The 60,948-nt window shown below is 43.4% G+C and overlaps 1 protein-coding gene across 1 annotated transcript; it reads left to right on the top strand.

The window, feature by feature from the left end:
* Nucleotides 1–4,939: 4,939 nt before the first annotated feature.
* DESI2 (desumoylating isopeptidase 2) lies at nucleotides 4,940–28,965 on the top strand. The gene is made up of 5 exons (XM_050950464.1): nucleotides 4,940–5,200; nucleotides 20,493–20,565; nucleotides 21,841–21,934; nucleotides 22,837–22,978; nucleotides 25,076–28,965. Exons 1-5 carry the CDS (start codon nucleotides 5,162–5,164, stop codon nucleotides 25,304–25,306), a joined length of 579 nt encoding a protein of 192 aa, XP_050806421.1. The 5' UTR covers nucleotides 4,940–5,161; the 3' UTR covers nucleotides 25,307–28,965.
* Nucleotides 28,966–60,948: the final 31,983 nt, after the last annotated feature.

Here is a 60,948-nt window from a genome sequence, read left to right as displayed (position 1 = left end):
TGCCAAAGCTATGAGCTGCAACAGAGGCCCTGAAGCTGTTTGCACCCTTAGAAAGATAGTGCTGCATCCATTTATACTCATTTCACGTGTAGGTCAATAGCAGAACCCTTGGGATTAAAACTTAAATTTTATTTTTATAATGAATGTTATGAAAATTATGCAGAAAGTGATGGGTTAATCTCTTCCCATCCATTCTCTAGAGAAAGCAAGTGGATCCTTCCTGCCTCATGTATTCATGTGGAGAAGTGCCCCCTGGGTATATTCCATAGGTCAGTTGAAGGCAAATCTCTCTACAATTGAATATTGAAAAGCTTGAAGGTGGTTGTTTTTTTTGATGTGCCACTTTTCACCTCTTCCAAAATTTGCTTATGTCATAAACAGATAGCTAAGGGTTAATGTCTTTCACCTGAAAAAAAAGTAACCTGGACACCTGACCAGAGGACCAATCAGGAAACAGGATTTTTTTCAACTCTGGGTGGAGGGAAGTTTGTGTCTGGGTTCTTTGTCTTCTGCCTGAATTTCTCTCAGCTAGAGAAGAATTTTTCTATTTCCTGCTTTCTAATCTTCTGTTTCCAAGTTGTGAGTACAAAATGGTTTGTTGTTTTGTATTTACATGTCTATAGTTGCTGGAGTGCTTTGAATTGTATTCTTTTTGAATAAGGCTGTTTATTCAATATTTCTTTTAAGCAATTGACCCTGTATTTGTCACCTTAATACAGAGAGACCATTTGTATGTATTTTTCTTTCTTTTTATATAAAGCTTTCTTTTAAGACCTGTTGGAGTTTTTCTTTAGTGAGGAACTTCAGGGAAATTGAGTCTGTACTCACCAGGGAATTGGTGGGAGGAAGAAGTCAGAGGGAAATCTGTGTGTGTTAGATTTACTAGCCTGACTTTGCATTCCCTCTGGGTGAAGAGGGAAGTGCTTTTGTTTCCAGGACTGGAATTAGAGAGGGTGGACTCCCTCTGCTTAGATTCACGGAGGTTGCTTCTGTGTATCTCTCCAGGAGCACCTGGAGGGGGGAAGGGAAAAGGTTTATTTCCCTTTGTTGTGAGACTCAAGGGATTTGGGTCTTGGGGTCCCCAGGGAAGGTTTTTGTGGGGACCAGAGTGCCCCAAAACACTTTAATTTTTTGGGTGGTGGCAGCAGTACCAGGTCCAAGCTGGTAACTAAGCTTGGAGGTTTTTCATGCTAACCCCCATATTTTGGACGCTAAGGTCCAAATCTGGGACTAGGTTATCGACATGGTGGTAGAGGTGGGATAGATAGAATCCAGAAGCCAGTAGGAATATTATATTTTTCTTTTCTCTGCTAGGGGCTTTTTAGCAGAGAGAAACAGTTTGGTTTTAAAAGGGAACCAGAGAGAATTTTTTTTTCTCTGCTCTCTCTGGCAGTTGTGGCTTGCATATTAAGCAAGAAACCATTAAGCTGTAACAAACAGGTCTTTTGTTGGACAATAGCACTCCCATTAGGAGTCATATACCAGCACTATATACATGCAAATAAAGTGGTTTTTCTGGTTTACTTTACATTAAAAAAATTAGCTAGGAAGAAAGGAAAAAAGGCACTGTTGCTAGGCAGACCCCAGGAGGCAACAGAGCCTGCAGTTCAAACAACACACACCGGAGGGCACCCCAACACAAGAAAACAGGAACCATGCCTAACAAGACAAAAATGGAGGCGGAAGAACAAATCAAAAACGCCGAGCACAGGCGAGAGATGGAAAAAAACAAACAGGAACTAGAAATAAAACAAAAAGAAATGGAAATGAAAGAAAGAGAAAAACAGATCAAACAGGCAGCCCATAAAAGAGAACAAGACGCCAAAAATGCAGCCCACCGCAGAAAACTAGAAGAAGAAGAGGTGGCCCATTGCCGAGACATGGAAAAACAACAAAAGGAAAATGAAGAGAAGGAAAAACAGAGAAAACATGAACTGGACTTAGCGCAAGCTGGGCTGCATGCGCCAGCCAACCCTAACAACCCTACGCCAATCATTGTTCCACAGCACAGAAAATTTCCCACCTACAAGGTAGGTGATGACACCGAGGCCTTTTTGAAAAATTTTAAAAGAGCCTGTCTTGGGTACCGCATCCCTAAAGACCAGTACATGGTAGAATTGAGGCCACAGCTCAGTGGACCTTTAGCAGAGGTGGCAGCTGAAATGCCTAAGGAATACATGAACGACTATAAACTTTTTCAAACCAAGGCCAGATACAGAATGGGGATAACCCCGGATCATACCCGTCGGCGTTTCAGAACCCAAAAGTGGAAACCAAATGTGTCATTTCCCAAACACGCCTACTACGTTGGGAAAAATTATGAGGCCTGAATATCAGGACACAATGTTAAAACCTTGGAAGAACTGCACCTCCTCATACAAATGGAGCAGTTCTTGGATGGTGTTCCTGAGGACATAACATGGTACATACAAGATGGAAAACCCAAAAATCTCGCTGAGGCGGGGGAGATTGGAGCCAGATGGATGGAAGTGGCAGAAAGCAAAAAAGCTAAGGTCAAGGGGAACGAATACCCCAGGGGGCACACCGACCATAAACCCTACAACTGAGGACAGCCAAAGACCCCACATACAACCCAAGTAAAGCCACAGAGGCCCTATTCTTCCACCTCACCAGTCAACAGTAACTCACCTCGGCCCAGTGACCCATCAGATGGAAGATGCTTTAAGTGTAATGAACTGGGACATATCAAGGCCAACTGTCCCAAGAACACCATGCAAGTGCAATTCATTACACCACCATCACACCAAAGATCCCCAGGCCCAGATGCCTCTCAAATACCCTTGGAGCGGAGGGAAAATTTGAGAGTGGGCGGAAAGAAGGTTACTGCGTAGAGAGACACGGGGGCACAAGTGTCAGCTATCCACCAATCCTTCGTTGACCCCAAATTCATCAACCCAAAGGCCAAAGTTACAATTTACCGCTTCATGTCACAAGCTGTAGACTTGCCTACAGCTGAACTGCCTGTCCAGTACAAAGGCTGGTCAGGAATGTGAACTTTTGCAGTCTATGACAATTATCCTATCCCCATGCTACTGGGGGAAGACTTGGCCAACCAGGTGAAGCGGGCCAAGCGGGTGGGAATGGTTACATGTAGCCAAACCAGGCAAGCTTCCAGACCCATTCCTGTTCCTGAGCCGTCCACAGACGCCCCGTCTGTGTTACCAGAGACCCAGACAAAGGTAGTGGACCCGGATTCCATGCCAACCACTGAAACAGCCACAGCACCTCCAGTCCCAGGCCCGGAACTGGAACAGCAACCAGCACCAGCAAGTGCAACCACATCTTCAAACTCAATGCCAAAGGGCGCCAGCGAGCCAAAACTGGCAGAAGCAACAGACAGCCATACCCAAAAGGCTCAGCCCGAACCTGAAATACCCTCAGGTGCACCAGCGAAGAGCGGTTCACCGGCAACAGAAACAACCCCATCACCTACATCGCTTCCAGAGGGACCAAGCCCAAGTCCACAGTCTAAGGAAGAACTGGTGACCCCAGCCTCAAGCAAACAGTTCCAGACTGAGCAAGAAGCAGATGACAGCCTTCAGAAAGCTTGGGCGGCGGCACGAAGCACCCCACCGCCTCTCAGCTCTTCTAATCGATCCCGGTTTGTTATAAACCAAGGACTTTTATACAAGAAGATTCTTTCTGGTAAACACCGGGGAAAATGGCAGCCGCAAAAACAGTTGGTGGTTCCAACTAAGTACCGGGGGAAGCTCTTAAGCTTAGCCCATGATCATCCCAGTGGCCATGCTGGGGTGAACCGAACCAAGGACCGGTTGGGGAAGTCCTTCCACTGGGAGGGGATGGGCAAGGATGTTGCCAAATATGTCCGGTCTTGTGAGGTACGCCAAAGAGTAGGAAAACCTCAAGACCAGGTCAAGGCCCCTCTCCAGCCACTCCCCATAATTTAGGTCCTATTTCAGCGAGTAGCTGTAAATATTCTGGGTCCTTTTCCAAAAAAGACACCCAGGGGAAAGCACTACGTACTGACTTTAGTGGACTTTGCTACCCGATGGCCGGAAGCAGTAGCTCTAGGCAACACCAGGGCTAACACTGTGTGCCTGGCCCTAACAGACGTCTTTGCCAGGGTAGGTTGGCCCTCCGACATTCTTATCGATTCAGGATCTAATTTCCTGGCAGGGAAGGTTATTGACAGCTTAGTCGCAAAACACTGGACAATTTTTCCAGCAGTGGAGTTAAACGAACAAATGTTAATCAAAATTTCAACATATTCGTGTGTTTTGTAGGTAATTGAGATGTGAGCAAGGCACCAATACTTCACACCCTTCCTCATGGGTGCAGGGATCTGCCTGTGCAAAGCAGTTTTAAAGATTGGAGCTTCAGTGCTTAGTTTACAGGCTCTATTAATGAATTTTTAACATAGTTTTAAAGTATTGAAAACACGAACCAGTATTTGTAAAAGCAAGTTGTACAGTTTATTGTGCTGGGTAGTCAGGATAGTACCTAGGGATTATGATTCAAGAATGCACAGAAAACTTTATTTTGTAGATGTATTAGGGGAGGAATGACGTGTGTACATAGCTGTCTTTGGCACTGCCCTACAGAGCTTAAAATAAAACTTTGGCTGGCAGCCCCCGCTAACTGCAGCTCAGGTATATTTGCATGTCTTGCTGTGACCACCCCTCCGGGCAGCGGCCGGGGCGGTGTTCGAACCCCAGCGCGGCCCGCGCGCGCTGCGTGGCATGCTGGGAGCTGTAGTCTCCCCGCCGCGCTGCATGCCGGGACGTGGCCTCTAGGCTCGGCTGAGGCTGAGGGCGGACTCGAGCGGCTCCATTTTGTCCCCGCTGGAGGGACGCCCAGGCCGCGCGGGGGCGGATCCCCGCGCCGCCCTGCCCCTGCCTAAGAGGTCGGGGTGGGGCCTGAGCGGGAGGCGGTGACGTAGCTGAGCCCCGCCCCGGCCGCAGCCCTGAGTCCCGGCTTCCCCCCTCTACCTGCCGCGGGGCGAGCGTCTCTCCCGGGGGCGAGGCCCCGTCCCCCCGCGGCAGCGGCTCCATGGTGCCTGCAGCAACAGGCAGGACGCGGAGGAGGCGCCCCCCGGGGGTCCCGCCCGCCCAAGCTCCGGGCGCCCCGCGGCCGCCGGCCTGACAGGCCCCAGCGCGGGGCGCGGCGCGGCGGCGGGAGGATGGCGAACCAGCTGGTGATCCTCAACGTGTACGACATGGTGAGTGCCCCGGGCGGCGCCCCCAGCCCCGGGATCCCGCTGCTCGTGTCCCCGGGACTCGGCTCCCAGCGAGCGCAGCGGGGCTGGAGCAGCGCCGTCTGCGGTCGGGTCCCCACGTTAGCCGGGCCGGGCGGACGGTGGGTCCCCGGTAGCAGGGCGCTGGGGCCGCCCTGGTGTGTTGGGGGCTTAATTGTGCGGGGAAGGAGAGGCTCGCCGGGGCATCAACAGGTGGGAGAGAGTCGGGCGGAGGGCGATAGGCTTCGCTGTTGGCTGAATGCAGGAGCCTTAGGAGAGAGGACACCATCTGTTAGCAGTAACAAGGGCGACTTGTGATCATATCTGATGTAAAACTTTGCCCTCCTAGCGATGTAGTGAAGAACATAGTATAAATTTGGGATTTAGACTCCTCTTGATTTACCAAAAGAACAAACGAGGGGAAATGATTAAAATGAAAAGGGTGAGGAGAAGAAACACAATGATCAAAGACAGAAATTGAAAAGTGAGAGCGATTTCAGAGCAAAGCAAACAAATCTGTACTTCATAATTATGTGGTTTTGAAACCTGATGAAATGATGAGACTCTAATGAGTCTTCTTCTGAATAAGGTGAGAGAGAACTTTTGACTAAACATCAGACTGAGCTCCACATGATGAGGGACAGTGGAAGCTTTCTGAAGACTTGTCCATACTACCACGTGGTGTTGGTCTAAGATATGCAGCTTCAGCTACCTGAATAGTGTAGCTTAAGTTGACATACTTAGATCTACTTACTGTGGTTTCTTCACTGCAGTAGGTGGACCACTGAGCGCTTGCACTTCTTGTTCTGGTGGAGTACTAGAGTCGAGGGGAGAGCGCTCTGCGGTCTACTTATCACATCTATAGGAGATCCTTGCTGGATTGATCGCTGCCTGTTGATCCAGTGGGTAGTGTAGATAAGCCCTTAGAGTGAAAGCTGAGCTTTCAGTTAGGTGAAAGCTTGCATCAAGTTTAATTCCTTTATATAGGGCTCTAACCAGGAGAAAACCACAGTTTTGTTGCTGCTGATCCACAGAAAGTAGTCTTGATATTTGGGAAAACAACAAACATCTGAACTAACAACAGCATCTGAATAATTGATTTTTTACCCACGAAAGCTTATGCCCAGATACATCTGTTAATCTTTGAGGGGTCTCACTGTTTTTTGTGGATACAGACTAACATGACTACCCCTCTGACATTTGATATTTGTGGCCGCTCTTAGTACGCTGGATGTTCGTGTTTTGTTTTACCCAGGAGAGTAAGTCTGTCTTTCTCAAATAGAGATTGGTCTGGTAAAGAGTCAGTTGCCACATCTTCTGAAGTATGCGTTTGGGATCATTGGACTAGATAAGGCTTAATGTTCTAACTTTTAGGGTGACTTAAACCTCTGAAGCTGTCTGACTTTGAGTCGTCCTTTTGCCCTGCATATCTCTTGATTTCTTTATTTAGAGCAGGGGTAGGCAACCTATGGCACGTGTGCTGAAGGCGGCACACGAGCTGATTTTCAGTGGCACTCACAGTGCCTGGGTCCTGGCCACTGGTATGGGGGGCTCTGCATTTTATTTAATTTTAAATGAAGCTTCTTAAACATTTTAAAAACCTTATTTATTTTACACACAACAATAGTTTAGTTATGTATTATAGACTTATAGAAAGAGACCTTCTAAGAATGTGAAAATATATTACTGGCACGCGAAACCTTAAATCAGTGTGAATAAGTGAAGACTTGGCACACCACTTCTGAAAGGTTGCCGACCCTTGATTTAGAGAGAGGATGATTATTCTGTGAGGTTTATTTTCTCTTAAAAGAGATGCTGAATTGGTGAGCAGTTGGTTCTGGTTCTTGTAGACTCACCAGTTCTGAATTTCCTGGATTATTTGTGCCAAAATTTAGTATTATTTTAAAATTCTTTTGTATATTTCCTTAGACTGCATGATGATGGAGCTACTGTACTTCACTAAGTAGCTATTCATTAAAAGTTTAACGAAGTACTAAGAGAATAAATAAATTCACCTGTAAAGCTGTCTTTTCTAACTTAGGGGCAGTAAGTTGTTTCTTTACTCTGCTGTTTTTGAAAGCTAAATCGAGCATTCCTTTTCAATCTGCCATAATACACAAGACTTTTTTTTTTTTTTTTTTTTTTTTTTTGCTATTTCTGGAGGATCAGAAGTGCATAATACTCTTTCAGTATCATACTCATTTATTTCTTTAGACCAGGAGTTCCCAAACTGTTTCATGGTGTGACCATAACTTAAGAGAGCATGATTTATGAACCACTTTCATCCCCTTCGCAGCCCCACGGAGACAACTCTCCCCTTCCTTTTGGAATTCTGTAATTTCCATTTGACATCTACAGCAATTGCTAAATTTCTTAATGTTTTACTGGAAGGTACTCAAATGCTATGGAATCAAGTGATATAAGAACCAGGAGACGTGGATAAGGTATATGAGAAAACAAAGTATGTTTTATCTGGATTTAAGACAGTTTCCAGCTAGAAATGAGAACCGGCACCAGCCAGCTTGTCACAGACCACAGCTTGAGAATCTCTGCATTATTCTATAATCTTTTATAGTGGAATAGCAGGCGTGGTTAAATAAAACTAGCTAGAAAAATATTTTTTGGATAGGCTTTTCCCTGACACTAACTGCTGTATTGGTTTAAAGTATGCTTGTGGTTTGTTTGTTTGCTCTACGGATGAAGGGTCATGTGACAGGTTGGGGACTCATCACCTGGCGCCTCCTGCTGGTAACTCTGGGAATTAGCTCCGTCCAGTGGAGCACGCCCTCCTGGTGTCCCGTCCATCCTCTTGCCGTCTGTTGGCGTCTCTGGACCCATGTTGTTCCCTGTTCGGCGGTGTCCTCTTCGAGGCCACTGCCCTCCCGTAGTGCCCCTCAGTCATCCGCACCCCCTTCCAGGGGTTGGTGATCAGCAGTCCTACACCCCAGTCACCATGTCCAACCATGCCCTTTTAGTCCAATCCTTCTTGTTAGGGATCTGGCGTAGTATAATGGCCACTCCCTACGGCCAATGGCTGGGTGTACTGCAAGGGGGAAAGGGGAGGACCCAGGCCCGCCCGCCCTCTACTCTGGGTCCCGGCCCAGGGACCTTCTGGCAGCAGCCTCGCTGTCCTCCTTCTCTCCCCTCGTCTATCTGTTTCCCTGGGCCGCTTACTGGGAAACAGTACTTTATGTCCTAGCCCAGTGTGGTATAACTATTGTCCCAAGCATATACTTATTACAGCTGTCTCCATCAGCAGCACTTCAGTAACACAGCCAGAGGTTAGAAGTCTATTACAGGTTCTGTGGCCTGCAATGTGCAGGAGGTCACAGTAGATGATCATGATGGTCCCTTCTGATCTTAGAATCTGAGTTTTTCCTTCATTCATGGGGTGAGTTCTTCAGACTGCTGCTGTTCATCCCTCACAGTTCATTTCTATAATTAGGCACTGTCAGTTATCTGGTCAGAGCTTGGTTTCTCCTGTGGTTCCTGGCATAAAGCCCCTCATTCTTTTGTCACAAGTTGGTATTCCCATAGCATCTTTTGGGGGTAGTAGAGGCTGAATGTATGCCTCCCTCCTCAATTTCTTCTCAAGTGTGATGAGACACATGCACTTCATCAGTTATCCCATTTTCCTAATTCTCCTTTATACACTTGTTGCCCTCCTAGCTACCACAGAACCTTTTGGCCCAATATTCCTTTCCTTGATAAAGGAACATCACAAGGAAAATTACTTTCCTGCTATTTTTAAGCTAGTCTGATGTAAGTTGGGAAATGTTGCACTCTTACAGGTGCATACACATTCACTAAAACATTCATGAAATATACAGAATATTCTCAAACCAGTGCTAGCCCAATATGCCTCAGCATATTTAAGTATTTCAGTGACCAGTGTTCTCCATTGTGCAATACAGAATAGCAAACAATATTGTGGGTCCATTAATGGAATAAGTATCCAATCCTTAGGCCTAGTTGACTTTTACTGTAATCTTGTATTAGCATTTGCTGTGCAGGATGGACTGTTTGACTGGTACTTGCTGAATTAATTCTTGTACTATTACCAAAAGACACTGATACACAGAGGGGCAAATATACCTTTTAAAATTAGGTCCTTCCTTGACTTAGCAGGTTGCAAGATACTATATCATAATATTTACCCATCCTTTGGATTAACTTGTTTGTTCTCCGCCCCCCTGGTTCACTTCAATTCCAAGGTGATCTTAGTAGTTAACTCAAATCACTAGAGCTAGGCTTTGGAACATATTTTCTGAAAGCTTGTAATTCCAGCTTTCAAATAGTATCAAGCATTAATCTCCAATTCTAGTGCTGCTAAATTCCATGTCAGTGAAGTGGAGGAAAAAGCAAGATAGTAATTGGAATGACGGGTAATTTTTAGGTCTGAATGTCAAACTTGCTAAGCCTAGGAACTTTTTTATTGGACAAATACAAATGTTTTTTCCATTTACTGGTCCTGACCCACTGATCAAAGAGAATTTTATCCTTGCCTAGATAAAACTAAAGGCATTGTAGCTTTTGTATGTGAGTGGAAACTGATTTTTGAAGTAATTTAGGTAGAGCACAATAAATAAATGCTGAGCTCACATTTGTGCTTTTAAAAAAACCTCCCTCTTCTTCAAGTAGTCTCTCTGTAGGTGCTCCACCTTACGCCTTTGATCAGATATTTTTGGTATTGCCCGTTCAGCATGCTCATGTGTCCTGTATATCCTTATTCCCCTTATTGAGGCTAAATAGGGCTGCTTGGACGAATCGCCCTCAGTTCCTACTTAGCAGCCTTCAGTCAGAGATGGAGTTCGTGTGCCAGTTTGCTCTTTTATATTAATAATTAGTTCTTTATTTGTAGTAGGTTTAGTATCTTATAGTTATTGGAATGGTTGTCCCTGTTTCTTTTTAGGAAAAGAATTCTCTCTCGTTTTTGGGGGGTTGGTTTTTTTTTCCCCCATTGGGGTGGGGGGTCTCCAAATTCAAGATGCTGGGCTCCCTGGAGTTTAAAAGATGCCTCTCCTGTTGAGACTCCATCCCTGTCAGTGACAGGCATTCCTAGTGCAAATGTTGTTTGGGAGATCTTTCTATAATGGGGCAGACTCACCACACTAGCGTGCCTTCACTAGAGATGTCTCAACCACTGTTACTCTCTTGGTCTCCACCATCCTCACAGTCGGACCCATGTCACTCCTGGACCGCAGCATCCATTTCTGGGCACTGCCCTCCGGCTGTGCCTGCTCTGCTGGCTCTTCCTCCCTCTCCAGTGGACTGGCAGCTTCCGGTTCTATCCCTTGCCTCAGTGGCTCACTGCAGTCCTCAGTCTAGCCCCTTCCTCCAAGGAAAAACTGCAGTCTGGCTTAACCATTCATCATTGGCAGGTGTGTGGTTTGTTTTTTTGTTTGTGGGGGCGGGGGGAAGGGGAGTCCAGGCCTGTCCACTGTTCTGGGCCCCAGCCCAGGGACCCTCTAGTGGCAGCCACTTACTGCCCTCCTCCAACTCCTCTACTGCCTACCTCCCTGGGCCACTTCCCTGTAGCTCCAGCACCTTCTCTGCCCCTTTGTGTCAGGGCCCTAGTCTGGCAGTATTAAACCTAGAGCTCTCCCAACCTCTGCTGCCCCTGCCCAGCACTGCTCTGTCTTAGGTGCTTCTCTAAAAGCCAGTTTTATTTCCTTTGCCCTCCAGGGAGAGACTCAGCTCCTCTTTGCCCTGCAGCCTTCTTATAGGGCCCAGCCTGTCCCTGATTGGCGGCCTTCAAGCCTCCACTTGATTTGGCTTTCAATAAGGCCTTCCAGGATTGGCTGTGGCTCCGCGCAGCCTCTCTGGCTTGCTCTAAACCTCTTTCACGCCTGAGTGGGGCAACTGCCCCACTGCACTCTCTGTCCCCAGCAAGTGCAAGATCTGCCCTTCTCAGAGGAAGACCCTGTAAGGATAGTGAAATAAAGAATAAGCTCTTAAGGAGGGAGCAAGCCTTAAGAGCAACTTCGGACCCGGGTATAGAGACCCTCCTCTTCTGTCAGTGCCCCGTCAACATCATGGTTACCGAGACCCTCCCCAGTGAAGAAAGCATTGAGGTCCTGGTCTCCGATGCTCTCCATGAGAGAGGTACAGATAACCATGACAGTGTACCGAGGTTTCCACTCAAAGATTAAGGAGTGCGATAAGAGGAACAGAACAGAAAATTCTCCTCAAAGAAGATTCAGTCACCAGAGACCTCCAGCCACAAGCAGTGTGCTAGTGAGGCTCCACATCACTGAAGTCTTAGACTGCTTCGTGGTACCCAGAATAAGTCCTAGACCTCAGAAATAAAGAGCTTGGTACCAAAGACTACTGTTACTAAGGGAACAGCTTCAATGGATTCCACAGTCCCCCTAGCTACTGCTGCTAGTGCCTTGGGCAATGGTATCAAGAATATCATCGGTGCCTGTACCAAATTCTGTTGTGTTCCTGGCTCCACAGGTGTTTTGGTATCCGAAAGACCTGATGGTACTGAATGAGCCTGAGTCTCTCCTCCTTGAAACCTCTGGATGCCTCTCAGTATTGAGGTCTGCTGGGTCAGTGACTGCTCATGTTTTTGCGAGACTTACCTCTTCCCCAATTTCTACTATCCACGAGGAGGGGTTCTACAATAGGTGGAGGAGCATTCAGACTCAGAACTTTCCATTCAAGGCTCTCCAGTTTATTTCAGGTGATGTTATTTCCTGATGCACAAAGAAGAAAGGCAGGGGTCTGGTATTCTGCTTGTCAACACTTGGGATAACCAACATTGGGTACTCCCCACCATGCCTCATGGTCCTCCTCATTGGCCTTACTAGGATTGATGGGCAATGTACCACCAGTTATTTTGAGGGGCCCCTACTCAGTCCCAGAAGAGACACATTCTCTGGTACCATCCACCTCTCCCCTCCATTCTGAGTCAGCAGAGTTGACCTTTGAAGAGCAAGAGGCAAGAAGATTTACCCCCAACCCCCCTTACACATATACCTTTATCCTCACCTGACAAGGCAGTAATGCCGCCACCACCACAGTCAGTAGCTGATGACTTTCAGCAGTTACAGGACTTGATGAAGCAGGTTGCTGACGCACTGCAGACTCCCCTAGAGGAAGTCTAGGAATCCCATCACAAGCTCCTGGACATATTGCACGTTTCTGTTTCAGAACGGATGGTGCTGTCAATTAATGAAGCCCTTCTTGAGCCATCCAACACCATCTGGCAAACTCCGGTGACAGCCCCACCCTACATGCAAGCGGCCCAATAAACAATACTACATCCCAGTCAGGCATTCTAAATGTTTGTTTTCTCATCCAGCATCAAATTCTCTTCATGTGGATGCAGTCAGTGAAAGGGGTAAGGAACTTTCTCAATATATGGGGTGGCTTTTTGAGTACCAGAAATGTCTAGACCTTTCTGGTTGTAAAAGCTACTCTTCAGCAACATTACAGTTCAGGATAGCTGGCTGCCAGGTGCTGATGTCAAAATAAGACTACCTGAATTATGAGAAGTTTAATGGTTTTATTGACCTTTTGCAACAGGAACACTAAGAACAGTTTAGCACCATAATAAATGAAGGTAAATTCCTAGTAATGAAGTGATCTTCCTGTCTTCAGTTGTCAGGTGTTCCATGGGGAGTACCCGTGGAAGATTTATCTTTTGAGGGCCACAAGCTTTTTGCAGATGACTTTCTTCATACTGTAAGCGTGGGCAGACTCACCAGGCAGCACCTCCTACTAGTTGTCCTTGGGAATTAGCATCCAGCCTCCGGAGTGCCCTCTTCAGACCCGTGTCTTGCCACCACTGCTGGCCCCCCATGTCTCTTCCAGGACCCGGGTGCCCCTTTAACTGGGTGCTGCTCCCTGGCAGTACCCCCACAATTCTGGGTCTCCACATCCCAGGGGAACCCCTACCCAGTATCCCCACTTTACCTCAGTCTTGGCTACTGCCCAGTCTCCATCTCGCCCCTGTTCACTGGGGCAGACTGCAGTATAAGCCACTCATCACAGGCAAAGGCAGGGGTCCCCAACGCGGTGCCTGCGGGGACATCTTAATGCACCCGCATCCTGGCCCCCGGGAGAGCACCCACCGAAATGCCGCAGCGACATTTCAGCAGGGACACCTCTCGATGACAACACTTGTCGCCAACAAGTGATGTCATCGAGAGGCGTTGCCGCCGAAATGCCGATGAATTTTGGTGGCATTTCGGCGGGTGCTCCACTGCCACAGTGGTCCTTCGGCTGGCGCCCGCCAGCCAAAAAGATTGGGGACCACTGGGCAAAGGGGTTCAGACCTGCTGCCTCTGCCTACCCATGGGCTGCCCCGTTGCAACCCTGCACCTATTCAGCCTGTAGTCAGACCTGCAACCTGGGACTTTCCAGGCCGGAGCTCCCAGTACCCCGGCCCTTCCTCAGCCCTGCTTCCAATCTAACTGTCTTGCTTAGGTCCCTGCAGCCAGGCCCTTCTCCCTCTCCAAGCAGAGGGAAACTTACGGAGCTTCTGGCTCACAGCCTCTTATAGGGGCCAGCTGGGACTGATTGGGGCATGGCCCCAGCTAAGCCTACTTTCTCCAATTAGCCCAGGCTTCTTGCCCCAGCCACAGCCCTCTCCTGGGCTGTTTCAAGCCCTGCAAGGCAGGACTGGGTAACCACCCCGCTACATACCCTAAAAGACTCTAGGGTAACATGTAGATCTTTGGAGAAATGAGAGAAAATTTATCAGGCCTGAGTGCAAAGATCACATCCTGCTCAATCTTCTGCCTTCTGTAGACTAGTGGAACCACTGGCTCAGAGATGGAGATTCTTTTATATTTAAAAAAAAAAAAATAGTATGCAGCTACCTCAGCCATGTCATCCCAGCCATCAGCATCATCCAAATGCCAATTCTGGTGCTCAATCAAAGAGTCCACCCAATAACCAGTTTCTCAGCTGCATGATGCTACCCCTTTGTCCACAATTTGAGCACCACCTCTCTCTATTCCATTGAGCATGGGAGACTATAACATTGGACAAATGAGTATTGGAAGCTATTAGCATCAGGTTATATTATCCAGTTTACCTCCATCCTGCCCCTCCCCCACTTCCCCATCCCTCTTCAGGGACCCCCTCACAATCATTTGCTGATGCAAGAGATCTCATTGCTCTTAAGTCTAGGAACCACAGAACCCTTCTGCTTCAACACAAGGGAAAAGGGCTCTATTCAGCACACTTTCTGATACCCAAGATAAACAAAAGGTTGGAGGCCAATTGAACAAGCATATCAGACATCTGAATTTCAGGAAGGTATCCCTAGCAGCTGAAATGATTATATACTTGATCACAATCAAGCAGGGCCTATCCCTTTAGCCTGTCATCTGCACCAAGGGTGTTCTCAACTCATAATAGTTGTAGATGCATACCTGTGTCATCTAGGAATGAGTCTGTCCTACCTTGATGATTGGCTCCTCAAAGGTTGGTCTCATCAGGAGGTGCGGTTAGCAGTTCAAACAACAACTTCACTATTTCTAAGTGTAGATCTGCAAATCTCAAGAAATCAGTCTTGACCCCCTACACTGCAAATACTCTTCATAGGAGTGTTTCTTGGTTCAATAACGGGCAGAGCTTAGCTCAGTCCTCAAGTTCCAGCAAGGACTTGTCTGCAATTGCTGGGACACATTTTTGTGATACAACACCAGGGTGCATCTTTAGCGGCTCAGGACTGTGTGCGCGTGTGTGTGTGTGTGCGTGCGCGTGTGTGTGTGAGAGAGAGGTACATTAAATCTGAACAAACAGGTGTTTATACCCAGCTGGGTCCTTCAGTCATTCATCTGGTGAAAAAATCCTTGCAAGGTTTGTGCAAGAGTTCCATTCAACCAGAATCCCACTACAGTCATGTTAACATCAGATGCTTCCCTCTTGGGATTGAGAGCACATTTAGGTCCTCACACAGTCCAAGACAAACGTGCAAGCATTGCTCCTGTTGTGACCATCAGTCTAATGAAGTTAAGACCAGTCAGAAATGCTTTCCTTCACTTTATTCTCTTACTCAAAAACAAGTCCATCAGGATAATGACAGACAGCACAGTTTGCATGCATTCTATCAACCATCAGGGCAGAGTGTGTTTTTTTTCCCCTTAATCTGCATTATAGCAGGGGTAGGCAACCTATGGCATGCATGCCGAAGGCAGCACGCAAGCTGATTTTCAGTGGCACTCACACTGCTTATATCCTGGCCACTGGTCCGAGGGGCTCTGCATTTTAATTTAATTTTAAATGAAGCTTCTTAAATATTTTGGAACCTTTATTTACTTTACATACAACAGTAGTTTAGTTATATATTATAAACTTATAGAAAGAGACCTTCTAAAAAGGTTAAAATGTGTTACTGGCCCGCAAAACCTTAAATTAGAGTGAATAAATGAAGACTCGGCACACTGCTTCTGAAAGGTTGCTGACTCCTGCATTACAGCTTTGAAACTGGTGCACAGCCAACCAGATAGTCATCTCAGCTTCTTACCTCCTGGGTATACAAAATATCATGGCAGATGATCTTAGCAGACATTTCTCTGTAAATTATGAAGTCCTCAACAAAATAATCCTAGCTTGGGGATTCCAGAAGTCAGCCTCTTTGCTATGGCAGCCAACATGAAGTGCAGGAAATTCTGTTCTAGAGGGGGATTCGATCCCCAATCTCTAAGAGATGCTTTCCTCATTACATGGACAAAGAGTCTCTTTTATGCACATCCTCCAACTCCTTTTAAAGATCCTCATCAAAATCAAGCAGGACCAAGCCAATGTAATTTTGATTGTGTCCGGTTGGCCAAGACAAGTTTAGGTTCCTTACATCAAACTCGCCTATCACCCTCCGTGGTGGCTCCTGACTAGTCTTTGACTGTCTCAGAATGCAGGTCAGATGCTGGGTCCCAGTCTGAATGTTCTGCACCTACAAGCATGTTTCCTCAATAGCTCTCAAGAACAGAGGAGGCCTTGTTCATCAGGAGTACAAAATATACATTTAAATAGCAGAAAGGAATCTACAAGATACACTTACCTTCTCCACTTATGAAAGTTTCTCTGGTATAAGTGGTGATATCTTTGATCTGTTCAGTCATCTCTTTCTACAGTCTTGGATTACCTGTTTGATATTGAAGATGTTAGGCCTTTCTGTGAGTTCATCAAGGTTCATTTAGTGGCAAAAACATCTCTGCTCGTGCTAGTAGAAAGTTTCTCAATATTTACTTCATCTGATCAGTGAGATTCCTGAAAGGCCTTCTGAATCTTTCTGCAGATTAGAGTCCCTACCCCACATTGTTAAGTAGAAGGTTGAGATCCCAATCTCATGAAACAGCTCTTTTAAGCCACTAGCTACGTACTCTGTGCTATGTTTGTCTATGAAAAAGACCTTTTTGGTGACCATCACTTCTGCCCAAAGGGTTGGGGAGATGAGGGTTCAAGGGCAGACTTTCCATTTACTGTGTTCTCCAAGGAGATGATGTCATGGCCCCATCCAGAATTTTTACCTATGCTTTCTTCTCAGTTTCTCATAAATCAGTTTTTTCTTTTCTAAGACAAAACAGTCTAAACAGAAGTCTGCTTTCCATATAATGGATGTTAAGAGAGCATTAGCCTTTTACTTGGACAGAACAAAGCTATTCAGGAAGATCCCCTAGATTATGTGTCTGTTGCAAGACCTGCAGTATGGTGCTCAATGCATATTTTTTTTCTATCTATTATGCTTTGGTTCATGCTGCAAGATGAGATACTGCAGTAAGCAGCACACTTGTTGTTCTGTGATAGACTTTTTTTTTCTTTTTCCTCTCTGATGCTCCCACCTCCATAAGGGGTTGCTACTAGGAAGTCACCAACAAGGATGCTACTTGCAGGAGAGGTTACTCACCTTATGTAGTAACTGAAGTTCTTCAAGGTCTGTGTCCATGTGAGTGCTCCACTATCCTCTCCTTTAGTTTTCTCTACGTGGTTTTGTGGTAGAGAAGGAACCAAGGGCAGTCAGCCCTCTATAACCTTAGTATGGTGCACAAGGATATGTAGGCACATGTGCAGGCTGAATGGGTACTGCTACCAAAAATTTCCAGTCAAAGGCACAAGGTATATGCGCTCCTGAAGTGGAGCACCTGGAGGGGGACGCATCTTGAACTCCAGTTACTGCATGTGGCGAGTAACCTTCCTTTTTTAAAAAAAGGCTGTGTAAAGGCCCAAGTACATAAGACTAAATGTTATAGATATCTGTTACTCCTGGGGGAATTCTGCACATGTACAGAATTTATGTCCCATGCAGATTTCTTTGCTTCCCTGCAGAAAAATGACTTTCTGATAGGGAATCCACAGCAGTCATATGACCCTCCCCAGCAGTATGTTTCGGGTGCCCAGGGCAGCCGTCAGACGTAAATCAGGGTAGGGGGTGGGACTGGGGAAGACCCGGCTGGTGGCTCCTACCCTGTGCCAGGCTTAGCTGCTAGTCCTGACTGGGCTGGGGAGGATGGGACTTCCTCCTCCCTCGCATAGCATCTGTGGCTGGGTCAGACCCACCCCCAGATTTCTCCCTCAACTGCAGGAAACTCTCTGCAAACTCTTCCCCCGCTTCCTGCACTCATCACTCCCCAGCTGCAGAGGGAGAGATCCCTCTACAGGGAGCTGCTCCCCCATTTCGCACAAGCCCCATGCATCCAGACCCCCTCATACTCAGACCCTTCCACCGAGCTCCCTCTCCCCACTTCCCCGATGAGCTCCACTCCCCGTGCACCTGGACCACCTTGACAAGCCACCTGGATCTCCACCCCACTGAGCCCCTCGCTCCCAGCATCTGGGCCACCACTGAGTCCCCACACCCAGCCTCTCCCCCTACATCTGGACCACCCCAATGAGCCACCCGGCCCCCCCCTCCCCCCGCTGAGCTATATCCTCCCCATACCAAACACCCCTCCGAGCCCCAACCACCTTTTCCTGAACCCCCCTGCAGAGTCCCATTACTGTTGCACCCAGAACCCCCCAACAAGCCCCTGTGCATCCAGTTTTCCCCCTGCCCCATACCCGGATCCCCCCACTAAGCCGCCCATACCTGGTGCACCTGGCATGGAGGGGCAGGGTCCTGGGGTGTGTCTGGGGCAGTCACAGTCCTTGCTCTGTGTTGGGGTTGAGTGCAGCCTCACCGCCATGTCCCGGAGGGAGCTGCACAGTGATCTCCCACCTCTGTGCAGCCAGAGGCCTGTGTTCCCCAATGTCATGCTGGATCCTCCACATTTATTTGACAAATAAAATTTTGCAGAATTTTTAAATTCTGCACACAGTATTCTAAATTTTTTGGCACAGAATGCCCTCAGGAGTAATCTTAACCTTTTCTGCAATTGTAATGAAAATGTAAAGTTTTGGGAGTCTTTTGCTTATTGTTTGTGTCCAAAGTAACATTCTCTCTTTTTCTGCCAGTTAAGACTTAAATGAATAAATTTACAGTTCTAGTATTGATGGAAACTTTTTAGAAAGTAGCTACAGAAATGTAACTATAGTATTGTTTTGTGATGTAATATCTATAATTTTTCCCTTATCCCAGTGGCAACTTCAACTAATGTTCATCTAGTCAAAGAATTCTTCAATAGAGCTCTTGGTACAAAAATACTGAATTTTAACCCCTGCTAAGTTGATGTAAATCAACCTAGGTGTTTTAGAATACAATAATCCTTTTTTACAACAATTGTATTTTTACTGTGACCAAATGCACTTTACTGAATGTGAAAACGAATCAGGCTCGTAATGGAGGTGAGGAATTATAGATATTGAATTGTTTTGGGATTCTAAAACTTACAAGGACACTCTGACCAGTCTTTGTCCATTTTTCACCCCATATTTTAGGTACTTTGAAAGGATTGTATGCAAATTATTTAACACAGGCTGCCAACAGCTTTACAGTATTTTGCAATCCCCCACATCTCATTTACTCTCCTTTGTGGGAGTTAAAAGGAATCTTGTTCAGGCAGAAAATGTGACCAAGCTTTCAATGGCAGGTACAGATAAGTAGTAATTATGCATAATTACTATTTCTGGGGAAAGCTAATTCCATCTCACTGGAAGTATATATGGAAATATAAGAATTTCAGTACGACTGGAGATAGAGTAATCGAATTACCAACGTGCTTTGTGCAGTTTTTGTAAAACTGCTCACAATTCTGCAATTATGATTACTTAATAATTGTTGTTCAAAACACTCAACGTATTTATAAAGTTTAAGGTACTGTAGGTGAAGTCTGCACAATTGAATAGAATGTCTGTCAGGCATCTAGGATGCGGCCTTAACGAGGTCATACTGCCTACCTGTTTTGCAGCGGGTGGTGTTGAAGCCTTGCAATATGATCCTATTTTTGTCTGCCGCTGTCATGTACTAAGAATATGGATGAAAGTCATTCTTTGTGATGGTTTTCGTTTGCAATTTAAACCACAGTTTACAGTTGCATCGCAAAAAAACTGTAAAGTCACCCTCTTGAACATTGGAGCTGCTTATTTGATCATATCTGTTTTATTTTGCTATGGTTTTTCATTAGTTTTTACTGCTGTTACCCATGTAGAACACGGCTATGAGAGAATGAGATGAATTCTGTTTTGGCCTGGACATTACCAGAAATGTTAATTGAACTGTGCTTGCAAAATCTTCTTTTGCTGTTGATACTTGGACCTGCTTGACTCAGATCTCATAGCAAATTTTACAGGGTTGACCATTTAAAAAAAAATTACTTGTACACAAATATGGTTGCTTACTGCTGTGGCTTTTGGTGAGTGCAACATTTTAGCTTACTTGTGGCCAGAAGTGCTGTTTGTTAATTTTATCTTGCCCTGAGAAAAAAAAGTGCAGATGTCACTATAAATAACAATTGAGACCAGTTTGTCTTGGCTGTAGAAACCAGCACAATCCTACTTTTGCTTTTCCTTAACAAGAAATCGAAAATCATGACCATGCTAATACATGCTAATTTGTATTAAAAACTTTACCTGCTTCTAGCACATTCCATCTGAGAGGTTTAATCTATATGCAACCTAGTGGCAAGAGAAACAATTTAGATCTTGAGATTGATTGCTCACAAATGTCATTTTTAGAGTAGAACTTAATGGAATTAGTCAAATCCAAGGCTGTGAATTTTAATAGTGTGTTCTGTAGTTGACTTTCCAAAGAATGATTACATGGTGAACGTTCAGTGAAACTTCTTGCGCTTTGGTATTCAGGACAGATAATTCAGATCAATTTTGTGCCCAAATATAAATTATTTGTACTGGAAACTCCATTTGAACTTTTTTTCTTTTTTAGTATTGGATGAACGAATACACTTCCTCCCTTGGAATTGGAGTATTCCATTCAGGAATAGAGGTGTATGGCAGAGGTATGTACATTCAGGCAACTTTAAATTTACTCTTCATTCTAGATAAACACTTTATCTATACCCCAAACCATCTTTCATGTATGCCACCAGTGGGGCAGAAGTATTGTCAGGTTCCCATATCTTGTTTCATATTTTTGTTCTCTCCCTGCAACAGACCTCGAACGCCAGTCATCTGGCTATCCACTCACATGCATCCGTGTAGCTGTGCAACTGTTAAAAATAAGTATATCTGAGCAAACGAGTTATAGTGGTATTTAATTTGGGTTTAGAACTCTTAATTGTGATTAATGTTAATACAGTCCTATCATGTATTTCCTTCCTGAATAAGATAACAGTTCTTCAATGTAATAGGCCATGTATAGACTAGGCCGATAGATTGTATTTTTAAAAGTGTTAACTAATATGGTTTTTTAAACAGGACTCTCATCTCTTGTAGACAAAGCACTTCTTTAAAAATGTCATCTGATCATGGTTAACCATAAGATAAGGGTGTGTTGTGAGTTTGGGGGAGAGGAGGGGAGCATGAGGTTACCGTTTAGTCTCCCTCCGAGCGTAATGTAAAGTCTCTTGTGTTGTGTGTACTGTATAGCATTTTCTTTATTCTGCAGAGACAGAAGGAAGTTTCTTGTGAAAGATAATGGAGTTTCACTTAGTGTGCTATGTGATATATTCCTTTTAACTCTGTGTTTATGCCAGCAGATATGAAACAAACTTTAGATCTTTGTACTTTATCCTGCCTTTCCTCTAGTTAAAGAAAAGGAAATTTAATGTAGTAATATTAAAGTAAAGAATTTAAATCCATAAATCAAGAGATTCAAACACCAGCCTTGGTACAGTAATGCTAACTGACAAATTACATTTGCTTTGTATCTTGTATATATTAAGGCATAAGTAATTTCAGGTGCCAGTCCTCCAAATATTTATGCACGTACTTGAAGTTAAATATGTATACAGGTGTTGGTGGGATTGGGATGTAAATATTACACTGGCAGTGTCATAGAATACACTGTGCAAATTTAACGTGAAAATATTTGAATTTTGGTTCTTTCTCTTTGTTAAAATTGGTAACCTTAACTATTCATTCATAGATCTCTGCATTTATTTCTCTTGCAAGCACCTTATTTGCTTTTTCAGTTTAAGATCTTTATGAAGAAATTGACCAGTAAATGAAGGTCATTCAGTAATCTGAGCTACACATCTGATTATTTTATTTATTTATTTATTTATTTATTTTATTTGTGCAGGCTGTATTAAATTTGCTGAACTCTCTTTCAGAATTTGCTTATGGTGGTCATCCTTATCCTTTTTCTGGAATATTTGAAATTTCCCCAGGAAATGCTGCTGAACTAGGAGAAACATTTAAATTTAAGTAAGGAAGGTATTTTATTTTAGTCAAAAGTGTGAAGACTAAAACTTCGCTTTTATTGCATTAATTCCTGAGTTTTTGTCACAGTCTAATCTTATCACCCAGGGCGGATAGAATTTCTCTGCAAGCAGGTCATGAAAGGAAGTTGGGGGGAGTTGCGAGGCATTGAAAATGTTGTTGTTGGAAAGAATCTCCTAGTTGTGCACCCCTGTTCAAAATTAAGTATTCTTTCATCCTCTCAAAATACCCATTGTATAAACTTATTGTTAAATATTGTACTTATATAGTAAATATAAGATGTCATGAAATCCTTTTCCTTTGAATAAGGTGTTGCCAACTGTCATCGTAGTTTCTTCATCACTCACTTTTAAATCAAGTTTGAATGCTTTTCTAAAAGATATGCTCTATGACTTATTTTGGGGAAGTTGTATGGCCTGTGTTAACAGGAGGTCAGACGAGATGATCAGTGGTCCTTTCTGGCCTTGGAATCTGAAACATTGAGAGGCTTCCCACCTCTCATCTCTATTCCCACAGTACTGTTAATGTTTCCCTGACACTACCTCCAGCAGCTGGCTCTCATCTACTGCTCACCTGCTGTGTGCTAGCTGCCTTTTAAAAGATCTGGGAAACAGAAATTGTATCCTCTCCAAAAAAAAAGCCAATTCTCAAAGATTATACTTCTGCTTAGCTTAATGAGAGGACTTCTGTTGGAGAAGGGGAGACCTTCTGTATGGAGGACATTAAGAGTGGGGCATGGGAGGAAGAAAGTAAAAGGGAATAGAAGGGTAACCACACACAACTTGGGTGTACTACCACATCACCCACAGAGCAGTGGGAGAATATTAGTTTGTCTTGTGTCTTAAGTTTGGAAGCATTGTCACCCTATTATCTCTCCTTGTTTTTAGAGAAGCTGTAGTTCTAGGCAGTACTGACTTCATGGAAGATGACATAGAAAAAATTGTAGAAGAGCTTGGAAAAGAATTTAAAGGAAATGCCTATCACTTAATGCACAAAAACTGTAATCATTTTTCTTCAGCTTTGTCAGAGGTAAACAAACATGGGCTTTATACCTTTCTGCAAAACTGCTTTCTGAATGGTTGGACAGCATCAGTATTTTCTTCCTGTCATGTAGATTGTGTATACCTTTATTTGCCATTGTATTTTTCTAACATTTTTAGGTAAATATCCCCTTATTTCAGGCAAAATGCTTATGCTTATGTCCAAAATCCAAGACTTCAGTGCCAACAGAGATCAGTAAATTAACTTTATTTGAATGCTACCAATGTTCTTCTCTCATTAAGAAAACAAGACCCAGTCACTACCCCGAAGAAACTACATTCCCAAGTCAGATACAACTTTAGATAATGTTTTCACCCCTCATGGGTGTTGGTATAAGTTTGAAATGGCTTAGGAGTCTTGAGGTCATTGCTGAAAATAGGATGGATGACTCTTAAGTGAATTGCAACAGCAAAGCCTCAAACATGCAACTGTTACGTTTGAAAATACATCAAGCTTATCAGAAATGTGGTGATGTGTTTCATATTAGAAACAAAATAACAAAATATTTGAAGTTCCACAAAATCACCTTTAAATCTAATACTGTCTCCTCAGCCGCTTATAGGTCAGAAACTCCAGTTTTATTCTCTATGAACCAGATCCTCCCCTCACCCTAAACAGGTGCTATGTGAGTATAAATCCACTTCAGTGGAGATACTCCCGATTTTCGCTGAACAGAGATAAAGGATCAGAGTTAACACTGTTCATGGAATCTTACCTCAAAATTACTTGTTGCAATCACTTAGTTTTCTGTGCTACGTTCTACTGAGGTTTGCATTTCAATGCTTAATTATTTTACTGCTGATCAAAACACCTCAAAGAGAGGAATAGTTTCCTATATACATCCTCATGGAATTTATTACTTTTTTTTAAAAGGAAACTTAATAAAATCTACAGTAAAAGTGTTCCAGTTACAAAATGCAACTGGGAAGTGTCAAATGTCAGTTATGAGTGTACATGCAGTCTTAACTATGTCTGCTTGTGCATGTATGGAGTACAATCCTGGCCTCCGTGAAGTCAATAGGTGTTTTGCCATTGACTTCAGTAGGACAAGGATTTCATCCATAATCTTCAATTACATGATCACAAAATTTGTGCTGTACCCTGTACAGTGGGCAGTTAATAAAACAGAGGTATGTAATGAAAAGCAGGACTAATTAATTAAGACTAATGCTGTTCAGTTATAATGATGAAAATCAAAGTAGAACTCCTGATAGCAATTAACTTATTCCAAATTTGCACTGGAGTAAGTGAAACCAAAATTGGACAGTGTGGTGTCACTGAGACAGTGCTCCTCCCATTATATTGTGAGGATAAAAATTTAGTATAGTTAACTTTATATTAAAAATGCTTATATTAAAAATGCTTATTTTTACTGAACCTTTATAAGGAAAATAGCATCTGACAGTATGCTCTGCAGCTCTCGTCTTCTGTTTGATAAACACTTCACATATGAATAATTTACTGGGCAGCATTTAGTTTATTCACTGAATGAGACAATGGTCCTGTATGATCATGTCACTGAAAACGATCATAATGAATATATGCAGCTGGGCAGAGTTAAGGTTAAGTGTACAAATATAGCTTTGATGTTTTCTGTCTCTTGAGAGCTTGCTTTTGTGACTTTCATTGGTGGCTTTAATTTCTTTTAGTTTTATAGAAAAATCTATATATGAACAGTGAGCTTTTTCTTAATCTTCTGCCTTACTTCTGAGGAATTTTCTATAGATATGAAACTTACGCTAAACTCTGATATCATTCCAGTGCTTTTTGTATGAGATTTCTGAAAAGATGATTGGGTATTTTTGCCAGATTAGACAGATTCATGCTTCTCATTTAAGAGCTGACTTTTGAAGTGACATGGGCGTCTACAGCATCCACAGGAATGTTCTTCTTGATCTTCCTACCAAGACCACTTCCTTGGGAGTGGGGTGGGAGGGTGGGCGTGTGTGACTGACTCATTGACGTTTTTGATATAAGCCTTTAGGATGCAGTAGTTGGGACTTGAAGTTCATTTTTCTATACAGCGATCTGTCTACTTTAGTGATCTAACTATAAGGCAAACACTAATCCCCTCTTTCTTTTTAGATTCTATGTGGGAAAGAGATTCCACGTTGGGTGAATCGCCTCGCCTATTTCAGCTCTTGTATACCATTTCTCCAGAGCTGCCTACCAAAGGAATGGCTTACTCCTGCAGCCCTTCAGTCTAGTGTCAGCCAGGAACTACAGGATGAGCTGGAGGAAGCAGAGGATGCTGCAGCAGCTTCCCTGTCAAACTCTGCATCGGGATCTAGAACTGGGCGCCACACCAAACTATAAATCTCTCTCCAAAGTAATAAATAGTTCTAAACACTTCAGTTTAATATCTCCAGCAATTGGCTTCCTTACTCAGAATTAGAGAGCTGACTTTTGAACAATTCTTTTGTATGAAAAATGACTCTCTCCACCCCCAGGACCAGTTATTTCAGCTCAGGATTATAAATGTAGTGAAAAGAATCTCTGGGAGAAAGGGGAAGATATTTGTGTGAAGCCACTCTTTTCACTTTCACCTGTTCTGTGAACTTGGATTTATATAACAGATCTTGTATAAAACAGAACTGAAGTTATTTGTTTACAGTATTGTGTACTGCTGTTTACAAGTTCTGTAGGACTCCTGCCACCATGAAAGAAGAGAAACTCTGAGCTCAGTTTATTCCTTGTGTAACTCAAAAGGGCAGTGGAGTCACACCAGTGATAAATTTTGCCCAGTGTCTTCATGAATTAGGCAGGTAAACTTCCTTCACTTCTGACAGTTGCCAGAGATCTGTAGAGCAGAAATGGCTAAGTACTGTATATGTGAACAGGGTACTGTACACTTAGAGTGGTTGATATAAGAGGGTAGATTCTAGGATGTGGGGAGATTGGTTTAGTATGTAACAAACTGTTACTAGAAGTATGATCTCCACATTAACTAAAGTGTGGAGTTTTGCACATATGAGGGGAGAGTTCATATGTAATTACAATCCACATTGTGTTTACGCATCTGATCCATAGCATCATATTTCAATCATATAGTAATTACATTTCTTATTTTTAAAAGTTGCCCCATATTCCTCCTCATTTTAAATTCTGCTAGAGTAGAGATGTCGAATCATTTTGAGTATCGCCAGTTCAAACTGTCACACATCAGGTCACACTGTCTAGTTTATTTAATTTAAAATGTGGAACAATAGGATTAAGAACATTAGTATTTGAATTGGTTTGTATGCTTCATGTAACATTGGGCAGTGTAATACATAGCACACAGATGGGATGGGAATGGCCATACTTCCCCTACTCATGATTGCTTCATTTGAGTTCTGTAACCATTCCTAACTCATGAAAACAAAATATGAATTATTACCTGCTAGATTCTCGTATGTCCATACACAAGTGATAGGGAGAAGTTGATTTTATTCATTATCTCCATCTGTGGCATTAACTTTCTGGTCATATGCATAGAAGATAAGAAACTTGAAGATTACATATACACACAGCAAAGCTCCACTAATCTGCATGTGTTATTACTTACATCTCAAATTGGCAGATGTAATACTTAATTATTTTAGAAAATGACAGACTCTTGCTAGTAGCTCATGGATTATAATTAAAGCTACATTATAATTAGTGATTGGAATACATTATGGAATGCCTTATTCTTTTTATTGTTCACTTACTGCATTTTGAAAGTTAATTAGAAACTTGCAGTGGTTCCCCCAGTCATGAGTATAAATCAGTGAGGTTCTACATTGTATATAGAAATACGGTAGCAAAAGATGGAAGTGAGACTGTTTTAGATTTTACTGCCTTAAGGAACTTTCAGTGAACAGCAAAAAAAACCCCCAAACTGAACACCATTTATAAACGGATTGGTTCACACAGAGATCTGCATTACTAAACAACTTTTATGGTTCTACCCCCCACCGCCAGGGCGTCACTAGATTTGCTAAATGTAACTTATGTTAGAGTAAGGACTTGTTTCAATAAGCTAAATGAAAATGCTGACTTTGTTTTTGTTAATAGCTGAACCTGCAGGTGGGGGGACGGAACCATACTTTAGGTTACAAATATAAATTTTAGGCAAGTAGTACCACTTAACCTTTCAAAAGTGCAGATTAGGCTACATCATTCTATTTATAACTTCCAGGAGGACTCAGTCCAATTCCTGTTGATGGCAGTGGAATCGCTGCTACTGGCTTCAGCAGGAGTTAGACTGGGCCCTATGGAAAAAGTTTGCAAACTTTAATTTATATTAGGTTCCTGTTTGAGGTAATTGTGTGTTAATACCATCAAAAGAGAGGCCAGATAAAATAGCTTGTAAAAAAAAAAAATGTGTTCAGTTCTGAAAAAATCAATCTGTAGAAATCACATAAGCTATTTCTAGAGAAAACATGAGGTACCATAATCTCATTTAAAAGTAGTTTTTTGTTACATATTTTACACTCTCTCTGTCTCCCCCTCAGTAACAAGTCATTGTTCGAGACAACTGACAAATCTACTGTGACAGCAATTTCCTTTGGTGACTAGTCAGAGTATGATTATTTAGACTTCAGAAGACATAAAAGTTGACTTTCCATGTTGATTTGTTTTCATGTTTAATTCTGAATTGAGGTCAGTCTTACTTTCTCTAGTGAAAGTGAATAGGGAGGTCTCTAGTCAGGTAAGGATAATTGAAGTAAATAAAGCACTACATACAGCTAAGACAGTAGGAAATTGGTGGTTTCTGCCTCAAATCTAGAGCTGAGGTGGTAATGTGCTATCTCTTGGCAAGGCAGGTTCTTGTTTACAGCTCAGGGTTGAGGCTGTTGGTTTTGGTTTTGTTTTGTGGGTTTTTTTGTTTTTTTTTCAGATCTAGCATGTATTATAGTTTTTTTTCTCTTTTTTTGAAAGAAATACAACTGGTTTTCATTGCTACCTACATTTTATGTACCAACATCAGATTTTTAGGCTTCTAATACACCCAGAACGCTGCCACAAATCTCTATACTTTCATAAAGTGACAACTGCAGCATGTACAATGCAAGAAACAAAGTACAGATACACAGCACAGTTTTTATTGAAGTAAAACTTAATATTTTTTATAAAGCAGACTGGTTGGAAAGTTTGTTACAAAAATATGCTCATGTTATTGGTAGTTGTACAGATGAAGATATCGTCATATGTTTGACTGTTTGTTTCAAGCCATCCATTCACTTGTTAAATCCTGTGGGGAAAAAAAATTGACATCTGAACCCTGATGTCTATTCCGTATTGCATCTTAAAGTGATGGTCATGTGCTCTAAACTCAGTCTCCACTTGATGCCTAAAAAACCACCCTGCTAATGGTTGCTCTTATTTGTTAGCAATAGTGCAAATTACCTTTCACCAGCATTACTGTCAAGCAGGGAATTACACTTTTAGTCAACTAATGATCACACTGTGTACTAGGAATAGAGCACTCCAAAAGACTGAGAGAATGCTGGACACCTGGAGTCTTTCCATCATAAAACGGGTAGAAAAATAATTCATTGCATCAGGGTTCTAAGCTGTTTACTTCCTGTTTTTTGTGTTTTTTTTTTTAATTTTCTGTAAGATAGTACTTTTGATACATGCTGTATCTTTAATTACAAAAAATCACTTTTATTTAAGATGCCATTTTTGTTCAGTGAGCCAAAAATATCCAATGTACTGTCAGTGCACAACAATAACTTCAAAATAATTTGATAAAATTGCAGTTGGTTTTCTTTAAAACTTGCAGTGCAACTCTAATCACAGTTTGATATGTGAAAAATTTCACTCTTGGAAGGTGGTTACAAGTTGTTGAATCTTCAGATTTTTGTAAACTTGAATTCAAGTTTACTGTAATTCATAGTATTTGTATAAAATATTCAGATATTTGACTTTTGTTACCTTGATATGTCAAGAAGCTGTCTATCATGTTAAACTTAGTCTTCAATTTATTAAAAATACTTTTATAAAAATTACTGTTTATAGTATTCTTACTATTTTCCAAATATTTTTGGTTGATATTTTGTCTTATCGGTACTGCTGTATTAGCTCATCACTTTCTGACAACTTGCAGGAGAAGAGTATTTTACTCAATGGGTAAGAGACGCATCTGATTTTTTTATTTTTTCAGTTATATGGGCCCTTATATTCTAGACTACTTATGATTTAGTACAGTGGGTGCATTTAAAGTTCATTCCAGTTGGAGCGATTACCAGTTCAGACAGTGTTCCTCACTGGATGGAAAATAACTTCTGAAGCTGTAATATATCAAACTGAAATGAACTTAAATGTTGCTTCTATGCAACCACAAGTAGGCACGTTGTTTTTTTTTAAAAGCTGCTATAATATTACTGTGATAGCTATAGGATTTCCTGCAAGAATAGAAAATACAGCAAATACCACAATAAAGCCAGTAGTGACTGTTGGAATTTTCTGTAATATTTTTGAGTCGTATGTGTGCAGTCTTGCCCATTGAGGGGATAAGATTTGGCTGTCAGTGGGAGTCTGCTTCCGCCTGGAGTATGATCAAGGAGCTTAGACCAAGAGGAGGCAGCTTGAACAGTGGGATTCACTACAGCTTGACTAACTAGAATGGTCTGTGCTTTAACCTTCAGTTGTCTATGCCAGTGGTCCCCAAACTTTTCACGGTAGTGCCCTCCCTTACCCTGTCTGTATGCCCCCTCCCCCCCAGGAGTGGGGGTGGGGCTACAGCTGGGGGCAGACTGTGGGCTGGAGCCGGTAAAGGAGCTGAGGGTCGGGGCCAGCGGCTGGGAGTCAGAGACAGAACCAGAGTTGGACTAGGTTGCATGGACACACGTTTTATTTCAAAAATGATCAAGCATGGCATAGGTTAGGGGTTTAACAGGAGTGGATGTTTGAGATTCTGTGGCCTGCATTGTGCAGGAGGTCAGACTAGATGATCATAATGGTCCCTTCTGACCTTAAAAGTCTATAAGTCTGAGGTGATGCTCCCTCCCTGCTTCCCGTGGGGGCTGGTCCAGGCTTTTCTGTGCCCCCTGATGTTTCTCTGTCCCCCTCTATGGGGACATGCACCACAATTTAGGGACCACGGGTCTGTGCTAACTGAAAGACTTCCTATACTGTGTTCCGGTTGACTAATAAACCCAACTGTTTTGACGACACTGAGGGTCACTGCAATTGCTTTGTGAAGTGCATTAATCCCTGGAGAGTGTACAAGTCTATCTCAGCTGGACTCTCTGAACAGAGCTCACAATGAGAAGTAGGAATGCTGACAGCCCAGAGGTCGAGTCTTAGGAGGCAGGGAAGCTGCATGGCTTGCAGGGGAGAAAGAGGTGAGACCCCTTATGGATTCTGGCACACTGAAGGGATGCCTCCTAGAGACTGTTCCAAAGCTGGGGCTGTAGTACTGATCCTATAGATCTGTGACAGGTTCCCAATGTAAATGTAGAGCAGTCATGATTCCTGCAGTACTAAAGTTATAAAAGCCAAATGAATATGTCTCACAAGTTATAATTGGTGGAACTTCAGAGGTCATGGTGTTAAATGTGAAATCTGTTCAGAATCTTTCCTGGAGTATGTATTTCCCGAGAGGAGAATACAGTTATGTTTCTGAGAAACAGAAATTTGGTATGCGGCTCCACATACTAAAGGTCGGTTTATTAGTATTGGGATGTGGCACTGTCTCTTGAAACATGGAGATTTGTGAATGTCTACTTCAAAAAGGGATGTAATGTATATAAATGTAAGACAGGTCATACTTGGTCAGACCAATGGTCCATCTGTCCCAGTTTCCTGAATTCCAGCAATAGCAAGTGCCAGATGCTTCAGCAAGAATGAACAACATGGCAGTTATTGGGTGATCCATCCTGTCATTCAGTTGCAACTTTTGGTAGTCAGAGATTCAGAACCACCCAGAACATGGGGTTGCATCCCTGACCATCTTGGTTAATAGGTTCGTGGAGGATAGGTCCATCAATGGCTAATTTTTGTTTAACCCAGTTATTCATTTAGCCTTCAAAACAACTCTTGGTAATGAGTTTCATAGGTTGTGCATTTTGTGACTCTCACTCATGCCCGTCACCCCAATCGGGGTATGGGCCACCAACAACAGATCTCCAGAGTCCTCTATCCTGGGCCATTTGGGCTATACCTGGAACCAGTTAGAACATTTTTTTGCTATCAGCCTGAAGGTCACATCTCCAGGTGTTTCTTGGACGGCCTCTTTTCCGCTTGCCTTGAGGGTTCCACCGCAGTGGTTGCCTGATGTTAGTTAGCTGCTTGCGTAGTGTATGTCCTATCCAACCCCACCTTCTCCTTCTGATTTCTTCCTCTGCTGGGAGTTGACAGGTCCTCTCCAAGAGGTGGATGTTACTGATGGTATCTGGCCAGCGGATCTGGAGAATCCTTCTGAGGCAGCTATTTATGAAGGTCTGGATCTTCCTGATGTTGGTTTTGGTTATCCTCCAGGTTTCAGCTCCATACAGTGGGACTGATTTCACATTGGAATTGAACAGTCGAATTTTTATTGCCAAAGACAGCTCTCTAGAGCTCCAGATGTTCTTGAGCTGTAAGAAGGCTGTTCTTGCCTTACCAATCCTTACTTTAATGTCTGCATCTGTGCCACCCTGCTGGTCGATGATGCTACCTAGGTAGGTGAAGGACTGCACTTCTTCCAGGGGGCTTCCATTCAGTGTGACTGGGTCATTGCTAGTGGAATTAATCCTAAGGATCTTGGTCTTGTCCTTGTGAATGTTGAGGCCAACCTGTGATGACATGGCTGCCACTACGTTGATCTTCTCTTGCATCTGCTGTTTCCTGTGCGAAAGGAGTACAAGGTCGTCAGCAAAGTCCAGGTCATCAAGCTGGGTCCACAACGTCCACTGGATTCCGTTCCTACGCTCGTAGGTGGATGTCTTCATAATCCAATCGATGACGAGAAGAAAGAGAAGTGCTGACAACAAGGATCCTTGCCTGACTCCAGTTTGCACCTGGAAGCTGTTAGTAAGCTGCCCTCCATGAATCACTCTACAGTGTATACCGTCATATGAGTTCTTGATCAGGTTGACCACCTTTGCTGGGATGCCGTAGTGCCAAACGAGCTTCCAAAGGGTCTCTTAATCCACACTATCGAATGCTTTCTCATAGTCAACAAAATTGATGTACAACGAGGAGTTCCACTCTATAGACTGCTCGACTACGATGCGAAGCGTTCCTACCTGGTCCGTGCATGATCTGTTCTGCTGGAAACCTGCCTGTTCATCTCATAGCTGTGGATTGACAGCATCCTTCATTCTCTCTAAGAGGACTCGGTTGAAGACCTTCCCTGGCACCGACAGGAGTGTGATTCCTCTATAATTGGCACAGTTGCTAAGGTCTCCTTTCTTGGGGATTTTGATGAGATATCCCTCTTTCCAGTCTACCAGAATCACTTCTTCTTCCCATATCTTCTCAAAGAGGGGGTATAGCAGTTCCACTGAAGCATCCAAGTCTGCTTTCAGGGCCTCTGCTGGGATGTCATCAGGTCCAGCCGCCTTCCTATTCTTCATCATGGTGATGGCTTTTCTGATCTCGTCTCTGGTTGGTTTATCGCAATTAATTGGGAGGTCCTCGTTGGCTGACTTGATATCTGGTGGATTTGGTGGTGCTGGTCTGTTCAGGAGTTCCTCAAAGTGCTCCGCCCATCTGTTCATCTGTTGTTCTATTCCTGTTATAGACTTTCCCTGCTTGTCTTTAACGGGACGTTCTGGCTTGCTGAACTTTCCAGACAGTCGTTTAGTAGTATCATACAGCTGTTTCATATTACCGCTGTATGCTGCCTGCTCCACTTCTGCTGCCAGTTCATCCACATACTCTCTCTTGTCCTTCCTGATATTCCTCTTCACTGCTCTGTGGGCTTCAGCATACTCTTTTTGAGCTTTGGCCTTTGCTGCTCTAGTCCTGCTGTTGACTGCTGCCTCCTTCTTCTTTCTGTCTTCTATCTTGATCAAGGTCTCTGCTGTGATCCACTCTTTCTGCTGATGTTTCTTAATTCCAAGCACTTCCTGGCATACTGACCTAAGTGTGTGTCTCACTTTCTGCCATCTGTTTAGTACACTGTCTTTCTCTTCCTCAGATCGATCCTGTAATACTGAAAACTTATTCTTCAGCCTCAGTCCAAAATCTTCCTTGGTCTTATGGTCCTTCAGAAGGCTGACGTTGTACTTCACTCCTCTGTCTGACACGTCTATCCAGTTCTTTTTCAGCTTCAGCTTCAATCTGGCCACCACTAAGTGATGGTCAGACGCCGCATCTGCTCCTCTTCTAACTCTAACATCCTGCAAGGATCTTCTAAACTTCTTGCTAATGCAGACATGATCGATCTGATTTTCTGTCGTGCCTGCTGGTGATACCCAGGTACTCTTGTGGATCTGCTTGTGAGGAAAGATGCTACCTCCTATGACCAGGCTGTTAAATGCACACAAATCTCTCTCCATTCTCACTCATCTCTCCCAGAGTGTGGGTCCCCATGACTTGTTCGTATCCTGTGTTGTCAGGTCCAATTTTGGCATTAAAGTCTCTCATAAGGATGATGATGATGTCTTTGTCTTTGGGAGAATCTCTAATATTTTCTGGAGTCTGTTGTAAAAATAATCTTTGTCCTCCTCTTCGCTGTCATTAATTGGAGCATAGCACTGAACAACATTCATCTTAATCCTCTTCATTTTAGTTCTGAAGGATGCTGTGATGATCCTGGGACCATGTGCCTCCCAACCAATCAGTGCTCTCTGTGCCTGCTTGGACAACGTGAAGCCTACTCCCTGTGTGTGGGGTGCGTCGCTCTCTTCATGTCCTGAATACAGCAACAACTCTCCTGTCAACAGTCATCTCTGCCCCGCTTGCGTCCATCTTGTCTCGCTAATGCCTAATAGGGTCAGGTTGTTGCTCCTCATCTCTGCTGCAACCTGTGCCGTCTTTCCTGACTCGTACATGGTCCTCACGTTCCATGTGCCTATGTGTAGCGAGGCGGTGTGGCTCCCCTCCCCCTCAGGGAGGATCGAGCCCCGCCAGTCATCCACGGGGGCGGGGCCGCTGGGCGGAAGTCCTGCCCCTCAGAGGGTCAGGCAGCGACCTGGAAGAATAAAAGCCAGGCCCCAGCCTTCAGTTGCGGCTCGGCCACCGGCAGGAGCAGACGTGCCAACGACGCTCGTGACTGGGAGGCTGCCCGAGCCAGAGGCAGGGACCAGGAGCCGCCAGAGGCAGGGACCAGGAGCCACCAGAGCTGCCTCGGCCCTACTACGACGAGGGGCCGCCAAAACTGCCTCGGCCCTACTACGGCCCCGAGGAGCCCCCAGACCAGGCTTGGCCCGCATTCCCTGAAACTTTACCGGACCTGCCGCCCAGCCCGGATTGGGAGGAACCGATGGTCCTGGACGTCCCCGGAACAGAGGCCTCTGACCAGGTAGGAGTAGAGGGGGAATTAGGAAGTAGCCCGGTGGCAGCTGACTTCAGTCAGGCTGCAGAGCTACCTTTGCCCATGTCAGTGTGTTGCGGTCAGGACCCCACTGACCACGGTTAGCGGTGACAGCTGCTACCAGGGCCCCGGGCTGGAATGCAGAGGAGTGGGCGGGCCTGCGTTCCCCACGGGTGGCAGATTCCCCCTCTTCCCAATTGAAGAGGCTGGAACCGTTATAACTGTGTTTGGTGCCCCGCCCGAACCAAGGGCTGGGCCCCTTTTGACTCTACCACTGCTCTGCCCCGCTCCAAAGGGCCAGAGCTGCTTGTTACTGTGTTTGGTGCCCCGCCCGAACCAAGGGCTGGGCCCCTTTTGACTTTACCACTGCTCTGACCTGCCGAAAGGCCAGAGCAGATTGTAATTGCGGGGAAGACAGGGAGGGTCGAGCCGGCGGAACCCATCTACAACATGGTAATCCTCCTGGTTGCAAGAAGGGTAATCGGCTTAGTGGCTTCCTCACGGCTTTTACCACTCAGCGTCATGCATCTTTGAATTGAAGACCCTTTTTTTTCCAGGGTAAAAGTCTCGGTTGTCTCTATTGTTGGCGTTTCTGTAGCAGGTTGATTTTTTACGGGGTGGAGTTGCTAGCCCCACGCCCAACCCTCCTCCTTTATGCTGACTGGGGACAGGCAGATGGCCCCAAAGGACCTCTCTGGTGGAGTTGCATTTTGTGAACGACTTCCTTATGTTTTGGTTTTTAAACCTACTGCTTATTAATTTCATTGGGTGATGCCTGGTTCTTAGTGCTATTTACACCTTCACATTTCTCTACATCATTCATGATTGTATCGACTGCTATCCTATCCCCTCCCTCACACCTTAGTTGCCTCTCTTCTAACCTGAAAAATCCCAGTCTTTTTCGTCTCTCATATGGAAGCTTTTCCATTTCCCCTAATCGGTTTTTGTTGGCCTTCTCTGTACCTTTTCCAATTCAAATATACTATTTTTTGAGATGCTGCTAACAGGGTGGATTTGATTTAAATCAACTAGTCAGGAAGATTTAATCATGGATTTCTGCATAAAAAGTGGTTTCTAGAAAAGTGATTTCTACATTGTCTGTTATAACATTAATACATATTCACAACTCAGAGGGAGATGTAGGTTTCATTTTTAGAAGATATACACTATACATTTTTAAGTGATTTTGGAAACTTTTCAGATTAGTTTTACAGCTATATCAGAAAATGAATGATTGTTTGGTTATTTCATTTACCAAAGGTAAATAGCAGATAGTTCACCTCCCAATGACTTCATAAATATCTCCAATTCAACATGTTAATCATTAATATTCGGAGGATTTTCTTCCTATGCTGTATTAGGAGGAGAACATCACCAGACAGATATTTAAATTGTTTTATTTAACTAAAACAATGTTATCTATTCTGGATTTTTTTCTTCAGCAGCAAACACATGATATTTTAACAAGCATATGAATTTTTGAATGTAGTGAAACATTCAAGTTTTTTTTTTTTAAATCAGGTTTGTTTTTGTTAGTTGTTTTTAACTAAAATAGTGTAAATGAAATATTTTAAAAATTAAATTGACTATGTCAGCCAGGTCAACATGAGAAACTTAAAATATTGTCTTCTGCAGCTAACTCAGTCATCTTCTCCTTCATTTTCCTGTTTGTTCATAATCTGGAAATGAAAAACAAGCTTTCCTGCTTTTTCAGGTCCCAATCGCTTTCTCAACTTGGAATGAATTAGTCGAAAGGAAGAAAATTTTCTTTCTACACCGGCAGAAAAAGCTACTGCTGTTTAAAAGTGAGATTATCACTTCAACAGTCTCTCTGAATCCAAATGCTTAAGTGACCTCCACCAGTTCACTGGTGTGACTTTCTTTAAATCATCATAAGCAAACATATTTCTGAATGATTCACCCTTAGCTCTGAAGTTTATTATAGTTAGCATTGTAGAGGGATGATTGCTGGATGTCCCTGTCCTAGCCAACTCCCCTTCTTTGGCAGCTAAGGTTTGACCCTGGTATCGAGTATTGAGAATATTTGCAAGAAAATGAGCTGTAGATAGTGCTTGTCCATTTTGGTTTTTTTAATGCTTGTAATTTAACTCTCATTGCATATTTCTCTTTTTTTAAGATCTCACTCAGTTCCTTCCAAATTTCAACAGCGTCAGCAATAAAACATATTTCCCTGCATTTTGTTTAAGGCTACAGAAATAGGCTTCAGGGTACTCGGCATGTGTTCAACATTTCTCTTAAGTCCAATGTTCAGAACTTTGGCTGTGACAGTGACATCTATTTTTTCATGATTTTGCTCACAAACTGTCATCAGATTAGGTCAGTTCTTGATATACACCTCTACCCCACCTTGATATACACCTTTACCTCTTCTAAGTAATTTCTTTTAATCTTGGATACATTTGCAGCATTGTCTGTGACCAAGCTGCATACTAGACATTAGAATTTTTTTTTCAGTTTGTTATAACTGTTAATGCTGCTACTTGTAAGTAATCTGCTATGTGTGCATTTCCTGATGTATCAATTCTTTCTGTAAGGAAGATGTTCCCTTCGTCCGTTGTCACACAAGCACATATAACAGGATCATTGTGGACATTGCTCCACCCTTCAAGACTCAGGTTAACAATTTCACCCTCTAGACCTTTTTGCACACTGCTTAATTTCTTTCATACACTTTATCCAGTAATTTGCCTGTGACATCTGCTCTGTTGGGTGGACTGTATCCTGGTCTTAATGATTGATTCATGTTAATGAAGTGTGGGTTCTCAATCATATGGAAAGGAGAGTTTGTTGCATAAAAAAACTGGGTAATTTTTTCATCAATTACCTCCTTTTTGTAATCTGCTTGTTCTTATCACAAACTTATCTATGGGTGTTTCTGGACGATAGAGATTCTTTTTGCTACAGGTGATCTACTGTGGCTATGTGACATACATGATGTGACTGAAACACTATCATTGGCAAAGAACGCTGAAACTATAGAAAATGATGGTGATCTTGAAGGTGGATAGTCTTCAGAATCCTGTATGTTGAGGATAGATTCTCCTAAACAAAATAAGTCCAATGTAGTTATTTAATTATTGCCACACTACTCATTTACTATTACTTGTTACATTCACTGACACTCAGTACTACTTTAAAGATGAAATTGTAAGAGGACAATCTGCCTATTTCAGCTATTTATTTTTTATCACAACTGCATCTATAATGATAGTACCATAGACTAACAACTATGGTATATTTTTTGCTCAAACATGAGAATTCAAGAGTAGTCCAGAAGGAAGACAGGCAGTCCTTAAGAAAGAGATATGAAATAAAAAGTTTATCAACCTGAAGATCCTGCATGTTCAGACATGTTCCTTTCATCATCTTCAGCGCAGCTTCCTCCTGAGAAGGAACACTTATGATGTTTCATTCAGGCAACCAGGCCTTGCATTTCGTTGTAGCACTGTTTGCATTTTGCACACATGCCTGTCTTACCCGCCAGTAGAGGAACTTCATTAAAATATTCCCAAACTGGGTCTCTTTCATGGCCTGCTGCCATTCTAGCTTTTCCCTAGTGAGAGAATGGTATGGTAGATCTCAAATCAGTTAAGGCTACACTCAGACCTCAAGACTTCTGGAATATGCTGCTCAAACAGTTTCACTTTTGTTTCTACTGCCTGTCCCTCCCTTCTGACATCTATCTCCAGACTTCTTCTCCTTGTCCAGATCTGTTCCACCCCCAACAATCTTCTATTCATTGAACTTTTTGAAACTGCACTTTTAGAGAGAGGTAAGGGATTGACTCTGTTAGGGTGACCAGATGTTCCGATTTTATAGGGACAGTCTCGATATTCAAGGCTTTGTCTTATATAGGGACCTATCACCCCCCACTCCTTGTCCCGATTTTTCACACTTGCTGTCTGGTCACCCTAGACTCTGTGTACACAAATTTGCAGAGGGACCATAGGGTTGAGGTCTGTTGTTTCTCACCTCCATATATTTAGTATTTATTTAAAAATATTTTTGCTGTTAATGAGCACGTTATCTCTGGAGACACAAATCCACATTTGAGAACTGCAAAACTAAGCATCTGATAGTATCTTCCAGACTGCGCACTGAGTCCCAGTGGTAGATAGAAAGATTAACCTAAATAATCTATACAGAAGCCCTGGGAACCTCATAAAATTGGGTCCCTAATGCATGAACCATTGGAATTTAATTTACAAACATTTTCTTAAACATTACATGAATAGTATGAGACTATATATAGAATTAGAATGTATAATCCCTATTCCATGATGAGATATCTTTGAGCTATAATTGTTTCCCCTTATTGTCTTCTTAAAAGAAAACAAACTAAACCTTTTTATTTCCATTCTTTCCTCTCTGTTAACTTTTAGTTTAGTGTAGATCTTACGTTCTTCTCTACAGGGAAGTTCTCCATGCTTGAGGTTATGCCCAACTCTCCTGGGTTTAAAAGGTGCCTCTCTTGCCGCGAGACCACCCGCATGAGTAAGGGACACTCATGGTCCATTTGTTGTCTGGACGAGGGGCACATACCGCAGAAAGTCATCCACTGCCTCAAATCGCAAATGCAAGTCTGAAAGGTCCATGAACTGAAACTAAAATTGATTAGGATGCAAAGCTGATTGCGGTCAGACTCAGACCCTGACCCCAATATCTGTCCTGTGCAGTGGTCTCCGTCAGCACCATCATCTGCTGCCCCACACTCTCTATGTGCTGCAAAGAGAAAATCTACAGTCTCTCAGGATGACAAGAAAGACACCCTGAGCTTACCCACCAAGGAGCCACCTTTCTCCCCACCCCATCCCCAAAAGGCATCCCCCAGCATGCTCGGTGATCTCCACATCTTATGGAATGAGACCTAGCTTCTTTGACCGCCCGGGTACTTCCAATATCTGTGTTATTGATAGGTCGAAAAGCCCTAGGAGGGCAGGACCACATAAAGAGTACCATCACACGATACAAAGACAGAGCAAAAATCTCGAAGTCGGTACCAGCTACCTCAACTAAACACACGAGTCCAAGTGCCTCAGCATCAGCCAAGTCTTTGGCACCTATTGGCTACTTGACAGACTGCACTCTGAGCGCAGCACCAACATAATCTGCACCGATGTGTAGACCTTCTACAGCACCAATGCACTCGCACCATGTGGTACCAATGATGATGATCATGCTGGTACCACAAGAGTTCAGATTCCCAAGAGATCTGGTCATTTCTGAAATCCCAGAGATACTGCTCCTCCATACTGAACTACCAGCAATTCACTTCTCTTCCCTGGAGATGGAAATAATACTACGCTCTTCCTCACCACCTGAAACTGCCCTTCCCCTTCTTCAGTGAGGAGGAGAACTACGCAGTTGTATTCCACACACCCCATTCTATTTAGGGATAGTGCAACATAACCCCTATATGCATCCTCAATACCAAGACACTAGAACTGAACCAAGTCCTTAGTAAAGGCACCATGGATGTCACCCTATAAGCCTATTTCCCCCATACTGGGACCTTTGGGTGGCATATAGGTGACACTTCCCTCAACTACCCACTTATCAGAAAGACCAAAAGACACTCCATCCTCATCAGTCTCTAGGCCTCCTGAACCAGAAATATATGGAGATTAATGGAAGGAAGAGGCACACGTCAGAGCCCTAGGAGGTCTCACATTAGGACCCTAGTGGGACTCTGGGTGATCACTACTTCCCACTACCCAACACAGATGTAATGAGGTTGAGTAGTGTCTGCAAAAGACAAACTACACAACTAATTATTCCTCAAGAAAGGTTTATAATGACTATAAAGGCAACACAGATAGAATGTGCCTAATGACTTTACATGTACTGTAACCATCCCCAACCAACACAAGTTCATATGCAATACTGATACATTAATCAACTATAGTTTACTAATTTTAACCTACCTATTAACTTATTTAACAACTTAAAAACTTTTACTGACTTTTATGATAAACTTGATGGTAACTCATACTGAACACAGGCACAGTGACTTGTGAAGCCGCTATGATTTATAAACTAACTTCACCAATACTGTACCTGCTTTCAGCAAGGCACAAAACAAGGCACTACTATTTTTAAACAACTTAAACAATTTACTAATAAACTTAACCTACAGTATTAATACAGACTTAAGATTAACCAGCTCAAGCACAACCAGACCTTTTTAGTTCAAATCTTGCCCTGCATTCGTCCAAAGATACATTATCTTCATTGAGAGTTTGCCCGTTTCCTGCGCTGGCCATGCACAGATAATCCATGAAGCACAAGTCCCTTTGGTTCAGGGGTGTATGTGAGCCTGACAAAGAGTGATTTCTTTTAGGTCACCACATACACACACACTTGCGCCTCTGCATCTTATATATACAGTATTTGCTGGCCGTGCTTCAAAACAAGTCAACCAATCAAGGTGGCCAAATATTCTAGGGTGGCATTTGCGGCTGTTTTGAACTAATGAACTGTGCACCTGTGCTCAGCTCAGCTCTTCTCTATGGCTAATTTTTTAGACTCAAAAATGCTCGCATTAGCTTAAAGAGGTGTTTGGTTGCAGATCATAGTCACCACAAGTCTGTATCTACCGTGACAGTTTCCTTTTTAGTCTATGCTTGCAGGATTCTACTGTACTCACTTCTTACAACTTCTGGAAGTTTGAGGCCTAACCGTACTTAGCCTGACACTACTTGACAAGCCTTATGCACATTAATCACAAGATACTATGTCCATACAAAGGGAATTCTTATTCTCCAACCATACTCAAAATTCCCTTGTAGTCTATGCAATGAATGAGAAGGGGAGATAACATGACCCCATCTGACAAAGAATGGAAGAGGCTAGACCTCTTTGGCCGCAAAGCTTACTCATCCACCATGCTCCAATTCAGGATTGCTAACTCTGAGGCACTTGTGCTCCGATCAAAATATAACCATAAAAACTATTCCAAATTCGCTTACTTTATTCAACATATCCCAGAAGACAAACAAGAACAAGTCCAGGCACTAGTGCCTGAAGGTCAATTATGGGCACGTACTGCTCTGTAGGCCTCCCTGGATGCTGTTGACACAGGTGGCCCAATCCATAGCGACATCCATGGTCATGAGACAGACTTTGTGGCTACACCTATCGGGATTCCCCAGAGAAGTACTGACTATTGTGGAGGATCTCCTGTTTTAAGACCTCAAACGCCTTGCTGAGCGTAGTGATGAATCTCTTCATTCACTGAAGGATTGGAAAGCAATGCTATGCTCACTTGGCATTTGTACAACTGCGCCAGAGAGATGACAAGGTAGATACCAACCTGTCCCAAGATCTCAACTTCCATCTTTCAGTCCCTAATGGCACTATGATCCACAACACAGACATCAGAGGCCCCTTCCTAAACATAGGCAGACATGTAGCAGTCAGCTACACCTCATCCATCTACCTTGAAACAACAGTTTTGAAAATTTGGTCAAGGCCTGAGATGTCTTCCCCCTAGACCAGATGTTGCAACCATCAATAAAATCCATCAGTTTGGCAACCATTTGACCCCATTTTACCCAGCATGGTGAACAATCACCTCTGACAAGTGGGTGTTGGAATTTTGTAGACAAGTTTTGAAGGAATTCATTCCATTCCTCTCCCTCCTGCCCCCTCACCTGCCCTCCCTATGCCTCTTCAGGGACCCTTTTCAGGAGCATCTTCTAGGAGAAGAAATAAGCTACCTATTTCAATTGGGTGCCATAAAACCAGTCCCATTCCAAAACAGAGGGAAAGGCTTTTACTCCAAATATGTCATAATCCAAAAGAAAAATGGTGGATGGAAGACTTGTCGTGAATTTGAGGAACCACAGCAGTTTGTCAAACTGCAACGCTTCAACATGGTCGTGTTACTAACAACAATCCTAGCACTAGAACAGGGGGACTAGGTCTCGGCCCATAGCTGCCAAGATACATATATCCACATCTCCATACACACTTCACACAAGAGATTTCTCAGATTTGTCCTGGGGATGGGCCATTATTAATACAGAGCAATACCCTTTTGACCTTTCCACAGACACCAGAATTTTTTCCACGATGCTAGCAGTGGTGGGAGTGCATCTCCACAGGCAAGGGGTTATGATATTCCCATATCTAGATGACAGCCTCATAAAGGCTCCATTCCGAGATGACATGCTCGAAGCTATAAGGACAATGAATATTTTCTTGAGACTGGGCCTAGAACTAACCACACACACATCAACACTGACACTGATACAACAACTGGAATTTATTGGAGCACAGTTGGACACAATAGAGGCCAAAGCTTTCTTACCAATCCACAGATTTGTCATGATAGCCTAATTTCCAACGTGAGAACCAGCCCACAGATCTTCTCCAGAACTTGCCTGCAATTGCTCGGTCATATGGCATCAACCACATTCATTGTAAAACACACCAGGTGCCATATGCACTGCCTCCAGGGATGGCTTCAAACAGTGTACCTGCACAGACACAGCCTGAAGAAACCTTTCTCTGTACCATTCAAGATCAAGGACTCATTGCTCTAGTGGACAAAACCCCAGAATGTCTGCAGGTGAGTTCCCTTCCTTCACCTCCCACCATCCTTGAGACTGATGACTGATGCCTCCCTCCTCAGTTGGGGAGGGCATGTACAGAACCACGCATATAGGGCAAGCGGTCCCTGTCAGAGTCTATGTTGTACATCAAGCTTTTAGAATTATATGCAGTCCACAATGCATGTCTCCACTTTCTACCAATCAGGAACAAGTACATGAGTAATGACAGACTACGCTGCCTGTATGTTTTATATCAACAGACAAGGGGGAGCAAGGTCTCAATTCCTGTGCATCAAAGCCCTAAAATTGTGGAACTGGTGCATCCAATGTGGCATCAGTATCTCTGCTACATACCTACCTGGTCACTGGAATGCCACAGCAGACTCATTGAGCAGGAAGTTCTCACAAGGACACAAGTGGGAGATAGACAAGGCAGTTCCCAGTGACTGAATAATGTCTGTAGGAGTCCCAACCAGAGATCTATTCACCACACCAAGAACACCAAAAGTCCACGATTTTTCTCCAGAGTCAATCTGGGTCACCACTCCCCAGGCAACACCTTTCTTATCACACGGAATGCACATCTCCTTTATGACTTTCCACCTTTTCCCCTACTATTCAGGGTGCTTCACGAGATACAAGTAGAACAAACTGGAGTCATTCTAATAGCCCTAACATGGCCACGACAAATATGGTATCCTTACCTCTTGCGCATGGCGGTTTGTCCTCCAGTAACCCTATGGCCGAATCCACACCTCCTCTCCCAGGATACAGATTGTATTCACCACCCGAATCTGGAGATTCTCCACCTGAAGCCATGGTTCCTTCAAGGTTCCAGGCTCCTGAGATGACCTGTTCGGATGAGGTAAAAGAAATCCTTTTAAATAGCAGACATTCAACCACATGCCATACTTACCTGCACAAATGGAAATGATTTGGTGTAACACCAAACAGGTTTCATCACTGAGCGTCCTTTACCATTCATTCTGGACTACATCCTTGAACTCAAGAAATCAGGACTCCTCGAGCTCCATTTGAGTACACCTGGCTGCCATTTCTGAATTCCATTCTAAGAAGACCATTAGGTTTTTACCTACCTGATGACAAAAAAAATTCCTTCAAAACTTGTACCCTGAGGTATGATATCCCACCCTGCTTTGGGATCTCAGTCTAGTTTTACACTGCCTCCCCGTTTGAATTCATGGCAACCTGTTCCTACATGCACCTAACTATGAAGACTGTCTTTCTTGTAGCCATCACATCTGCCCAATGGATAGGCAAAATAGATACCCTCATAGCATACCCCCCCCATACAGAATCTTCTGCCACAATAAAGTCATGTTATGACCCCACCTGAAATTCTTATCCAAGGTACCATCATCCTTTCACCTAAACCAAACCATCCACCTTCCATCCTTCTTCCCCAGACCTGATATGGAAACCAACATGTGGCAACATGACACACCTTAGACGTGAGAAGGGCATTGACCTTCCACCCTCAACAGAATTAAATTGTTCAGTCACCATGTTTATTCCTCTCTATGGCTGAAAGAGGACTGCCATATCAAAACAAAGGCTTTCTAAATGGATATCTGAGTGCATTCCCCTTTGCTACTGGCAACATAAACTACAACTGCCACTAGGAACTCAGATCCATTCCACCCGATCACTGTTCACTTTGATAGCCTTTCTAAATAACGTGCCAATTTGTGGACATTTGTAAAGTGGCCACCTGGGCATCAGTAGACACATTCGTACAACATTACACAATCATTGATGACTCAACATCAGATACCATACTAGGATGCACTGTCCTGTCCTCATTAATCAATACAGCTCCGAAGCCCCAGCATTCCAACTAGGTAACTAGTTGAGCAGAGCCTCTAACGTGGTGCGCCCATAGGGACACTGTTTGAAGAAGAAGAGAGGGTTACTCACCCTGTGCAGTAACTGAGATTCTTTGAGATGTGTCCCTGTCATAAACAGATGGTTAAGGGTTGATGTCTCTTTTACCTGTAAAGGGTTAAGAAGCTCAGTGAACCTGGCTGACACCTGACCAGAGGACCAATGGGGGAACAAGATACTTTCAGATCTTGGTGGAAGGAAGTCTTTGTGCTGTTTGTTTTGGTCGTTGTTCGCTCTTGGGGCTAAGAGGGACCAGACGTGCAACCCAGGTTTCCCCAATCTTTCTGAAACAGTCTCTCATGTTCAAAATAGTAAGTACTAGCTAGAAAAGGCGGATTAGTCTTATGTTTGTTTTCTTAACTTCTGAATGTTTATTTTGCTGGAAGGATTTTTTTTACCTCTGTTTGCTGTAACTTGAATCTCAGGCTGGGGTGGGGGGGGGGGAAGTCCCTCTAGTCTATATGAGCTGAATACTCTGTAAACATTTTCCATCCTGATTTTAGAGAGAGAATTTTTACTTTTTCTTTCTTTAATTAAAAGCTTTCTTTTTTAAGGACCTGATTGTTTTTTTTCCTTGTTTAAGACCCAAGGGGATTGGGTCTGAACTCACCAGGGATTGGTGGGGGGAAAGGAGTGGGGGGGAAGGTTAATTCCTCTCTGTTTTAAGATCCAAGGAGTTTGGATCAGTGTAGCCTCTCAGGGTAACCCAGAGAGGAGAAAGTCTGGGAGGGGGAAAGGAGGGGGTATGGTTTATTTCTTCTGGTTTTAAGACCCAAGGGGTTTGGGTCTTGGGTTTCTCAGGGAAGGTTTTGGGGGAACAGAAAGTGTGCCAAACACTATATTTTGGCTGGTGGCAGTGCTATTAGATCTAAGCTAGGAATTAAGCTTAGAAGTGTCCATGCAGGTCCCCGCTTTTGGACACTAAAGTTCAAACTGGGGGAAAAATACCTTGACAGTCCCCCTATGGGTGCTCCACTTGCTACCGTTCTCCCCTCTGCTTCAGAATTCAAACATGGACTCTATGGTAGAGAAGGAACTGAGGGTGTTTGGACCACACAGAACTATATAGACACCGCTCACAATGTGAGATGGGGAGAAACATATGTGCAGCCCAATGAGCATTGCTACTGAAGATCTCCGATCCCAGTTGCAAGGATGCTGGCACACCTAAACTGGAGCACCCATGGGAGGGCCCCCATCTCGAAGAACCTCAGTTACTGCACAGGGTAATTGTCTATCCTTTTTCTAATGGCTCCTAATATTCTGCATACAGCTATGGAGTTCTAGCATAGAATCTGCTGTTTTCCTGCTCCATCTGTGATCCCCATTGCTCGCTTGGCCACAAAAACTAGGGGTCACCAAATGAAATTAATAGGCAGCAGGTTTAAAACAAAAGAAAGTATTTTTTCCACACAATGCACAGTCTGTGGAGCTCTTTGCCAGAGTATATTGTGAAAGCCAAGACTATAACAGGATTCAAAAAAGAACTAGGTAAGTTCATGGAGGATAGTTTCACCAATGGCTATTAGGCAGGATGAACAGGGATGGTGTCTTTAGCCTCTGTTTGCCAGAAGCTGGGAATCGGCACCAGGATGGATCACTTGATAATTACCTGTTCTGTTCATTCTCTCTGGCATACCTGGTATTGATCACTGTTGGTAGACAGGATACTGGGCTAGATGGACCTTTGGTCTGACCCAGCATGGCCGTTCTTATGAATCCAGGGAGCGGGGGGCACTGGGTCCTGTTGTTCTGCCATTCCCAGTCAGTCCCTCCCCGATGGTGAGATGCAAACCAGGGGGCTGGAGGAGGTTCTCTTCAGTGGAGAGGCTCTGATCTCTGGATCAGATACTTGTCACAAGTGACCACTGGCTGTGTGCCTGGGCTGGTGTCACACTGCTCTCTGGGAAGGATTCTCCCAGGAACTGCCCATTTTCACTCTCTGGGTCTGGGCAATGGTCATAGCTGCCTAGAAACCACAGTGATGGGTTTGGCAGAAATGCCTAGCTAGCTAGAAGGGTTTGTCTGGGGGTGGATATAGAGTTAAGGGGGAGAGAGAGAGAGACCATTCAAAGTCCTAGCCTTAACTGCCTCAGCAGGAAAAAAAATGGAAATTCACCACCAGAAGGCATCAAACTGACAAAAAATAAGATTGGACAAGCTGCCTCACTTCAATAAAGTAAAAGGAGCTGACGTTAAGGACTGAACATTAAATAGACTTCTGAATATGCTCAGTGTTCTCAACTCTAAGCTTCTTAGTTAAAATTGGAGACCATTTCTCTGTTGTCTTCTGTCCCCCCAAGTGCCTGTACCCTCTCCCTTGCCAGCTGGTGCCTCTGCAGGGCTGTGAAGCATGAGGCCCAGCTGTCCCTTCTGCAGTGCATTTCCCTTCGGAAGCAGTGTAAGATCTACTTGTGTCCCAGCACAAGCTAAGGCCATGAGTTAGCAGTAACTAGCATGGCACCGAAAGCTGCTGTGCCCCCCAGGAGCACACTCCATGACATGGGCCTATTGTGACCTGAGGTTAGGGTGACCAGACAGCAAATGTGAAAAATGGGGATGGGGCTGGGATGGATAGGAGCCTATATAAGAAAAAGACCCAAAAACCGGGACTGTCCTTATAAAATCAGGGCATCTGGTCACTCTACCTCAGGTGGGGTGGGAAAGTAGGTTTTATTTGTGACCCATTTGTGTCTACAGGAGCCAATGAGCCAATTATATTTTTTAAACTACACAGACTCTTCATTGAATCAGAATTATCCCCCCCCCACCAAAAAAAGAAGTGGGGGAAAGAGGGAGGCGTGATTAAAGCCTAGTTAACACAGTGGATGGACTCTTACCTACTCCTTGCAGCCCTCCTTCATTCAGTTTCTAACTGAGGCAAGTTGCAAAATCTTCCAGTTTTTGAACTTGGCCAGAAAGAAAGTTCCAGACTTTAAAAGTTTAAAAGCACAGTAACCAGTTGCCACAATTCTTAAAAAAATCACACTGCTTCTGTGTAACTTTAAAATTATCAATTTTATGTATATAGAAGGTATGATTTTTATTTTGGTTGGAAGTACTTAATAGGAAGAAAAGTTGTCACTTTCTTTGCCAGTTCATTTACCCCTACAGATCAAGGTTCTATGGTAACACCAATATTCTTATCAAGCTAGTGAAAAGGCTTAAGCTGTATTTTTTTTTTAAGTACCTATGTGGTCAGTGTCAATTCAATTGTTTCTGTTTGCTGAATGCTTATTTATAAATCTGGTGTCTCCACTATTTCTCTGCCACATGTTCCACTGCTCCCAATATATTTCTTAAAACACCCTTTCCTTGCTTCCTCAGTGCCCTTTCTAAATTTGATCCAATAGCATTTGGTCTAGGCATAAATATCTGGGCGGTTTGTGGTATGGGTTTCATACTCTAATCTTTCATCTAGTTCTTTTGCCAAACCTATTCTAAGCAAATCTCATCTAATTCTTAAATGATTAAGAAACTGTTGCTGTTTTCTGTTTGGAGGCCTGGGAAGTAGAACAAGATGATTAAAAACATTGCCAGCCAATACAGCAGAGTGCTATCTAGTTTTCTGGAAGGCCATTTTAAGTGCCTATACAATGATGTCCTAATCCATTTCTTGCTAAGAGGTGAGCAAGCAAAGTTTCTATTGAATTGCTCTTGAGGACAAACTGAAGTTCTCCAAGCAAAGGAGCACTATCAGTCTAGGCAAATACAATATGCTGTACCTCACATTCTTGGCAGAAGTTTGTCATAGGTACCACTTCTACAAGGAATATACATCCCCTACAACTGTTCATTGGCTGCTCATTTTCTGTGAAATCAAAAGGTTGTCTTTATTAAACCTTAACAGCTACTTTCCATGGATGACATGGAGTAACTTGTGGCATGTTTCAGTGCTTGTTACTGAGTTCACATTAACTGCAATGTGCAGGAGATCAAACTAGATGATCATGATGGTCCCTTCTGACCCGAGTCTGAGATTTCTCATTCAATATCTTGTTCCAAATCTGGTCATGGAAAAAATAACTTCTAACTAAGCTTTGTTTTAACCACCTTGATGTTGAGGTACTGACATCTTCCAGTTTGAACTTCACAGTTTAGTTACCTTCAGTAGTTCTGCTGGATTAAGAAAGGAAGAAATCCCATCTGTTGTGAGCTGGCTAGCGAGCATATTACATAATTTACACCAAAATATGATTGAACAGCAGTAAGATTAATGTAACCTTTCTGCCCATCAGAGTTGGCAGCAACAGGTACTGGGTTCAGTTCTTAGGGGTTCCTTTTCCATAACACAATGCAAAACTGGCTCAAGCTCCCACCCAGTGACCTGGGACAATTACATGCCACCCTCCGGGTGCCCCAAAAAGGCAATACGTCCCCTCTTGCAAGCACAAAGTCTGAGTGTAACAAAAGCCTTTTAATAAAGGAGGGAAACCATGTGGCATTATGTTGGAGAAACACCACAAACAGGATTCATAACACAAAGCATGAGCAAAAGACCCACCCGCCAAGTAAGTTGGGCAGTGTCCTTTTCCCCTCAGGGTCTTAAGGCCAGCAACCCAAAAGTCACCCAACTCACAGTTGCTATCCTTGATCAGTGCAGCCCCAGAGTTCAGAAGTTCATCTGAAGAGTTCACCTCCCAGCCTCGCTGGAAAGGGGGGAGGTATGGAGGCACCTTACACTCTCCACTGCTCAGGCCCTCGACAGCCAATTGCCACACCTCTCTGTGGGGTTCTGCTCCAGGCCTCTCTGCCAGCCATTTCATTAGCCACAGCTCTCCACTAGTTGCTCACCAATATGTCTTCAACCCACCCCCCTCCACAACACAGCTCTCAGTGATTTCAGCTTTTAGTAGGGGAGCCTCACTGCTGGTGCACCTGTATCATCTTCTTGTATCAGAACTCCTAGCTCAGAGTAGGTCTAGTAGTTAAACCCAGATCTTCATGATTTCAGCTCTAGTGTATGTAACAAGACTCTTTTTAAGTCTAAATTAACTCTGTTATTACACAGTAGAAAGAAAAAAAGAAGGAAGAATCAAGGTGGTGTTTGGTACCAGTACTGCCAAATACACAAATTCTTATTCTTCCTCATCTCTCAATTCACTGGGCTTTGGAACCCATGTCCCTTGCCTAGTGAGTACTCTTTACTTGAGGGTAAGTCCCTCAGTTATAAAATGTCAAGTACAGTTCTACTGTCCTTGATACACATAATAAGGATAACAACTCTTTATTACTCCTGCCCCAATAACAAAGAGACTGGGGATCCCACAGCAGCCAAAGTGACCATTTGGGCAAGCAGTCCATCATGCTAGGCAGGGTGGGTGTGCCCATGCAAATGAGATCAGCCCCTGAAGTCTTTTTCCACAGCTCACCACCAGATGTCAGGGGAGAGCTCAGTCTGACTATACTTACACTTAGAAATTGAATGAGGGCATATTCTGATTGCCTTTGAAAGTGGAAATAAAAGAGTGCAATACGAAGCAGTTTGCTGTTCAGCACTCAGGAAAGTATAGTGCTGTGAATGTCTCCAGTTGGCCACTTACGTAGCAGCAGTCATTCACAATAGTTTCACTCTGAGCATGTCCATTGAATGGAATGCTTAGAAACCAGTGATGGCCTCCTCCCTTTCAGTATTTGGCAACCACATGCCATAGCTCCCCTTCAGTGCATGAGTTAGCACATCTAGGTAGGTATTTCTAATATATGTATCACAAGGTATGTGTAACCCAAACTACTACTCCTTCACTCCAGGGCCTGACTACAGCCTGCTACAGGCCCTGACTCCAGAGCCACCAATGGCTATTAGGCTACTCCTTCACTAGATAGACCATCAAAGGAGTTTCCAGAGCCCTTTGGTTCTGTTGCTTTCTCTCTGGTGGATGCATAAGCCTGTAAGCCCGCAAAATAAAAGCAGACTATTACACTTTAAGACTTAGTATCTACATTTTTCAATCTGATATAGCAATAGCATGAGAGGAGATGATAAGTCTGTGTTGTTGCCTGTTAAACCAAACCAATGCAATTCTGAAATAGCAAAGTCTGGGATGTCTATCAACAGGAACCATCTGCCACCATGAAACTATTGTCATCTACATGTGAGTCTCAGAAATTGTTCTGCCATTTTAAGGCCACTGGGGGCGACGGGCTACAGCCCTAAGATCTTTCTTTTAGTTTGTCATGTTATGACCCAGCTATTCCATGTCAATTTCACATGAACTGAGATTCAAAAACTGAAAAGGCTTAGATGCTAGAAATTGTCATGCAGGCATCAGGGTGAAGCTCTTTCTAGAATTCAATGTGACCAACCAGTTTATAAAGCAGGTGTGTAGATGACTTTTGAAGGGTAGGGGGACTAGAGTTGAAGGTGACTCAATAGCCTTTTTAAAAAAAAATAGTAATTCTGTACCATGACTAAATTTGTCCCCTTTTATTAAAATGAAATAAATGAGCTGCTGTTCCTGACCGTTTCTTGTATTATTTGCAGCATTGTTGCACTTAGGAGCCCTAGTCATGCACCAGGACCCCATGATGCTAGCGTTGCACAAACACAGAACAAAAAGATGGTCCCTGCCTGTGATAGGGTGTGCCTACCCCACCCTGGCCCCACAAGTCTTAACTGTGCATTGCAGCCTGAGGAAGCCATGCCCCTTTGCCTCAGCTGGGCATGCTCAGCCTGCAGGCAAGATACAAAAGGAAGCAGCCCAGCTCAGTCTGGGAAGACTGCTGATGGGAGAGGATGTAGACTACAGGTTCTCTCCAGGGCCTGACTCCAGAGCCAAAGCATGCAGAGCCCCAGATGGATTCCAGGCTGCCTGATGAACCCAAGGAGGAGGCTGCACCATCAGGAGCTACACCGCTTGAGGACCCCAGAGACCAGTGGGAACCATAGACCGTCACTGGTGAAGACCAGGGTAGGAATCATCCCAGGGGACTTAGACTTTGCTCCAAGTCCCCCTACCCCAGGTGCTACACACCCCTAAGTAGTGTCCCACTTCCCCAATTGGCCAATAGGTCTCACAATCCTACAGAGGGGTGTGACTTATTGACTCTGGCCATTAGGATACGCTACCTTGACTGTAAGGGTTGCTTTATTGACTCTGGCCATTGTGCCATGCTGCCCTGAGTGGAAGGGCCATTCTATTGACTCTGGCCACTACTACCATATTTTATAATAAGGGTCATCAGCATAGGACCTAACCCAGCTGCAGCACAGCCTCTTCCCTTTCTTCTGACCACACGTGACCCAACACCCCGTGGTAGGGTGTACCTACTAGGGCTGTCAAGTGATTAAAAAAATTAATCCTGTGATTAATCAGTAATAGAATACCATTTATTTAAGTATTTTTTGATGTTTTCTGCATTTTCAAATATATTGATTTCAATTACAACACAGAATAGGAAGTGTACAGTGCTCACTTTATATTTATTTTATTACAAATATTTGCACTGTAAAAAATAAAGTATTTTCAATTCACCTTATATAAGTACTGTAGTGCAATCTCTTTATCACGAAAGTTGAACTTACAAATGTCAAATTATGTACCAAAAAAAACTGCATTCAAAAATAAAACAATGTAAAACTTTAGTGCCTAAAGGTCCACTTGGTCCTACTTCAGCCAATGGCTCAGACAAACAAGTTAAATTACATTTGCCAGAGATAGTGGTGCCTGCTTCTTGTTTACAGTGTCACCTGAAAATGAGAACAGGCATTTGCATGGCACTGTTGTAACTCACGTCGCAAGATATTTACATGCCAGATGTGCTAAAGATTCAAATGTCCCTTCATGCGTCAACCACCATTCCAGAGGACATACATCTTTGCTGATGACGGGTTCTGCTCTATAAGGATCCAAAGCAGAGCAGACCAATGCATGTTCATTTTCATCATCTGAGTCAGATGCCATCAACAGAAGGTTGATTTTCTTTTTTGGTCGTTTGGGTTCTGTAGTTTCTGCATCAGAGGGTTGCTCTTTTAAGACTTCTGAAAGCAAGCTCCACACCTCATCCCGCTCAGATTTTGGGAGGCACTTCAGATGCTTAAACCTTGAGTTGAGTGCTATTGTTATCTTTAGAAATCTCACATTGGTACCTTCTTTGCGTTTTGTCCAGTCTGCAGTGACAGTGTTCATAATCAAACAAAATGTGCTGGGTAATCATCCGAGACTGCTATAACATGAAATACATGGCAGAAAGTTGGTAAAACAGAGCAGAGGACATACAATTCTCCCCCAAGAAGTTTAATGACAAATTTAATTAATGCACTATTTTTTTTATCATCAGCATGGAAGCATGTCCTCCGGAATGGTGGCTGAAGCATGAAAGGGCATACGAATGTTTAGCATATGTGTCACATAAATACCTTGCAACATTAGCTACAAAAGTGCCATGTAAATGCCAGCTCTCACTTTCAGGTGACATAAATAGGAAGCAGGCACCAGTATCTCCCATAAATGTAAACAAACTTGTTTGTCTTAGCAATTGGCTGAACAAGAAATAGGACTCAGTGGACTTGAGGCTCTAAAGTTTTACAGTGTTTTGTTCTGGAGTGCAGTTATGTACCAAAAAAAATCTACATTTGTAGAGTATTTTCACTACAGTACTTGTATGAGATGAATTGAAAAATACTGTTTCTTTTATCATTTTTACAGTGCAAATATTTGTAATAGAAAATTTAGATAAAGTGAGCACTGTACACTTTGTAAAAGAAATCAATATATTTGAAAATGTAGGGAAAACATCCAAAAATATATAATGCATTTCAATTGGTATTCTATTGTTTAACACTGCTTTTAATGGCGATTAATTTTTTTAATTACAATTACTTTTTTTAGTTAAGCGCGTGAGTTAACTACGATTAATTGACAGCCCTAGTACCTACCCCATGACAGTATCACAAAGGGCTTATTAATACAACCCATAAACAAATTTTGGGGAGTGGGGATGGCTAAAGCTCCCTTGCACAAGGTCGCACTTGTCTATGCCCATTGGAAATTGGTTGGGATGAAGCCCAAAATGTATCAATGAATTATGAGATTGGTCTAGTCAAACTTCCCCCTTTCCCTCCTCCCCCCCCCCAACTATGCTAACTGCAGCTTATGGTGATGCTCTAACCACAGAGGCTTTGTGTTCAGTACAAGTATGACTATGGGCCTGTAGTGGTAGATTCAACCAGCAGGGTCTGTGGGAGTTGTCTGTTACAGCTATCCCCCTATTTCGCCATACTCCATTTTGTTTTTGTTCTCCTCCTGTGGCTGCCCTTCCCTGGCTGTTAAGTTGTTTACTAGGGCCACTGCCCTTCTCAAAGGGAGGGCCCCTTAAGTTGTTTAACAAGAGCCATTGCCCTTCTCAAAGGGATGGCCACTTGTGCTGCATGCTAAATGGGGACCACTGCCCTGTTCAAAGGGTTAGTCCTGTTATCACCTCGTTGAACCTGGGCTCGGTGTAGGGCAGGCAATGTCCAGAGCTGCAAGACCTATTGTGTTTTTAAGATCCTGGGCATGAGTCATAGGCCTCATGTGCTTTTGAGTCACCTTTTGCACAGGACTCTGCCCAGACATGTTTCTGTGCTCACCTGCCTGGTTTTTCCCTGTGCCTCCTCCCCTGTGACACAGGGAGCCTATCAGGATTACTGGCGGGAAACTGCCTGAGTTTGCCTTTAGAAACAGACATTTTTGGAACAAACATCGGAAAGGTTCCTGCATTGCTGCCTGGTCTGATCAGCCAGGGGTTCTGGGGGGTCCTTTCTCCACTCTCGTTTTATTTTTTGAGCGTACTCCCGTTTTTTGAAAAAACCCACCACGAAGAACGAATTGCGACCTTAGAGATCTCCTGATTTATTGAGACTGTACCGAGCCCTCCTTGCTCCTTCTGATGTTCTTGCTGCTTCTGCCTTTGCTGATGCCTTGGGGACTGGTAAGAATCCCTCTGTGAAACTTTCCCTACTTTTATTTTATTACTTTAGCTGCTGGCTCTGTTTCCCTAGCACACAGACTCAAGCTAAACCTTGGTCTGTGTCTTTAAAACCTCTCTTAAACTCCAGGGCACTTTGCTGCTAAAAATAAGTTTGTGCCGCTGCTAAGCTCTGCTCCTGTGGGCTTTGCCTCGGGGCTCCCTGCTTTCAGTTGTATCCCTTGGCTTCAGCCACCATCCCTTGGCTTCCTTGGGAGCTGTATCCTGGGCACATACCATCTGCCCTCTGTGACTTCCCCATAGCATAAGGTGCATCATAGGTTTTGGTTTTTTAGTTTAATAAGTCATAGTTTGTTAAGATTGTAGAGCTTGTAAATTTCATCTGCCTTGTTATAATTTACTGTTTTGTTGCTCCGTATAGTTGCTTGTTAGTTTTGCTTAGAATTGTGATATTTGTTGTTTTGCCTAGTCGTTGATTAAGATAGATAAGGTTTTTGCTGCTTCAAATTCGTCTTCCCGCTGTCCCGATCTCTCCCTGAACCGTCCCATGTCTGTTTTCCCCGCTCCAGTCTCCCCCTCTGTGTGCTTCTCCGTGTCTCCCTGTTATAACCCTTTGCCGCTTTTTTCCGCATCTGCACTCTCTCCGAACTCCCCAAACCCCTTGCTGCTTCGCCCCCTGTGAAACTTTCCAAACCCTTTGCCGCTTTTTTCCCTTTGTTTTTGGCGTCCGCTTGTTGCTTAAACCTCTCTCTAGCCCTTCTCCGCTGCCCCTCCCCTACCGAAGATCACCATCACGCTGCTCCATTGTCCTTACCTTGCAGGGCTTCAGAGTCCCTCGCTGCTTCCAGCCGCACTCTCCTCTCATCAGTTGCCACTAATCATTCACTCCCCCCCCTCCTGTTCCTTGACCCAGCACAAATTAAGTCATTAACTTTCTTTTATACTGTTACATTACATAAGTTCACTTATATTAACATTTTACTTGTAATTATAACACCCCATTGGTTGCTTCCACTTTTCTGATATACTTTGTATTTGCATTGATACCATTGTGTTACATTGTGTATAAGGCCACCAACCACTTAATACATTCTATCTAAGATTGTTGACCATTTTATATAGAAGCTACCATTTTATTTTGCATTTCTTTTTGATACGCTTATTGACTGTACTGTACTCCATTGTGCTGAACCCCACTTACGGTACCCCACTGTTAGAACTCCCTACACTATTCAATAAGAAGAACCCCTCCCATCATTGTCTATTGTAAACACCCTATACACCCCATCCCATCATATTTCATTGTTAAATTCCCACCACTTCCTTTTTCCTTTAATAAAGAAATCAATTGGCACCCCACCTGTGTGGTAATTGCTCCCTAAGATCCCATATACCTGCAGGCAGGGACAGGAGTCAGGGTAGCCATGCTCTGTTTATGTCGGACTAGATGATCATGATGATCCTATCTGACCTTAAAGTCTATGTCTTAAAAGGCAGTATCTAGCTCAGTGTAGTTAAACCCTGTCAATCCCAATGCAGTGGGCATAGTAATGGGGTGTGGGGGGTGTATAAGCAATCTGTATCTTATCTCCACAAGGATTTTGCAGTGATGATAATACACATTACCTCTCTCACTAAAACACCTTTGGGGGGGCAGTGAAGACATAGCCTCAATGTCAAAAGTCAAAAGATACACATTGGAAAAAAGATGATTGCCATATGGCCTGCAATGGCTGAAGCTGATAAGATCTATTAGATATAACTTCAACACTGCCACTACATGTCCTTTCCTAACACCAGCAACCAGTCACCCAGACTACCCAATTTTTTAATTCAGTAGTCAGAACCTATTGGTGGTGAAGGGAAGCTTCCATTTATTTTTCTTATAGGAAGCTCCTACCAGATGGGTCCCCATACAAAACACAGCTGTAAGTGGAGCTGCCTTTGAATTTTTAGAGCAGTGATACTTTTCTGTCCACTCACCACTTCAACTCATTGATTGCCAGGCCCTGGCCCCTGCAAAAGTGATGACTGTCAAACACTACAAACTTTCCTCCCTGATTTCAAAGGCCTGCCTGCACAGTCAACTTTGTACATCAACTTCACAGTACCCCACCCCCGGAAAATGTAATTTGAGTGTAAAAAATGCCTTCAAGATTGGAGGATAATCTAGCTAGCTGCACTGGGACTGTAATTGCCAATTAAGTTTGTTGAAAGTCAGATATGTGACTTGAACAGCAGATGGTCAACAAGCCTTCAAAGTCTTCAGGACTGTTCTGAGCATTTTTCTATGAAGCAGGCATGCTGATTGTAGCTGTCCCTATTTGAATTAAAAATGTACCTGGTGCCTCTGCAGAATATGGTGAATCCATTCAGTTTCTACAGTAAAGCATGACCCAAACCTTGGCTGAAATGCAATCTGAACGCTTTTTTTCAGAAACCTTCAGTTACCTCTTGTTTCACGTTCCTGTATTTCCTGGTTTCAGCAGGAACTAGAACTGATGTGTATCCATGGCCCAAATAGGTCCAGCTCAATGCAGCTGATCTTCAGATAAGCAAGTCAACTCTAAAATCTTACCAGAGCCAAACCACTTGAGGTTCATCATGTAGTCGGGCTGCACAATAAAGGTCCAGAGCACCAACCATCAGATTCACCACTATTGCCTGTTATATACTGGGATGGAGATTCACTGGTACCAACTAGAATACTGATGGGGGATTTTCCTTAACTGCTCAGTGTAGACAAAGACAGACAAACTTGCAAAAAAAAATGTCCTTACATGTGGAAGAGCACACATTCTTATTTAGGTTAGATTTTACCCTTAAAGGCTTTAACTCTTGGAATGTTAAACAAAAAAACTTGCTTGAGAGCAAACCTCAAAATGTTTTCTTTCTGAAACAAGTAAAATAATGACTTTATGATACCAAAGTTTAAAAAGTAAATCTGTTCTCAGCACTAAATTGGTTTACATTTAATTTACTAAGAAATAAATAAATAGCCTTTACTCATGTAGCAGGAAAATTAGAGAAAATATATGTATGAATGTGCTCAGTATCAGATAATGCACATTTCCAGTTCTACTCTGTGCCACAACGTATGCCTAATAAATCCAAAGCAATCAGTTCCTTAGCTTCATCTTTTTCTCCCTCATACTGTTTTTTCCAAGGGCTCAACCTTCTAAGCAGTCCCAGAAAAGAGGCATTTTTTCCACTGTTTCTCTTTTCCTTGACCTGTTCGCTTGCCAGTCTGTATTTCACAGCCTTCTGCCACCTGGTCTGTTGGGTTTTCTTCCTGAAAAGTTTCTTGAAGTACCAGCAACTGTCAAAACTAGCATCACTCTTCATCTCCACCTTTGTTGCTCTTTGCATTTTAAGTCTATTTAGGAAAACCTTGAATCTGTCATTCAATTTCATGCAATTTTCTCTTAACTGTGGTAGTTTTTCTGACAGTTCTTTTCTACTTAGATGAAGACCACTATTAATATATTCTACCATCCTTCAAGGCGGTCTTGATCATCACTTGTTTTTCAAGTTGTCTGTGAGGAAAAAGGTAGGAAGATTAGTTAATGTAAGTCAGCTTCATAAACCTTAACAATTTCACTTCATAGCAAAAGACTATAAATGTACTCTTATTGACTTTGTCACGCTATTTTTTGCTTCTAAACTTAATGCAATTACATCAACAATGACATATTTGTCTGTAAAGATCAAACTGCTTGGCCAACAGCTGTTCTGTTTTGTTACTACGGAAGCACGTGCTGATTACATCATTATTCCATGATGATGTCACAATAATAAATAAAACCTTAGACCTCCCTTTCAACCAAGTGACTAATGGCCTGAAAAAGGCCATCAGTGCTATTATCCTAACAGTAACTTAGTTCCTTTAGGGCTATTATTGTGAAGATTAATTATTTGAAATTGTAAGTTATTGACATTTGTCTAAAGCTTCATAGGTGTGCTGTAGAGAGAGAATGTACACTCACCTACAAATAAACAAATGCAAAAGCCTGTAACTAGCAGGATAGATCTTCTGGGACCCAAAGGGGGCCCTCAATAGCCCTGATACAACCCCATCTGTGCCAGTTTTCTTAACAAAGGAAGAGGACATCAGCTTAATACTATCTATAAGGTGCCACAGGATTCTGAGATGTAGGTGCAGTTAATCAGTGTAGAGAACCCATGTTCAGACAACTAAGTTAATACTTGGTCAGGAGCCCCTCCACATTGTGCTCCTGTTGTCAGACATAGACGCTGCCTCACATCTCCTGATAGCAGGGAGATCCACCTGTGGGTAGCAGTTAGGCTATAAGCAATTGTCATAACCAGAAAGGGAAGCATAACAACCCTCCTGTATACAATACTATAAAATCCCTCCTGGCCAGAGGCACCAAAATCCTTTTACCTATAAAGGGTTAAAAAGCTCAGGTAACCTGGCTGACACCTGACCCAAAGGACCAATAAGGGGACAAGACACTTTCAAATGTTGGGAGTGGAGGGGGGTAAGGCTTTTGTTTGTGTGCTTTGTTTTTGGGGGTGTTCACTCTTGAGACTAGGAGGGACCGGACATCAATCCATGTTCTCCAAATCTTTCTGCGCAAGTCTTTTCTATTTCAAACATGTAAGTAACAGCCAGGCAAGGCATGTTAGTTTTATCTTTGTTTTCTCAACTTGTAAATGTTCCTTTTGCTAGAGGGTTTACCTCTGTTTGCTGTAACTTTGAACCTAAGGCTAGAGGGACTTCCTCTGGGCTCTTTGAATCTGATTACCCTGTAAAGTTATTTTCCATCCTGATTTTATAGAGATGAATTTTACCTTTTCTTTTAATAAAATTCTTCTTTTAAGAACCTGATTGATTTTTCATTGTTTTAAGATCCAAGGGTTTGGATCTCTGTTCACCGGGACTAATTGATGAGGGGTTACCAAGCCTTCCCAGGAAAGGGGTATAGGGGTTTGGCGAGGATATTTCTCAAGCCTACCCAGGAAAAGGGGTGTAAGGGTTTGAGGGGATATTCTGAGGGAAGAGGAATGCCAAGTGGTCCTTTCCCTGTTTCTTGTTAAAGCATTTGGTGGTGGCAGAGTATTAAAATTTAACCTAAGCTGGTAGAAATAAGCTTAGGGTGTCTTTCATACAGGTCTCCACATCTGTACCCTAAAGTTCAGAGTGGGGAGGGAACCTTGACAGCAATACTCTGTGGTCCACCAACATGCATCATATACCTACTCCATTACTTATAAAATGACACCTTCCCATTGGATCGATACACAGTCAGACCACACTGACCTCTTTGCCAGGCCAAGACCATCTAGGGCAACTTGGCTGTAAAAGCTTTTATGCAGAATGGTGAATATTCTACAGTTCTACAGAATTTGTAACAGAATTTGCTCAATGCTGCAAAAATGTGCTCTGGAATGTTAGCTTTCATTTTAATAAAATATTCTTCTTTGAGTGCTTGTTCATGTCTATTCCAATCAGGTGTGCGTACGCCACATGCACAGTCGTTGGAAACTTTTTTTCCCTTAGCAGCTCCCATAGGGTCGGCTGGGGAGCTGCCTCGAGTGTCTCCTTCCTGGCACTCAATATATGACCCTGCTAACCCGACTCCCCTTCAGTTCCTTCTTACCGTCCATGGCGGCTATTGGAACTGTTACTTGCTTGCTTTTCAAGAGCTCCCTGAACATAGTTACCTAGTAGTTAGCTGTTAGTTAGTATAGTTATAGTTATCATTAGTATAGGTGTTTATGAGAGGTATCTTTCCCTATCCCCTCACCCCTTCTTGGGCTCTGGGCCATGCTCCGAGCGTAAGGCTTTAAGTCCTGCAGTGCATGCCATAAACCCATGCCAAATAGTGACCCCCATGTCTCTTGCTTGAGGTGTCTGGAGCAGGTGCATGCAGACCAAGTGCTGCAAAATCTGCAGAGCTTATAAACCTAGGACGAGAAAGGAGCGGGATTTCCATTTGAAGCAGCTGCTCATGGAATCCACACTTTGTCCAGTGGCTTCAAACCGCCAAGGCTCAGGCCCAGCACCGCAACAAGGAGCAGTTGCCCGGCACTGCTGTACTTCCCCGGTGCCCCATAAGTTACATAAGAAGACTGAGAGAGGGTGCTCTCCTCAGAGAGCTGTGGGACTG

Source organism: Gopherus flavomarginatus, chromosome 4, assembly GCF_025201925.1.
Source record: "Gopherus flavomarginatus isolate rGopFla2 chromosome 4, rGopFla2.mat.asm, whole genome shotgun sequence".
NCBI classification, from domain to species: domain Eukaryota; kingdom Metazoa; phylum Chordata; order Testudines; family Testudinidae; genus Gopherus; species Gopherus flavomarginatus.
The sequence above is the reverse complement of the archived record's forward strand: the minus strand, read 5'-3'. Positions and strand labels throughout refer to the sequence as shown.

Bases quoted from the DNA above. Each gene is read 5' to 3' on its own strand.
- DESI2 (XM_050950464.1), top strand. From the start codon at position 5,162: ATGGCGAACCAGCTGGTGATCCTCAACGTGTACGACATG. The intron at 5,201-20,492 runs GTGAGTGCCCCG...TTTCTTTTTTAG, and splicing joins TCCTCAACGTGTACGACATG to TATTGGATGAACGAATACAC. The intron at 22,979-25,075 runs GTAAACAAACAT...CTTTCTTTTTAG, and splicing joins TTTCTTCAGCTTTGTCAGAG to ATTCTATGTGGGAAAGAGAT.